This window comes from Benincasa hispida, chromosome 11 (assembly GCF_027475165.1).
Source record: "Benincasa hispida cultivar pf3 chromosome 11, pf3_genome.v1.1, whole genome shotgun sequence".
NCBI classification, from domain to species: Eukaryota; Viridiplantae; Streptophyta; class Magnoliopsida; order Cucurbitales; family Cucurbitaceae; genus Benincasa; species Benincasa hispida.
In genome coordinates this window covers 38,161,990-38,234,078 of record NC_143488.1, presented here as the reverse complement: position 1 = coordinate 38,234,078, position 72,089 = coordinate 38,161,990, and the positions used below count along the sequence as shown (strand labels likewise).

Below are 72,089 nucleotides of genomic sequence, written 5' to 3'. Positions count from 1 at the left end.
ATATATTTATATTTAAATGGTTCGGTTCGGTTTAGAAACCGATTTTCAAACTTGAAACCAAACCAAACCGTTTAAATTCGGTTTTAACATTCCAACGAATCGCATCGAATTGATTTTTTCAGTTTTGTTTATAAATCGGTTCGGTTCGGTTCGATTTTGCAAATCAGTTCAGCTTAAGTGGTTTTGCTATCCACCCCTATATTTAATTAAAGTATGGGCTATGTATGTGGATTAATAATTTATCACATTGGGTTATTTTATTAGATTGGGCCCTATTATGTGATCTAATTAATTAAGACCCTATATTCCTAATTGAGTATGAACCTAATGGGTAGAAGCCTATTCTTAGTTAATTAGGGTTTAATGGAAACCCTAATTGAACTAGTATATAAAGATATCTTAGGGCTATGGTCCCCAATATACCAAAACAATAAGCACTCAGTCTTTCTTGAATCCCATCTAGAGAGAGATCCCACTAAGGACATTCGGAGTTTTAGTTGAGGAAGACCATAGTCATCCATCAACATCTTGAACCTATCATCAATTTTGCAATAGAATCCAATATGTTATTCTTGAAAATTTGGCATGAATGATCCTAGGATTTAACTATTCAATATAGATATTAAGAATTTATGCTAACAAGTGATATCAGAGCATGAATTTCATGTTGGATTGTTGTTGTTTTCCATTGGGAATTTGATTTTTGTTTAAAGAATTTAAAGATTATTTAAAAGAAAAAAAAAGGTTGAACACAATTTTACTGAATGTTCAGTTTTTTTTCATGCAGATTCGTGTTCTTTTGCAATCTGATTTTTGTTCTTTAGCATTTTAATGTGATTAAAAATTGGCATGAACACAATTTTTATTTCAATTTTTTTAATGCTTTTCGCAATTTGTGCAAGTTCTTGGGTAGGCAATTTGTGTTCTTGCACAATTTTTTTTTTCTTTTAATCGATGAGTTCGGTGGATTCAAGTCCAAAGAACTGATTAATCGATTTTGTTAATAATTAATCGATCCAATTTTTCCAATCTAACATCTATTGGGAATAAAACAATCTATTTGATTTTAGCGATGGTTTTCTTTGATCTTGCCGATGATTCTTGATTTTAATTATTGATAATTTAGTGAATTTAAAATCAAGATTTTTAATTGATAATTTTGTGAATTCGGTTTTAATTTGAGTGAAAATATTGTCACTTTAAGTTAAATTTGATTAATCATGTTGTGGATTTAATTTAAATTTGATTAATCATGTTGTGGATTCAAGATTTATTGATCATGTTGTGGACTAAATTTAAATTTGATTGATATTTTGGTGAATTTAAATTTAAATTTAATTGATGATATTTGGTGATATTCACATGTTTATGCCACTTTAATTGTATTGTGTGTATGCAGTTATTAAGTGAATATTGGTAAAGACTATTTGGTGTTCTTCCCCTTTATTTTTATATAATAATATTATTATATTATTGTATCTTATATTTTCAATTGAATTGGTCAAAATAATATGTTACCAAAGTAGCCTCTGTTATCTAGATTAATTTACTTCTAAAATATAAGATGTGCATATTCATTAATTTATGCGGATGGTCCAAAGGAAGACAATTATTTGGCCAAATTGTGGGTATGCATGTGGTAATGAGTATGTGACCATTACAAGGATTGCTCATGTGAAAAATAGTCGGTCCAAAGAAAGGCTATTTTTTTACAGAGTTAATTGTTAGTACTTTGATTACTACGTTGAGAGTACCATTTACAGTTGGTCTTTTTGCCCAAAGGCTGGACATCAATGTTGTGTCAGGTATTTTGTTAAAGAGGTCTACCACATATGTGAAATTATATTTTAATTGTGAGCATATGTTTTGTTGTTTATTGTTTCAATTGGTCTTACTAAAATATCTGGAAATCTAAGTTCAATCCCTAAGTTGAATGGATCGAACTTCAAGATTTGGAAGGAAAGCCTAAAGATACTTCTCGGGTATATGAATTTGGACCTTGCATTAAGGACCGATAAACCTACATCTATTGAGGAACAGCCAAATACGGCTAATATAGAGAGGTGAGAACGGTCAAATCGCATGTGTCTGATAATCATTAGGCACTCTATTCCGGAGTCTTTTCGGGGCTCTATCACGAAAAGTGAAAATTCAAATAAGTTCCTTGCTCAAATTGAGATATATTTTGCTAAAAATGAGATAGCGAAAGCAAGTAGTCTTTTGACTTCTTTAACTTCTATGAGGTATAAGGGCAATGGAAACATAAGGGAGTACATATGGAAATGTCCAATCTCGCAGGTAATTAAAGACACTTGATATCGAGATAAATGAAAATTTACTCATGCATCTGGTACTTATTTCTCTTCTTTCACAATTCATTAGGTTTAAGATAAGCTATAATACTCAGAAGGATAAATGGAGTATTCATGAGCTTATCTCACAATGTGTGCAAGAAGAAGATATGATTAAGAGAAAAATGACAAAAAGTGTTCATTTGGCAATAGACTTTTATGATAAGAAGAAAAGGAAATTTTTGGATGCTGCAGAAGGGACATCTCAGCAGAATAAAAACAAGAAACAAGCTACTGAAAATCCTTATTTTTTCTGCAAAAAGAAAGATCACTTCAAGAAATATTGTCTCAAGTACGCCAAGTGGCGTGTAAAAAAAGGTAAACTTCTTACTTTGGTTTGTTTTGAAGTTAATTTAGCTTCTGTACCTACAAATACTTGGTGGGTAGATTCTGGTGCTACTACTCACATAAGTATATCAATGCAGGGTTGTCTGTGAAGCCGACCGGCAAGTGATGCTAAAAGATTCATCTATGTGGGCGATGGCAAAGCATTTCCAGTTGAAGCTATTGGAAATTTTAGATTACTTTTAAAAACTGGATGTTATTTGGATCTGAATGAGATTTTTGTTGTACCGTCATTTAGACGGAATTTAGTTTCTATTTCCAGTTTGGACAAATTTTGTTTTTCTTGTTCTTTTGGAAATAATAAAGTTAGTCTTTTTCAAGATTCTAAGCTTATTGATACCGGTTCTTTAATTGATAGTCTATATATGCTTGATTCTTTTGCTTCATTTAACAAGATCTTGTTATCCAATTCATGTGGTACAAAGCGTAAATTAAATGAGAATTCCGCTATGTTATGGCACAAGTGTTTAGGTCACATCTCTAAACAGAGAATTCAGAAACTTGTGTCAGATGGAATTGTTGATTCCCTTGATTTAAGTAACTTCAACGTTTGTGTAGAATGTATTAAGGAAAAACAGACAAACATAAGAAAATTAGGTGCCAACAGATGCTCAGACGTCTTAGAACAAATACATACAGACATTTGTGGTCCATTCCCTACGGTCTCTTGGAATGGACAACAATACTTTATTACATTCATAGACGACTATTCAAAATATGGGTACCTGTATTTAATTCATGAGATGTCTCAATCCTTAGACGTTTTCAAGTCTTTCAAAGCTGAAGTTGAACTTCAACTTGGAAAGAAAATTAAGGCTGTCAAATCTGATCGTGGTGGTGAATATTACGGTAGATATGATGGATCAGGTGAACAACGTCTAGAGCCCTTTTCCAAATACCTAAAGGAATGTGGAATCGTTCCACAATACACTATGTTGGGAAAACCCACATGAATGGTGTAGCGAAAAGGCGAAATAGAATACTTAAGGATATGTAAGAAGTATGATTAGTCATTCTTCTCTACCAGAATCCCTCTGGAGTAAACACTAAATATTGCAGCATATATCCTTAATAGAGTACCTAGTAAAGCAGTAGCCAAAACCCCTTATAAGTTGTGGACAGGAAAGAAGCCTAGTATTAGGCATATTCACATCTGGGGTTGTCCAGCTGAGACTAGGCTTTATAGGCCTAATGAAAGAAAATTGGACTTAAGAACTATTAGCTGCTATTTTTTTAGGTATTCTAAGTGCTTTCGGGGTTTCAAGTTTTATGATCCCACTTCTAGATCATTGTTTGAGACAAGAAATGCTAGATTCCTCGAGAATGTTGAGTTTGGGAGGAAGATAACATAAGGAAAGTTGTCTTTGAAGAGGAATTGGTTTCTTTTCCTCATGTGATTATAAATGATGTTTAGGCTCCAATTCCTGACTTCATTATTGAAGCAATTATAGAACAAGACAACATTGAAGTCCCCGTTTTTAAACCTGAAGTTCAAACTCAACAATCTCAAGAAGTGCCACTAAAAAGATCTACTAGAGAGAGAATAAGTGTAATTCCAGATGATTATATTGTGTTTCTTCAAGAACATCAGGATGATGTGGGCGTAATGGAAGATGATCCAATCAACTTCCAATAAGCTTTACAAAGTTCTAACTCTCAAAAGTGGATAGTGTTATGGAAGAAGTAATAAAATCCATGAAAGATAATGACATTTGGGAACTTGTTGAACTGCCATCAAGAGTGAAACCCATAAGTTGTAAATGGATATTTAAAACCAAAAGAGATTCACATGGCAATATCAAAAGATATAAGGTTCGCCTTGTTGCAAAGGATTTTACTCAAAAGAAAGGCATTGATTACCAAGAGACTTTCTCTCCAGTTTCATCAAAAGACTCTTTTAGGGTAATCATGGCACTAGTAGCTCACTTTAATTTAGAGTTATACCAGATGGATGTAAAAACTACATTTCTCAATGGGAACATCGATGAGACGATTTATATGGTGCAACCAGAAAACTTTATGCCTGGTAATTCAAAGTCTATGGTGTGAAAATTAAAGAAATTCTTCTACGGTCTTAAGCAAGCCTCTTGTCAGTGGTATCACAAATTCCATGAAGTGATAACCTCATTTGGTTTTGAGGTGAACATAGTGGAAGATTGTGTATATCACAAATTCAGTGTGAGTAAATCAATCTTTTTGGTGTTATATGTCGATGACATACTCATAGCTAGTAATGATGTAGGTTTATTGCATGACACTAAGAGATTTCTCAAAAGGATTTTTGAGATGAAGGATCTTGGTAATGCTTCTTTTGTATTAGGAATTGAAATACTACGAGATCATTCTCAAGGTATTTTGAGATTGTCATAAAAGAACTACATTGAAAGGATCTTGAGTAGACTTGGCATGAAAGATTGTGCACCGGGAGATACCCTGATCACTAAAGGCGATAAATTTCATTTAGGTCAATACCCTAAGACCACACTCGAGACTAAGAAGATGCAGAAGGTTCCTTATGCATCGACCATTGGAAGTTTAATGTATGCTCAAGTATGTACGCGCCCAGATATTGCGTTCATAGTGGGAGTGTTATGCAGATATTTGAGTAACCCGGGGATGAATCATTGGAAACCAGCCAAACGGGTTATGAGGTATTTACAGAGAATAAAAGATTATATGCTCACTTATCGAAGATCAGAAGTTTTGGAGATCATTAGGTATTCTGATTCTGATTATGCTGGATGTCAAGACACTTTGCGATCCACTTCAGGCTATATCTTCTTGTTGGCTAGAGAAGCTGTATCTTGGAAAAGTGTTAAACAAATACTTATGGCTTCTTCTACCATGGCTGCAGAGTTTATAGCATGTTATGAGGCATCCAATCATAGAATATGATTTTGAAAATTTGTCACTGGACTGCAGATAGTGGTTGGCATAGAAAGACCATTAAAATTATTTTGTGACAATAAGTCGGCAGTGATGTAGACGTGAAGTTTCTGGTTGTTAAAGAAAGAGTTCAGAATGGTCAAATTTCGATAGAACACATAGGAACAAACTCTATGGTGGCAGATCCATTGACTAAAGGTTTACCACCTAAAGGTTTTTTATAAGCATGTTGCTCACATGGGTATTAGTCACTTTTCTGATTCCATGGTTTAGTTGGAGTTTCTTATTGAGGATGTTCTTTGACCTTATTTTATTTATTTTCTATATAGAATAAAGTTGATGGTTTATGTTTTATTATCTGAACTCTTTTATCATGCATGTAGTTTAGCATAAAGTTTTTTAGAATGATCTCATTAAGGAATTTGGACCAGTTGGAAACAGGCATGATCTAGATCACTTTGCATGTAGTTTCCATGTTATCCATCCATACTTGATCTATGTCATTGAATGTATTGGAATTGGTGATCAAGGAAGGTTTAGTTACAAGGGTAGTGACGAAAGTCGCCTTGATTCCGTGCTAATACAGAAGATGGACCAGATTGAACTAAAAGGGAATTCTATTATTGAAATAACTTGTTTATGCGCACTTAAGGTTTATGTGATTTAATTATATCAGGTACATAGACATAGCCCAAGTGGGAGATTGTTAGACATATTTAAATAATAATATGTTTAATTAAAGTATGGGCTATATATGTGGATTAATAATTTATCACATTGGTTCTTTTATTAGATTGGGTCGTATTATGTGATCTAATTAATTAAGGCTCTAGATTCCTAATTGAGTATGGACTTAATGGGTAAAAGCCTATTCCTAGTTAATTAAGGTTTAATGGGAACCCTAATTGAATTAGTATATAAAGAGACCTTAGGGCTATGGTCCCCAATATACCAAAAAAATAAGCACCCAGCTTTTCTTGAATCTCATCTACAGAGATATCCCAATAAGGGTATTCGGAGTTTTGGTTGAGGAAGATCATAGTCATCCATCAACATCCTGAAACTATCATCAATTTTGCAATGGAATACGGTATGTTATTCTTGACAATTTGGCATAAATGATCTTAGGGTTTATCTATTCAATATAGATATTAAGAATTTATGCTAACAAATTATGCCAACAAGAAACAAGAAATAGTTATCAAATAAATTTCTGTTTTTATTTCTTTTTTCAAGAAACAAGAAACATGAATAGTTATAAATGTAGTCATGTTTCTTGCTCTAAGAAAAGAAGAATCAAGAAATAAGAAATAGAAAACAAGAAATAGGAACGTTATCAAATGAGTCCTAAATTTTATTGTATCAAATGAAATTTGAGCAAACTTTGCAACCAACTATAAATGAGTTGGATCTATGTGGATCAATTATAATGTATATGATGCTGCAATTCCTTTTGGTGGGTATAAAATGAGTGAACATGATGGGGAAAAGGGCATTAGAATGGATATAATAACCATTTATAATGGATTGCATTGCTATTTCTTCTTTCACATAGATCCCCCTCGACAAGCCAACACGCATTAACTTTTCCATTGGCTCACCTTCTAAACAAATCCTAGACAATTAGGGCAAAAATATAATTTTAACCTTTTAAATATTTTAATTAATTTTTCTTCATGTTTTTTTAATTAATTTTTAATTGATTTTCCAACTAATCTAATATCATTAACACGTCATTAAATATAATTAACAGTTATGTCAGCACATAACGGTCTAATAAGCTGTAACGACTCGACCCCTTAGGACTCAAGTTAGACCGTTACTAAACACATGCATGTATGGAACGTAAAATGACATCCTTTTATAGTGAAATAAATGCTAAATAAATAAGTTGAACTCAAAAGACTTTCATTAAATTTAGATATTAAAAACAGACAATAGGGTGCCCATAAATCATAAATGATAAAAAATAGGTCTGAAAAAAAAATCTTAATAGTAAGTTTCAAACATCAAATTGAAAGTTGAAAAACATGGAAAGAAATCTAAATATCATGAGCGGAAGTATAAAACTGGTCCCCAGTGGCTCGTTCAAGGATTCCTCTTGTCATTCGCCAGTGCGTCCTTGCCCTTACCTGAAACATAAACATGAGAAAGGGTAAGTATAAAATACTCAGTAAGTAACCCCACTACTAGGGTCGGGCTAGACATCTATGTCCTCTAGATGCCTACCTCTGGTGGAACATAAAAATTGCTCTAGTCCTCATGGGACACATACATACATGCAAAACTGGTTTCTATCCTACTGTAGTTAAGTATGCCCACTACCTCTGGTGAATCCCAAAGAAAACACAAGTGAATCCCGAAGGAAACACAGTATCTGGTGAATCCCGAACGAAACATAGTATCTGGTGAATCCGGTGAATCCCAAAGGAAACATAATCTGGTGAATCCCGAACGAAATACAATATCTAGTGGGTATCTAATTAATCAGTAAAGACACTATCACAGTCTCAACATCACAATTATTACAATATGGTTTCATAACATACATATACACCTCAACATCATGGCTATACAACATGCATATATGTCTCTATATCCTCATATCAAATACACCCTCAGTGAATCAAGTATCACCTCTAACTAGCATTCAAGTCTTTACGTGCACAGATAAATCTTTCAGACTCTCATACAAGAACATATATCGGTCATACTATACTATCCATCTATCATGTTATCGTTCTGTCATAATATTCATCTATCATGCTAGCATATATCTAGGGTCTGGCCCCTGGGTAGTTCCAGTAGTAAGATTACTTACTTTGATATTAGGTTGAACCAAAAGGCAATTGAATCTTTGTAAAATTCTTGAATCCTTAATCGAGCCAAATATTTGAGCAACTAACCCTTTCTAATCTCCACAATCTTTGAATTAAATCCTAGTACATAAACCAAAATAAAATTTAACATTTAGGTTCACACCTAAGCGTTTAATCACGTCAAAATCAGAAACAAAACTTAATAACTTAATTCGTATAAATTACATTCGAACTAAACAAGTCACAAAGCCCCAAATCTTACCAAAATTCTTGCCGAAATCACCTTAACTCTGCTTGACAGCATGCTAACGACCTTTTAAACTCCTTCAAACTTTCAAATTCAACCTCCAAAATCACCATTGAAATGATAATGAACACGTTATTTATTGGGTATTCAAGATCATCACAACAAAACCATAAAAATCATTTAGATCTTATCCCAAAGCTACGAACCTCACGACGGCGTTCGACAGAGGACAACGACTGGAAGAGAAGAGGACCAACAATGAGCAAATCCAACGACATGAAGGTCAGAGCGGCATGTTGCAACTTGACAGAGGAAAGGATGTGGACGTCGACGATGTGGCAGCCGAAGTTCATTTAAACCAAAGAGAAAGTGAGAAAGTGGGGGTTTGAAAATTCCATATTTCTTTTCTTAATTCTCCACCACACAAATACATAGTATGTGTGTATATATATATATATATATATATAAATAATATTATTTCCTTTTCTTTTCTTAAATTCCAAAACCCATATATATACTTTCCTTTTCTTTTCTTAAATTCCAAAACCCTTGTATATATATATATATATTTCCTTTCCTTAATAAATATGTCATATCAAACTCAAATCTTTCACCTCTTCTCCAATTAATTAAATAAACCTAAAAATAAATTCACCAACTTTAAATCACTTCTTTCCAAAAATTCTAAATCCCAAAATTAAATTCTAACTTTCCAAATTAACTTGAATCCAAATTTACAAATCTTTTTAAGTACTTGATTTAATTACTTCCAAATAAACTAATTATCTTTTCCTAATTCTTTACTTAAATTTTAGATCCAAGTTCCAAAATTAAAGAGGGTAAAATCTTAAAACCACAATTTCCTCTTTTCCCTTTCAAATTTCACAAAAACTCAAATTTTTTTATACAAATAATTCAATTATCCCTTCCAATTAATTTTAAACTCATACTCAAAGAATCCATATAACCAATAAAACTACTTCAACCGTAACAATTTGATTCCAACTTCCAAAGATTAGGAAACTAAAACTCAGCAATTTGAGATAATTAACATAAATTTTTCTTAAAAAATTTGGGATGTTACATAAGCATTCCGTTAACTTAAAGTTGAGTTAGGACCATTTAGAAATATTTTACAAGTGTGAAGGACTAAAGTGTTTGATTTGAAACCTCGGGGACCACATAGATATGAACTTCAAACCTTAGGGACCAAAAGTGCATTTTGCCTTAAATTTTAATTTTTTATTAGAAATTTGTATCTATAAAATAGGAAACTTTAGGTCTATGTGGTTAGCCATTCAAATTATAATTTATATTTCAGATTCATTGAGTTAAGCAAATATGTGTTTGGCAGACAACCCAAATTCTATTTTTGAAAATTGTTTTCAGATTATGTGATCCAAAGAGTATAAATTCTATAAACAACATTTTTATGTTTTCATTATCTAGATTTTAACTTTTAAATTTTAAAGTGTAGAATTATATTAAGTAAAGATAAAAATATTTGAAACATAGTATGTCATATTATAAACCCAGTTCATTTTTAAAAAAATTAAAATATGTATTATAGATTATATAGTATTACAAAATAATAATTATATTATTTTTTAAACATAAAACATGTTAATAAATAAATTAAAAATATTTTGTTGTCAACTAATATTTAATGAGTGACTATAACTAGTTTTAAAATTTATAAATTAGTATCAAACACGTTTTATACAATTGTTTAATTTTGAATCTTGTTTCTGAATCTACTACCAAACACATATTTGAAAGAAAAATTGCATTGGGTGCCAAATCAAGATTAGTGTTTAGCAAACATGACTTCAACTTTTCAAATGTGGCAAATATGGCAAACTATTGAGATTAGCTTTGTAGACGCGTCGTCAGTAACTCGATGACTAACCCGCAGCCGCACTCCATACGGTAGCAGACCAGCGACAACGACTACGACAAACCAACAAGGAGAGTTTGAATGCGACAACGAACGACTATGGGTGAAAATGGAGATGTCTGGAGACAGATCAAGGACCAGATCTGAGTGTAGATGGTTTTGAGATGACATCACGATCTATGGAGCTACCTGCCTTCGCGTATTGTCAATTGCCAGACACATCACTTGCTGATCGTCTGTTGTCATTATCGGTAGTTCTTCTGCGATTCTCCCTCTCTCCTTTCTCTCCCTTTCTCTCCCCTCTCTATGTGGCAGCCCCTCCCCTTTCCAACTTAAGGTGATAAAGGAGCTTTAGTTAAATGAATATCTATTTAATTACAAAATTACCACAAGTTTTTATTTACTTATATTCCCTTAAATTTGAAACACTTAAATAACTAGTCATTTGAATCGTGTATAGATAATATATCAAATATATCAAGTGTCTATCAATAATGTAACAAGTGTATATCAAATGTGTATCAAGTATATCAGGTGTATACTAGTATGTATTAAGTGTATCAAATATATCAAGTGTATATCAATAGTATATCAAGTGTATATCAAGTGTATATCAGTAGCGTACCAATTGTATCAAGGATATCAAATGTATCATGAGGGTTTGGCTAGTTTTTTGCCTTTTTTGAAAAAATAATAAGTTTGGAGCTATGGGGCTAATTTTCTAACTTATTTGTCAAATATGCAAGAAGCCCTATTTGAAAACATGAAATACAACTTTGTTTTCGTTGAATGCCTTGTTTTTAATTTTATGTTTCCAGATTCTCTATCAAACAGACCCTTAATTTCCTATTATGATTTTTCTTTAATTTTTGTAATTCTTAAATGACGTTTAGAGTTGAAATGTAAATGTTCTACAATTTTGCATAAAATAATAATCTAGATTATTCATGTAATAAATAGGAAAATTTAGACAGTTGTGTAATTAGATATGTTTACTTAGACTCTATTATGTACAAAGCTAAATATCAATGATTCAAGGTTTGGGCAACCTGAAACTTGCCAAAAGACAAGATTCTTTTATCTCTTGTTATACAAAAACTTTATTGTATATTAGCTTGGAAAGTCCCACTTACTTCTTCCCACGACAATTAAATTAAATGACGGGTAAGGGAATTTTTTAATATTTTTTTTTTAAAATTTAAAGTATTTTTGGCACAAAATACTAAGTGTAAGGGAATGTTCAGTCTATGGGTCTGGAAATAAGGGTTTGGCATTTGAGGCCAAACCCATGTTTGGGTCAATGGAATAAATTCCTGAGATTAAAAAACCAAACCCATAAATTTGGAATAACATATATTTTAATGAATGTTATAGGTCTGAGAAAATTCTCCCTTCATCTCCTAAGTCCTACCTCTTATCATTGGTTGTCGATGATCGTTGGCAATTGTCGACCAACTTTAGTGATCGACCCTCAACGATTGATCGTCATCGTTTTGACCGTCGGCGATCAACCATCTTTATCATTGGCAAGTGATCGTCTCAATCGTCAGTGACCGACTATGGTTATCGTTAATGAACCGTCGTAATTGTTAATGACCGATAGTAGTGACGATTGGCAACCAATCAACCATCTTGATCTTTAGTGACCATCTTGTCATTGTCAATTGATCGTTGTGATGGTCTTTGACCGATGCATGGTTGCTGGTGATAGTCAGCATAGGTTGCCTGTGACCGTTGATAGTTAGCAATTTTTTCCCTTGGATAGTTAGCCTAGGCCTGGTGACCCTCAAGAACGCATCTGGAAAGGAGAGGACTCATTGCTACGATAAGTGTTAGTGAATAGCATGGAACCACAGATTGGCAAGCTTTTACTTTTATGCTGCAATCGCTCGGGATATCTAGGATGCAATGCAGAAATTATACTCAAAGAGACAAAATGCATCTCAACTGTATATGTTACGTAAACAGGTCCATGATTGCAAACAGGGAACGATGGATGTGGCATCCTACTTTAACAAGTTATCCCTACTTTGGCAGGAGATGGGCTTATGTCGTCAGATGGTCTGGGACTGTCCTTGTGGTGGAGTACAGCATTTCAAGATTGAGGAAACAGATTGAATGTATGACTTTCTGGCTGGCTTGAATTCTAAGTTCGATGTGGTGCGTAGTCAAATATTGGGACAACAACCAATACCCTCCCTCATGGAAGTTTGCTCGGAGGTTCGTTTGAAAAAAGACAGATCAAGTGCCATGAATAACCCCATAATCTCCTCAACAGATTCCCCTGCATTTACTGTAAAGTCTTCTGGACCCGAGAATGATAAACAAAATATTAAACCCTCTCCAATTTATGAACACTGCAAGAAGCCCTGGCATACTAAAGACCAGTATTGGAAGTTGCATGGTCGTCCACCAAATGGTAAACTACGTTAGTCACATGAGAAGTCAAACCCTGGAAAGACAATTGTGAGTGATTCAATGAGTGGTAATGCTCACCTCAAGTGAATGCTCAAACCAATTATGGTACTATCGAGATCAGTGTTATTGCTCAATCAGGTACGATTCAGTCCTTCGATCTCATTAATATTAATGGTAAGAAGTCGTGGATTCTTGATTCTTAGCTACGGATCATTTGACCGGCTCATCTGATAAGTTTATTTCCTATTGTCCGAGTGCTAGTAATGAAATAATTAGAATTGCAAATGGGTCCTTCACTCTTGTTGCAGGAAAGGGTCATCTTTCCCCATTTGTGGGTCTGATCTTACAGGATGTGCTACATGTTCCAAAAATTTCTTACAACTTATTGTGTATCAGTAAACTTACAAGAGATTTAGGTTGTCAAGTTGTTTTCTCACCTGATACTGTTTTATTTCAAGACCTGAGCTCGGGGACGACGATTGTCATTGCCCAACACGATAAGGGGCTATATTTCCTTAATGTTGACGCTTCCTCTAGGAACAGTTATAGGGCTAGTTTTGTTTCTTCTTGTTATTCTACTTCTAAAAAAGACTATATGTTGTGGCATTTCCGCCTTAGTCATCCTAGTTTTCAATATATGCAATATTTATTTCCTCATTTGTTTCATAAAATTAATATTTCATCCTTATGATGTGTGTATTCGTGCAAAATAACAGAGGGTATCGTTTCGATCTCAACCTTACAAACCATCTAAGCCTTTTTCCCTTGCCCATAGTGAAGTTTGGGGTCCCTCCCCCATCACCACCTCTACTGACAAACGGTGGTTCATGACCTTTATTGGTGATCACACTCGGCTTACTTGGGTTTTCCATCTTACTGATAAGTCGGAAGTATCATATGTGTTCCAACAGTTCTATACCACTGTGGAAACTCAATTTAACACAAAAATTTCTATCCTTAGAAGAGATAACGGGCGGGAGTTCATCAACAATACCCTTCGTGATTTTTTTGCGTCTAAATGGATCGTTCATCAAAGCTCTTGTGCGTATACTCCTCAACAGAATGGGATGGCTAAACGGAAAAATCGTCACCTGGTTGAGGTTGCTCGATCTCTCATGTTGTCCACCTTTCTTCCGTCGTATTTATGGGAGATGTTGTCTTAACTGCAGCACATCTGATTAACCAAATGTAACGACCCGACCCCCTAGGACTTAGGTAAAGTCATTACTAAAATAAATGCATGCAAAGAATTTAAAACGACGCTCAGTTATTTGAAATAAATGTTAATTAAAACAAGATGAAATAAATGTTAATTAAAACAAGAGAAGTTGAAAAGACATCTATTAAATACAATTGTTAAAAACAATAATAGGGTACCCATAAATCATAAAAGTTAATAAATACATATGAAAGACAATTTTTAATAATAAGTTTCAAACATCAAAACTAAGCATTAAGAGAAACATGAAAAGAACTCTAAATCTCATGATGCGGAAGCGTAAAAACTAGTCCCAGTGGCTCGATCATAAATTCCGCTACGCCATCGCCGTGCATCTCTACCCTTACCTGAAACATCAATATAAGAAAGAATGAGTATGAAATACTCAGTAAGTAGCCTCACCACTGGGGTCAGGCTAGGCATCTATGTCCTCTAGATACCCGCATATGGCACATAAATACATGTAACAGATGAGAGACTGAGTCATATCCTATTGTAGTTAAGTATGCCCACAAAACTGGTGAATCCCGAAGGAAACACAAAACTGGTGAATCCGGAGGAAACACAAAACTGGTGAATCCTGGAGGAAACACAAACTAGTGAATCCCGAAGGAAACAAAACTGGTGGATCCCGAAGGAAACACAAACTGATGGATCCCGAAGGAAACACAAACTGGTGAGCATCTAACTAATCAATGAGGATATTCACACAGTCTTAACGTGTTATAATTCAACATTGTACGATTCTAAAACATACATAAAAATCCTTGATACCATGGCTTCATCACATACACATAATTCTTAATAACATATTATACACCATCCATGTATAACTTATATCATAAATCCACAACATGCAAGTATGCCTCAACACCAGCAGATCAGACATCGACATATGAAAACACATACTATCACATACTAACGATCAAGCACTTAGGTGTGTATGTAAACAAATCAGAATTTGTGCCAGAACATACTTTGATTCAAGTCATACTGTCAATCAACATGCTAACATTTACCATAACATACACTTATCATGCTAGTATACAACTAAAGCCTGGCCCGTGGGCAGTTCCAGTGGTAAGATTACTTACCTCGAAGTCAAGTTCAGATATTAATCCAAGCTAATGCTCTTCAACAAAATAAACCTTGAATTAAGTCCCCTAATACAGACATAATACTAAATTTCAGTCTTTGGAATCAGGACCCAACATAAAAATTTAAATCAGACGGTCACCAAAACTTACCCAAACGAAATTCGCAAGATTTCAACTCCAAAATTTCCTCTTAGCAGATTTTAGAACTCATACCAAAATGCCAATCTGAACATGATTTTAGTCCCAAATTAGTAACTTAATTTTCTTATAGGTACCCTTAACCTAAAAGACAAACAGCCCAACTACTCACCCAAACTTAACAATTCCTGACGAAAAATCAGTCTCCTTCTCGATGAGCAACGCCCTCAAAATCCTCTGAATATCGCTTCTGAAAGTCCAAACTTAACAGATTTTAACCAAAATTATTCCAAAACAAACTACACCAAACTTCCAGAAACATCTAAAACTAAGAATCTTACCCAAAAGAGATGTGACAGCAACCGCAACGACGGTAGGAGTTGGGCGGCATCGAACGAAGAAGCAACGCCGGACGAAGAAGTGGCTCTGGACGACAAGATGGATAAGCAACGACGTTGAACCCACGATCTTAGATCTGGCACCCACAGACGGTTGAGAGTCGACGACGACCGACATGGCGTGAGCAAAGGCGTGCGAAACCCCAGTGTGAAGAGTCGGCGGCGAGGAGAGGCACGGACACGCGATTGAGAAGGGAGAGATCGCGCGATTTGGGTTGCCGATGCTCGCGGACGGTACCGTTAGGCAAGGGTTGCCGAGAGAGAAAAGGAAGCGAGCGGTGGAGGTGATCGGCGAGCGGCTGGGATTTGTGGCCGGCGGTAGATGTTCAGCGTCCGATCTGGGCGATGGCGACTGAAGGAAGAAGAAAAACGAAAGGGGCAGCTAGGCTTTGAGTGGCTCAAGGAAGAAAAAGAGAAGGGTTGTTTTTATAAATAATAATAATAAAAAATAAAAAATAATAATTTATAAGGAAATAAAATAAACCCTTTATTTTATTCTTTTCCTTATTCTACTATATTTCATTAACTACTTTCCTTCCGGAAAAGAAATTTTATTTTTGTCATGAATTTCCAAATTGAACAATTTCCAAGGTAAAAAATAAATAAATTCCTGCACTTACACTGGAAATCCAAAATTCCAAAAATGCCCTCCAATAATAAAATATTAAAGTTACATTAATACAAAAAAAATACAGGGTGTTACACCAAATGCCTTCCCGCGTTCTTAAATTCCACACTTCTCTTAAGTGTCTCAAAGAGTCATATCCAACCATCCATCTTATTTCCGATGTTCCTCTCTGTGTGTTTGGGTCTGTTGCTTTCGTCCACACTCACAATCCCAACCGTACCAAATTTACTCCTCGTGCTAAAAAATGTCTTTGTCGGCTATCCTCTCCATCAACACAAGTATAAGTGTTATCACCCGTCATCTCGAAAGTATTTTGTTTCGATGGATGTCACCTTTCTTAAGGATCAACCCTTCTTCCTATTTATCTTCAGGGGGAGAGTTCTAGTGAAGAGACTAATTGGTCCAAATCTTCGATCTTTTCTAATTTCCTGCCTAAACCTATCTTAAATATTAACGACACTATCTTACCCGCCAAACAGGTCCCACGGATAACATACTATAGGAAGAATCTTAGGAATGAAATCATGTCACTTGTTATTTCTCCGATAACGGTCCATGAGTTCGACCTAGCAACAGCTCAAGGTACTCATACTTATGTCTCTAATGATCTCGATATCTGTGTTGAGAATGATAGTGGTACTTATACTCCTGTCTCTCATAATATTGGTATTTGTGCTGAGAATGATATGTGTACTATGGGAGAGAACAGCAAAACTAATGATAGTATTGAACAGCAAAACTAATGATAGTAGTGATGATTGTACCAAGAAAGCTGTGTGCAATGCTGATATGGCTGGGAATGAACGAATTAAGGCAACAATTCCAGATAATACTATTGTACATATAAGGATGAGTTAAGTGGAAAAGGCACCAAAGGGTGAAACTCTACAGTTGGAGCTGAGTGTGGAATTACTAATGATGGGTCAAACAAAGTAAAAGGCAAGGATGCCTCCCTTGATCTTCCTATTGCCTTAAGGAAAGGTACTAGGTCTTGCATTAAGTACTCAATGCGAAGTTATCTATCTTATGGTAATCTTTCACCTGAGTTCAGAGCTCTTACTACGAGCCAGATACATAAATGATACTAAACAATATACTAGTAGCAATGGAAATCCCTGAGTGGAAAGCTGCAGTTATGGAAGAGATGAAGGCTCTTGAGAAAAACAATACTTGAAGATGTGTGTCTTTTCCTAAAGGGCATAAGATAGTTGAATGCAAATGGATGTTCACCATAAAGTATAAGTTTGATGGGACTCTTGACAGGTACAAGGCCAGGTTAGTTGCTAATGAATTTACTCAAACCTTTGGAATAGAGTTCTGAGACTCTCTCCCGTCACAAAACTCAACACAATTTGGGTTCTTCTCTCCATGGCTGTGAACAGAGATTGGCCTCTCCATTAGCTAGATGTGAAAAATGTGTTTCTCGATGGTGAGTTAGAAGAGGAAGTCTACATGAGTCCTCCTCTAGGTTTTGAAGCTCAGTTGGATCACCAAGTGTGTAAGCTAAGAAAGCCTTTATAAGGGTTAAAACAGTCTCCAAGGGCATGGTTCGATAGGTTCACTACCTTCATTAAGTCTCAAGGTTATACTTAGGGACACTCTAATCACACTCTGTTCATAAAAAGGTTAGGATCAGGAAAGATTGATGTTCTCATTGTATATGTGGATGATATTGTATTATCCAGAGATGATGTTACTGAGATTGACAGGCTGAAAAAGAAAATGGCTGAGGAGTTTGAGATTAAAGGCCTTGGGAGATTAAGGTACTTTCTAAAAATCGAAGTAGCACAGTCAAAAGAGGGAATTTTCGTCTCTTAACAGAAATATACGCTTGATTTGTTAGAAGAGACAGGTATGACTGGATCTAAACCCATTGATACCCCCGTAGAATTCAATGGCAAGCTTGGCAAGTCTATCAACAGCATTCCTATTAATAAAGAAAGATATCAACGTTTAGTAGGGAAAATTAATTTATTTATCCCATACTAGACCAGACATATCCTACGCCGTCAGTGTTTAGCCAGTTTATACAAGCACCTTACGAAGAGCATATGAAGGTTGTCGAACACATCCTGAGATATTTGAAAACTACTCCTGGTAAGGGTTTAATGTTCAAGAAAACTGACAAACGAGGTATTGAAGCTTATACTTCCACTGACTGGGCAGGCTCTATTGTAGACAGAAAGTCAACATTTGAGTATTGTACCTTTGTGTGGGGAAATCTTGTCACTTGGAGAAGTAAGAAACAAAGGGTGGTTGCTAGAAGCAGTGCTGAAGCAGAATACAAGGCTACGAGTCTGGGAATATGTGAAGAAATCTGGTTAAAGAAAGTTCTATCGGATCTATGTCAGGATAGTGATCAATCAATGAAGCTCTATTGTGACAAAGCAGCTGCGATAAGCATAGTAAATAATCTAGTTCAACATGATAGAACTAAACACGTGGAAATCGATAGAAACTTCATCAAAGAAAGACTAGACAGTGGCAATATCTATATTCTGTACATCCCTTCTAGTCAATAGGTCGTAGACATTCTCACAAAAGGACTTCTCAGACAAAGTTTTGATTTTTGTGTTAGCAAGTTGGGACATGAGTCTTATTCACATCTATGCCCCAACTTGAGGAGGAGTGTTGAAAGTAATAGGGTCTTCACCTTTGAACCCTAAGGACGTTTTAGTAATTTCATCTTGCCCTTGTCTATAGTAGGATTTCCTACATATCTATTTATATCTGTGTCCTTTCTTGTATGTGATATAGAAAAGAATAATAAAAATAGTTCTAATATCGTGGTTTTTCTTCCTATTCTAGGGTTTTCTACATAAACAATGTGTTCTTTTTCTTCTTCCTTTTTCATCAAGTACAACAAATAGAGTATGAAAATTTAGACCTCCGACATCAAGGGAATGAGTACTTGCCTAAGCACTATCGCATATATCAAAAGAAATTAAAACAAAATTGAAGGTTCACAAAAGTGCCTTTAAGAGAATAAAAGAGACCAAAAGAATCCAATAAAAAACATTTTGAATAGTGGACGGTTGGAAATCAACATGGGGATAGACGTTAGTTCTAACTTTCTGCATTTCAGAAATGGCCAATGTTCAACCATTAACACATGCCACTAAACAATACTTTGGCATCCTCAATTTATTTCAGATATTGATAACTTATTCGATGAATAGAATTGTGAGAAATACTAGGGAGTGTTACTATGCTCCATTCTTCTGGAGGATGTTCTTCAGCTTCTCATTAGCCGCCACGAGCTCGGCAGCTATTCCAGGCTCATTAGCAGAATGGCCTGCGTTGGAAATTATCTGCATAGAGAGGTAAGATTCAGTAACTACTTTCTAATGATGTACCAACAGTTGAGAATAATCTAATAGTATGTAGATATTTAAAGAGAACCATGTCAGGAAAATGGTAAAAAAAAAAAAAAAAAAGTACAATAATATACATGGTAAATTAAAGCCCTTTGTTTCTCTAATCATTTGAATCCATGTCAGGAAAATGGTAAAAAAAAAAAAAATAAGTACAATAATATACATGGTAAATTAAAGCCCTTTGTTTCTCTAATCATTTATAACTCTTTCTTTCAAGAATAATGGTTCAACGCTCGTTTGATCAATTAGAAGGGTTTCTTTCTCCCTTTAATTTATGGGTTGCTCCCTTATTATATACCTAGGTGGAGAACCTGTGGCTACCCGGATGCTTGGACCAGGAGACATTAAGGATTTTTTATATTAAACTCGCACGGTTCGAACTTGGGACTTCTAAGTCAGTATGACCCAGTAAACCCAAGCCGTTGGGGCATACTTCTTTAGCATGAAATTTGCTTTTCCTTCCCTCTGTTGTAACTAATTTCATATACGGGGATTTTCAAAAATAGAAAAATTAGAAAAACTATTTATACAGAATAGCAAAATATCTTTTTTGATAGAGGATGATAGAGGCTATTAGTGTTTTTTTTGCTATTTCTGTAAATAATTTGACATTTTTTCTATCATTGAAAATTTCCTAGAGAAACAAAATTAGTTTGAGGGAAGTTAGAATACAGGCAACATCCATGTTATATTTAAATGTTTTCCACAATAAAAATACATAAATCCACAATTTCACTCTTAATCATTGAAGCAGAGTGAAATAATAACTCAAATGTATGAACATCAGATTAAATAATATCATACGGTAATTCCTAATTCCATGCAGATATTTAAATGTTAATTTTCATGTCAAGACCTCTTTAACCTCTTTAAAGTCTACATGTACATTTGGAGTGCACAAGGTAAAACGTGACAACTTCAGTGATATCATCGCATTCAAGCCCAATGAAAGGAATCTGTTGGGAGATAGGAACCTATATTAAACAAAGAAATAGACTGTAGTAGTTTCTTTTACCTTTAATTCAGCCTCGGGCCACACTTTATGAAGATCCCAAGCAGACATCATTGGGCAGCAAACGTCATATCTTCCCTGCAAATTGAAGATAAAAAGTAGTTTCATATCTTGTTATCAAGCTCAGATTATATTCCAACCTCTCGTGGTATGATCAATGATACAAAGACTTCCAAGTATCATAATGGTATAAAATTAACTTAATACCATTTTAGTTCTCTCTCTCTTTTTTTTTTTTTTTTTTTTTTTTTAAATATCACTTCTTTCAACAATGAAATGTATGACACAAAAACAAAAGAAAAGGATAGAATAATAAATTGACAACCATCACAAAAGGTATGAACGAAGCTTAACATCGATAGTGCTAACAAGGGAAAGAAAAGGCATAATAGAATACCCTCTGTTTCAATGCACCATACAAAACTAAGTGTGTTAAAATAACTCAACAACCCGAACAATCCAGACTACTTAACCCAAAAGGTAAGAATTGGGTTGGGTTAGTTTTGTTCTTGATTTGGGTTGGGTTAATCTTTTTCTATTTTTTTTGGATTGGATTGAGTCGTGGGTTGGCTTAAAAAAAAAATTTGGATTGACCCAACCCAACCCAAATTTTACATATATATATATATATATTTCTCTTTGTTTAAAGTTTGATTACTTTGTATTGATTAATTTGTGAATTTTTAATATTTTTCTTTTAAAATTATTATGATATTTGTCTTTGTTCAAAGTTTGCAATAAATATCATAGATATTTGGTATTTAGCATTTGAATTTTATGAGATTTTAGTTATTAGTCATGTGTTGTATGTAAATTTATATATTTTTAATTAAAAAGAAAAAATAAATTATAATCCGACAACCCAACCCAACCCGAATTTTAAGGGTTGGGTTGAAGACTTTATTTAGGTCCTTTGGGTTGCCAACCCAACCAAACCAAATTTTCGGATTAGTTCAAAAAACACCCTCAACCGAACCCAACCCAAGCTCTATACAAAACTGTTACTCAAAAGCTGAAAACAATTGCCTCAAATTCTCGAACTTCTTTCCTTTATTATGAAACAAAAAATTAATTACTAAAAGAAAAGATTGGATGACCCAACCAACAAGCCAAAATATGAAATGGAGGTACCCAAGCCAATCTGTTGAATGGGAAAGGCACATGCACCTGTACAATTTATAGCATTGATAAGTTGGATAGGATGGGCAAATGTACCTGTACAATTACAGCATTGATATGTCGTATCTTGTCAATGTTATCTAGCAGAAAGGAATCAGAAGGGAAAAACCCCTTATTTACGAAGTAATGGTTTTCAATCCTGGCAAATGCCTGGGTCAAAGGAAAAGGAAAGAGGAAAAAAGGATTATGAGTTGCATTACAAGCAGAATCATAGCATTACTCAAGTTAAGAAAATCCACGAAATAACTAAAGAAAAATTTTACCCCCCACAAAAAAACTAAAGAAAAATTATAGATTAAAAATGACATTGTAATATTTTACACCCATATACCATCTCATCTTTCCAGACGTAAGTTAGAAGGTACAAAGTTTGCTAATTCTCTGCACCCTTTATTAGCCTTAGCCTACGACCTCCTTTATCTTCCCACTTGGAATGGGGGATAACTTACCCCTCATTTCTTCAAATAATGATCCAAATTAATCTCAACTAGACTTGTCTCTTTGAACCAAAGTGACCACCTATCTAAGATTTAAACTCTGTTTGGATTGACTTGAGAAAAAAATGTTTTTAAAAAAACTCATTTTTATAAAAACTAATTAAAATACGCTTAAAAAGTCATTGAGTAGTTGCCAAACACTTCAATTTCTTCGAAAATGACTTTTTTTTAAATTAAACATTGAGAATGTATTCCAAACACACCCTTAATAATGTGTTTCCTTGTATGCCAAGCAATTTCTCCCATGAGAATAGTGTGATGGCCTAGACACTCACAAATAAAGAAACAAAAATGAAATAAAAAACAGAATTGATACCATTAAAAAAATGGTGCATTATATGGTAGGGTTAATCATCTCGTGACATCTAAAAGATCTAAGTTGTGATCCCTCAAACGAAGGAGGTGATAAAATGAACTGAAAAGGAAATTTCAATAAATGGCCTTGGCAGTTTACAGCCTGTAGAAAAGCCGGAAACCCTCCAAAAATCCAACAAAAATACTTCCATCACAGTTCTCATTCGTAGGGAAAATAAAGCACACATGCACACACAACTTGCAACAGTTCCAAACACACAACTTTGACAGCTCAGGGGATTTCTGGATATCAAATATGAATCTACAAGCAAAAAACAATTTACCAATGAAAAATTGTCATCGTCCCCTCTTTTAATGTTCTCCTCATTTGGCAAGAGATGTGCAGTCATCATTTCCCATTTGGTCCACGCTCTTGCAGCTGCATACTAGAAAATTGGTGGACAGATTTAGCAAACAAACATGTAATATATAAGCATTAACTCATGATTTAAAGAAAATAATAGGGAGAAAACTGCAATTCCCTCTTTTAATATATGGCATACTTCAGAAGCATATAATACAATTAAACAATCATAGTGAATTTTTAGTCTTCTAAAAATAATATTATCAAATCGAATGTTCACATTTATTAGGCTCAGACAGAGAGGCTGACAATTGATCTATCCTCAATATTTTAATTGTTTCCATCGTGATTGATGCAGCTTCTAACTTTATTATCAAGTGCAAACTATAGTCATAGAATAGTTAGATAGCTAAATCAACAAACAAAATGACCTTTCAAATATTAATATACATCCACATCAAAACTCAATCCTATACAGCAGCACACATAAAGATGAAGGTGCCACCATCACTTTCATTACAAGCGTTGCTGACAGATTCTCCTCTCATATGAATGAAAATTTAGCATCTTTTCAATAAGAAACCAAATTTTGTTAAGATGAATGAAAGAACAGAAGAAAGCGCAACAAAGACAAATGAAAACCTTACAGGGTTTTTTCCCCTTATTTGCATACTACATGTGACATTCGGTAGAGTCAAGGCAATATTTACCAAAAAATGTAATGAGCATTGATTAATTTGACAGTCTACAGAGCTTCTGCCTCTGACATCCATATATGAAATTGCAAAATTTCTCAAAAACCTGGAGTGGAGCTAATTTTTATGAGGCCTTGCTACAAAAATGTGTTTTTGTAATAATTTTACGTTCTAGGGCTTTTTATGTAGGTCATACATATGATTTCAGTGAAATAAATATTATTATTTTTGGATAAGAAACATTTCATTGAATAAATGAAATAGGGGAGACCCCAAAACACCTATAGGTGATTACAATCGAGATTTCCACTTAAAAATTTAATAAGAAAGACTAATGTGCTTAAAAGTGAAAGAAATATTATTGAGCAATCTCTCAAAACATTCTGTCATATTACATGACAACAGAGAGTAGAAACCTTTTTTTTTAAATATAATGAATCACCACTTTGGAGTGACTATTGAAAATCACTCATTATCCCAAAAAGAATATCACTAGCCAACGAGTTAAATCACCACTGTTGTTTACCGAAAGGAGTCAGTTCATGAGATTTACATGTCATCAGAAGCATTGACTGAGAGTCCTACACGACAATTGTGATTGCATGAGCCGTTTATTTTGCCTCCCGTTGCTTACATTTCAACTCATCTTGTGTCATCCATCATGTCTATTTGTTTGATTAGGAAAGTATCCTCGCTCTGGTGAAAACCATTTATTTTGCCTCCCATAGATTCATTTTTTACTTCTTTTTTTTTTAATTTCACAGGCTATATATTTATTCCATATTATACCATGGTTCAGATTATTTCATTCTCAGAAAATTATACAGTAAGATGTGTGAAAAAAAGTTCAACATTGAGGACAAAGAAATCTGAAAGAAAGAAACTCCAATCCAAATATAAAGTTATAAACTCAAAATAATGATCTAGATGTTGTAAGAGAAAATAATACTGGCCATGCAGCTAATCAATAAGATGATAGAACTTACTTGGGTTTCCATATCCTTTGAATTCAATCTCTTATAATAAGCATCAACAAAACATCCTCTCTCACTTTCGGGAATGAGATCTCTAAAAGACTCCCAAGCTGCATTCAAAGAAAAAATCAAGTGAACAAAACAGTTAAAAGACGATTTCTTTTGGAAGTGCTTCCTACATCATAAACATTAGAAGCCATCGTAATCTAAAAATCTATACCCTTGGACCATCGTCAGATTTGATTTAATATGTTACAGATGTTGCAGATTATAATACTTTTTAAATTACAAATTTCATAGATCACATCATAGTATATTTCCGCAAGAGCAAAATTAGTGAAGAAGCTTACCATCAGGATATATAGCAGCAGCACCACCTTCATAAAACCAATCAATTTCTTTTTTCCGCAGAAGAAAGATCCCTCTAAGAACTAATCCCGTAACCTTGGATTAAACCAAAAGTCATATAATCAAAACTGCAGAAATATTGATAAAAGTCTTCCAGTAGCATGTTCCTCAATTATACGGAGTTCCATTATGGAGGAGAATAGTAAACTTGGCAAAAGTGTGCACCTTTTCAGGATGAGATTGACTATAAGCAAGAGCCAACGTACTACCCCAAGAGCCTCCAAAGACCTACATGATCACATTTATTACCGAGTCAGACACTCATTAAAAAACATTGTTGAATACACTGACATGTCTACAGAACCTTAAAAACAGGAATCACGATTATGGTATCCAAAAGTGTGGGAAAACAAGCAGTTCAAGAAATTGTGACCTGCCACTCTGGAATTTCCAAGTGTTCCCTTAGCTTCTCAATGTCATCAATGAGGTTCCACGTGGTATTATCCTCCAAGCAAGCATGTGGGGTACTTTTCCCTGCACCTCGCTGCAAGAAATGAGACTTTTTTTATTACTTCAGAGATAGATAATACTGATGATATAAAATAAGGATTGAGATAAAAACCTGATCAAACAAAATAATTCTATAAAAATCTGGGTCAAAGAATCTTCTATTGCCTGGAGTAGTTCCTCCCCCTGGTCCCCCATGTAGAAAGACCACCGGCTGCATGATCAGTTAAACAAGATGATTATTAATATGAATCTGAAGTTAACATGTTCAATAATTTACTCTCTCTGATAAGGCTACGTAAAGAAGGAACATTAAATGGTTTGTTTTACAGCAATGATATCTGTAAAACATTAGCATGTCATTTAACATTGTAACTCTAACTCTTCAAAAGCATGTCCATTTTTACAGAATCCTAAACTATACAGCAAGCTGCATCTGTCAACTTTTATCATTTTTCATAGTTACTAGCAGCTTGAACAGAATGAACCGCATTCATATATTTCTTTCCAACCAAGGTAATCAAAATTTGTTCAACTTGTTTGCATGGCAGTCTCAACAACCAAAGTAACATTGGTGACTACCTCGAGTGTGTTTTACCAGAAATGAGGGATGGTCGTATTAGAATGGTTTTACTGGAGAAAAATACTTTTTCCTAAACAAATGTTCATTAAAAACATTTTGGCAGAAATTTCAGAGAAAAATATGAACATGATAGGCAATTATTTTCTAAATTAGGGAAAACCTTAATGGTTGTATGGTAGAACATACTCACATGACCAGCGGGATTCCCAGATTGCTCCCAGTAAATAGTATGTAGATCCGACACTTTCAAAAACCCAGTACTGTATGGCTCAATAGGTGGGTAAGGGTTTCTGTTTATTCCTGAAATTTCCTTTTCTCCAGCCATCAAATCCTTTGGTTGGAACTCACTCTGACTATCGCTCTTATAACCAAAGTGCGCAGTTAAGGCCAAACCTTTTCCCCCTGCAATATCAAAATTCAACAATATGAATTTCTGACCCACGTATCCCTCCCACTCCACGCTACTGGATAAAATAACTTAAGAAGAGCATTTTAAATACCAAATCCAAAAGGAGGGTTGCAAATACTTTGTCAATTCACTTGAAAACAATAAAAGCTATTCAGATGATCAAACGATAACTCTCGAGAAATACATTTCAGTTTATCTAATTCGAATATCCTTCTTCATGCACATTCTATATCTTGCAATTTCAATTCCAAAAGTCAATTAGTTTTTTCCCAATCAGAAATTCAACAAGAAAATAAATCAAAAAAACACTTAGTACATAGAGTTCTTACAATTTAATGTGTCGTTCCGGAGCAATACAACACTTTGGAAAATGAACGTCTGAGATAAAAATGTAACTTATAACTCCTCCGATCAGTCAACTTATAAATTCGATAATCACGAAGAAAAAGCCTGAGCCACCGTTTATAATGAACATTAAGTATTTTTAAATTTGTACTTTAAACTGATGCCATGGTTTTTCCATTAACATTCAGGAAAACAAACTAGTCCAGAAATAGAAAGCCAAGCTGCGAAATCAAGTACACAAGATGTTATAGCCATAGACTAGTAAAATATGAGAAGAAAAACGTTAAAGGAAGATACAAGCCACTGAGAAAGTGACAATCAAGAACCAGTAACCGAGACATAACGGTGGAGAAGAAAACCTGGTACGCAGCAATGGTTGGAAACGCGAGGGACGGGGAAGAGGCGAAGGCAGTGACGAAAATGCAAATTCGAGACGAAGGAGAACAGAGGCGAAGAGGAATTGTTAGGGCAAAGGCCTAACAAGCTCATCGTCAATGGTGAAGACCATTATCCCGAGCTCGAACCAGTCAAGCAAGACAAATATTATTTTTATTATTATTATTTTTTTTTTTTTTTACTAATATGTTCGAAGTTTTTTTTTCTTGGAACCAAACAACAAACCAGGAAACAAAAGACTCAAACTATTCAAGGAGAGGGAAAAAGGGAGAGAGAAAAGCTTGCTCCTCCAATGTCTTTGAAGCCAAAGAATAAATCAAAACATTATTCCAATGATAAACATGTCCAAAGAGACATCACCTAAATGTTGCGTAGTAAGATCCTTAAAATTGTTGGACAACAGGTTTTGTTGGGATTGGTGTCCTAATTTCCCTAGAGTCTCATTGTTTTGTAAAAATCAATGAATAAAATAAGTGTTATTTATTTCTGGCATTTACTCATATTCAATAAATAAAGCTTCTCGGTTATCTTATGTGAACTTAAGCATGTATATGTGATATACAAGTGGATCATGCCTTAAGTGATAACCTAAATAGGTCTGTAGTATAAGGATTAAGGTAGGATACCTGATCTTGGTGACACTACGGATACGGCCCGCTTTGTAGAGGTTTGCAAGTGTTATAAATTACTATAGATAGTTGATCCTGACCATTCATGTGGAGACGTGAGAGCGAGGGTGTCCTATACAAAGTTTGTATAAGACATGGACCACAAGATGACTAGACTCTGTATATAACACCAATGATACTAGAGACTTACATCTCACTAAACGACCATAGTTGACACGACCTCAATCCTGAGTGTTTTGAGAACTCCTGCCTTTGAGGGCAGTCCTTTGATTTGTATGGATAAGAGTGGTCAGATTGCCAACTCAATGCCTACTTTTTTGGGGACTTGTATGATTTGGGTGCTAGGAACTCAATCCACAAGATGGAATTCACTCATTTTCCAAAGCAGGGATAAGTAGAAAGATTGCTCCCTTAAGGGCTGATTTTGGGGCTTGAACATAGTGGCCACAGCTTCTCTTTGGAAGAGAAGACTCAGTCATAGTAGGACTATGACTTATGTTCATTAGAGGGATCAATGGTACTTAAGGAGACAGATGTAACTACAGGGGCATAACGGTTATTGGCCCAGTTGTACTTTTGAGCGATCTATGAAGAGTTGTCGCACTGTTGATTGGTTAAGATGGACACATAATATATCTGTGATAAGGAGAGTTCAGCCGTCGATCTTTAGTGGAGTGCCTGGCAATTAACGAATGGTGGATCCCGTGACTAAAGAGTTTATCAGTTATTCACGTACCATTGAAGCTTCGAGCTAAAGGTCCATGAGGTCCCCTTGGTAGCTCAATGGATTTAGTTGAGGATCAGTTCTTGGTGTTGATTCGAAAAGTTCAAATTGACAAGAGATATTTTGATTATATGTGATAAATCAGTTTGATGTATGAGATACGTCTAGTGGAAGATTGATGTAAATGAGATTTACATTAAATACCATGGAATAGAAAAAAAAAACTATGGTTTATATGTTTCATGAGATGAAATATTAAAACTATAGATTATAAATATAGTATGATAAGTTGGTTATCATTTATATTTATAATAATATTAATTATTGGATAATTAATTCTTTTTCTTTAAATATCGAGTGAGTGGGTGGTTATTGGAATCATGGTAACCGTGAATTTAAAAGGAAAATGGTTTTCCTATTTTGAAAATGAGTTTAACGATTGAAAAAGGTTTTAAATTTTTTCTCTCGGCTTAAAGAAACTCACGGTGTCGTCAAGTAAATTCGAATTTACTAAACGACAGTTGAGCGAGCTAAACGATTGTGCAGTGGCGAGTTAAACGATTGTACAGTATTTACTAAACGATCGCATAGTTTTGTTAGACGGTCTGTAAGGACCGGATTCTTACATATCATGGCCCGACCGCTACGACATGCATGCTTAGACTTTTCTATTATGAGATGAGTTTTGGTAAAAATCTCAAAAGAACATATCTAAGATTTTATTAATTAGGTAGAAAACTATATAAAAAGTTTATTTTACAAAACACCAGAATCCATAAAACACTAGCGTAGTGATACAAAAATGCATATACCTATAATAGTGAGTTTGATGGTTGGCTATTTGAGCGACGTCCAGTTCTGCCACCTACGCTGTGTCCTTACCTACAAAGTCTGTAAAAATAGGATGAGTATATAATATACCCCGTAAGTAGTTCTCATATAGGGTAGTGACCAAATACACAATCACATGCAACATATTCTGAAAACATATGAATGGGACCGAAAACATATTAACATGTGGTGGTCGGTTATGCTTCTAACGTAAATTTCTTCACCCTGATAAGAAGATGAGAACTTAGGCGAAAACTAGCCCATCTAATGATTAGCGGGTTATGCAGTCAGTAAGGCCAGAGTCGCATCCAACATCAACCATTAACATAAACGTAAGATTGAACTAGAGAGGTGCAACCATACATACCCTGTTAGTCCCTAGCATAATCTTGACATAGACTAGAGGGGTGCAACCATATATGCCCTGCTAGCCTTAGAATATCTTGATATAGAATTGGGTCTAGAGGGGCGCAACCATACATGCCCTGCTAGCCCTAGAAGCATAACTTTTATCTAATTAAAATTTAATTTTATGAACAAACATAATGCATGGGTTCCCTTGTCAATAAACATATTTTAAACATGTAATGCAACATAATAATAACATAATTATGCAACATATTAAAGGTACACTACCATGAAACACCGGTGAGATAACTACTTACCTTGACTGCGATCCTAGTTATTTTTTATTATTCCTTATGGTTTGATCAGTAGAGCTTTCCCTCTTAAACTAGAAGGAAAATTGGGCAGCACCTCACCCGAGCTTTATCTCTTCTAACCTCACAGAACTTCCTCACTCACACTTACTCTTTCACACGATTCTTTGTTTCTGAGATGTGTTTTAGAATGGGTTAAATCTTCAGGCAAAGGGTCCTATTTATAGTGGTTTTCAGCTCTTCTTAGTGCGACAACTCATCCTACAAATGTCTTCTTTAAAATTACTTAGGTTTAAGAATTTCTCTTAATAAGACACCAAATTTTGGTTAACGCTTGCCCTTACGTCTTCAACCTTTGTTTGTATTCAATTTTAGAGTTCTCCATGTATAATCTATAAGATCGTGGCCAAATTCAACGCATAATCCACGCTTCTGTCCAAATCTCGCTCTCTTTGTTCTCAAAATCTCACTCTCTCCAGCTTTCTTGCTGGTTTGGCTCTCGTGAATCTCGCTCTCGCCGGTCTTGCTCTTGCTCTCGCTCCCACTCTCTCCCGCTGTCTCGCTGAGAATCTCGCCCTCTCCACTCTCGCTCTCTCCAATTTTCTTTCCAATCTTGTTAGTTTTCACGCGTGGGTTGCCTTCACTACTTGTGGATTCCACTTTCCCTTTGTAACTCTTTCAAATTTTAAGAGTATATGGGCAATTAATTCACCTCTAATTCTTTTAATGAGTAGTGCCCAAACAAAAAGTTATCTACTGCCCTTTGTCTCCAGAATTAGCTAGCGTCCACTTCTAACTAATCCTCCCTGATTCTGCCCTTTATTCATTATTTTTGGATAATTAATAAATTTTCTATTTTTTTCCAATTCTAAATTTTCACCCGATTTTCCTATTAAATTTATATATTTTTCATTCTTAATTATATATTTTATTTGTTTTCCTGCTTTCTAAATTAGGGTTAGGGTATTACATTTACCATCCCTTTAAATAAAATTTCGTTCTGCTTAACATTTAACATTTAATTTCTTGTAGTGTATGCGTACAAATTTGGGTTGTTACACGATCACTTGTCCAAAGTAAACGATCATATAGAGTCTGTAGGCGACAGATCGAGCTAAACAATGAGTTAAACGACCGTATAGCTTTTTCTAAATGATTGGACATCGACCTATACGATAGGTTTTCGCCATCTCCCACTTGTCCAATCGTATATGCGATCGGTGTTTCCTCCGTTCTTCTACCTCATACCAAGTCTGAACAGAGCCCACCGTCTGGATTCTCACACCGAGAATACCAAGGTAGCCTTGTTGGTGGTGTCATACTCAACTCGACACCGTCGAGGTTTTATGGAGGTCATTCGTGGTGTTGTGGAGGTCGTTCATGTTGCTGAGGAGTTCGTGACCGAGGTGATCGTTGATGACGAGCGCGAAGTGTTCGTGCTGTATTGTTGTGGTTGTGTAGATCGAGCGTTCGTGGTCGATATTGTTTGAGCGATCAGAGTACACAACGGAGCATGGAGACGCTTCTGCCATTGTTCATACAATTTGTCCCTCTGTTCATTTGTTGTTCATGCTGCAATTTCTGCATTTGAATTATATAACCATTTGTTTGAAGTCGGCTGTAAATGTATTATTCATTTATGATTGTAATTTGGAATAATCTTGTTCTGCTGCTCATAGAAATAGCGAATCTGATTTCCTTCAGGTTTAACCTCAAAGCAGTCAACAAATTCCACAATAACAGGCTAGAAAATAAGAGAGATCATGTTAGAGAGGCCTTCACAGATAATCTTGGCTTCATGGACCTTGACTTCATTACATCTATTGATAAACTTGAACCCAACAAGACAAACCTGACCCAAATATTCTCAAAACACCCAACCAAGGATGACAGAACGTCGAACAGCACTCCAAGCAACATTAGTGTTCAACTTCCAGTAGTTTCTCAAGACGGGTACCAACCAATAGGGTTAAAAGGAGAAGGAGTTAACTATTCCCCTCCCTCCTACTTTATCAGCAAATGTCACATAAAAAGATTGCTTTTCATTGATACAACAATCAATAGACACACGCAAATAATGTCAATACCAGTAGGAATCTTACAAAACGGCAGACTATTTCTAGCCTATTCCAAATCTTCTATGCAATGATCACCACCATCTCCAACTCTTGAGGAGACACGATCAAAGATCCAAGCCCAATGGTCATGGTTGCTCCGTCTTGTCATGTCATCACAAATAGTACCACATTAGTGATGACATGTAGGGTTGGTCATTCAAACCGCGAAGTCGAACCGATTATGAAACCGAACCAAATTAGGCTAGAAACTTAATTCTGCGATTTGGTTCAATTTCGTATAATTTTCAAGCCGAATCATGTGGTTTGGTTCAGTTTCAAACTTCAAATCGAATGTAAAATCAAACCAAACCGTTTGGTTTTTTAAAAATATATTAAATAAAATTATATATATATAATATAGTTAATTAATTAATATATAAACTTCACATATTTATATGCAGACACATCTTCAACATTTACGTTAATTTATTCTTTGTGAATCTATTCACATGAATTTAATATTTGGATCTCATTCAAATATTTCTCTCTTTCATAATTAGATTATAGATCACATATATAATTAGCCATATTATATATTAATTACATTAATATAAAATTCCTTCAAGTGATTTGAACAATTCAAATAATTCCTCATTACTATCCTTTAGTGAGCTAACGAGGGGACCTAATGGACCTACAGATTAGAAGCTCCAATGATATAAGATTAATTAATTAAACTCTTTAATTAAATTAATCAATGTTCATTAATTGTCGATCACTTCACTAAAGACCGATAGCTGCACTCTTCAAACTGCATATATATTTATGTGTCCATAAATATAACCATTCAACAGTGAGTCAAATCTTCACAAATTGCTCATAACTACAACTGGGTCAAATTACCATTTTATTCATATAGTTACATCTAACTCCTTAAATATCAGTTATTCCTCTAATGAATAAACAGTTTATAGTCCAACTATAAATTAACACCTCTAGGGTCAGTGAGAGGTTAGGGTCTCATTATTCAAGACAGAGAATCAAGTATTAAGGGAACAATTTATCTACTTTCCCTAAGGTCGGGAAGGAGTGAATTTCATCTTGTGTAGTTGTGTTCCCAGCTCCTTACTCGAAAAAAATCCCTAAAATGGTAGGCTTGTTGAGTTAGTTAATATAGTTACTCTCACTCATATAGATCAAAGGATTGCCCTCATAAACAAGAGTTCACAACTCACTCAAGATTAAGATTAAATCACTTATGGTCATCCCGGGTGAAATGTAAGTTTCTTCTAGTAACGGTGTTATATGGAAAAACTATTCATTTCGTGGTCCAACCTTATAAAAACTCTTCGTATAGAACTCACACTCACATGCCTCCACATGAATGATTAGGATCAAGTCATTTGTAGCACTTTACAACAATTGTAACAACTACAAAGTGGGTCATATTGCGTCACCAAGATAAGGTACCCAACCTTATCCATCTACTATAGATCATTCAGGTTGTTACTTAAACATGACCCACCTATATATAAACCTTATACATATTTTAAGTTACATAAAATAACATTGGATCTTAGTTTATTGGATTGAATTAATATAGTCTAAATGTTAATAAAATACCTTTTATTTTATTGAATATATAATTTATATTTATAAACTATAAGATATATGAGATTTAGGACACCATATCCAACAGATGTTTTATAAAAACATCAGCAAGATGATGTTGTGATTGAATAGGCAAGAGTTGAAGAGATTCCATCAACCATTTTTTCATGAATCAAATGATAGTCTAGCTCATTGTGTTTAATTCTTTTGTGAAAAATGGGGTTGATGGCCAAGTGAACAATGACTTGATTGTCACAAAACAATAAAGATGGCGTAGAATTGGGAATACACAAGTCAATTAAGAGGGAAGTCAACCAAACTAGTTCAAATGTTACAATAGCCATTGCTCGATATTCTGCCTCTACTAAAAAGCGAGAAATAATACTCTGTTTCTTTGATTTCCAAACAAGTGTATTTCCCATAAAGATACAATAATTGGTTATGGATTTACGAGAATAGGGACAAAAAGCCCAGTCTAAATCAACAAATCCTCATAACTGAGAAGACTTAGAAGAAGCAATGATTATGCCTGGTTCGGGAGATGATTTCAAATATTTCAACAAGTGATAAGCAGCAGCCAAATGTTGTTTGCAAGGTGAAGATACAAACTGACTTAGTTTGTTAACTACAAAAACGATATCAGGTCTTGAAATGGTAAGATAAAGCAGTCTGCCAATTAATCTTCTATAAGAAGTTGGATCTGCTAGCAAGTCAGTGCTGAACCTTTTTAGTTTAACAATAGGATCCATTGGTATAGATTACGTTTTGGCACCAAGCATTTCGACATCTTAAATTAGTTATATAGTATAATGCCTTTGAGAAATAGAAATTCCTTTAGATGATCTAGCCAATTCAAGACCCAAAAAATTACTTCAAATGACCTAAATCCTTTAATTTGAATTGATCATGTAAGAGTAGCTTTAACTTATCAATATATTGAATATTAACATCTATAATGATGATGTTGTCAAAATAGACTAGAAAGGCAATAAAGTTCTAACCAAACCCTCATACAAAAAGGGAATAATCCACTAAGTAGATTGTGTGAAACCAAGAGAGATAAGAGCATTAGAAAATTTAGCAAACCATTGTCAGGAAGCTTGTAATTTCAAACCATATATTGATTTCTTCAACTTGCAGACAAGTTTTTCTTGATGTAGAACAAATACGAGGTTGATAACTTTGTGGAAAATCCATGTAGACTTCTTCAAATAAATCTTTGAAGGCTTTATTTACGTCTAACTGAAGAAGATAGGAATTATTCTTGGAATTGCTAACAAATTGTCCTTGACTAGATATGGGAGATCCTATCACCAGAATTTCAGAAGGAATTGTGGTCGGAATTACAAGAGGTCACGAAGGATGAGGAGGATTTGGCTGAGTGATTGATTCCATGGCATGCGGAAAAAAAAAACACAAAGAAGAAAAGGAGAGGTTTAATGCTCTTATACTATATTAAAATATATTTTTATGTTTACTTTAGTAGTAATTATTGTTTAATAGATTTTGATAACAATTAACTTCTTGTTTTCTTTTTTTTTATAATATGTAGGGTGAGGGATTGAACCACTAACCTCAAAGTTGATGGTGCAAATTTATGTCTGTTGAGCTATGCTCAATTTGGCTAATAATAATTAATTTCAAAGCATGAGTAATGACTTATTTTATGAAAATTATTTTTCATCTTTTCGTAACTAATTATATTTTAATAATTTATTTTCAAGTGTCTAAATTTTGTTTCTTTTTCTTATTTTTGTTTTGAAAAAATCATATATTTTTAATATTTATATATAATATATATTCACTTTTTTATGTTTTATCCAACATTAAAATATTGAGCTCCCAAATTTACAAAAATAATGATATCGATAAAAATCTCAAAGAACTTTATAGAAAAGATTATAATTAGTTAATGAAACTTTGATCATGATTGAATTAGACTATAATTGACTATTTTTAATCATCATTTTTATAAAGCAAGACAACATTTATATATATAATATTTGTGTAAATGTCAATGTGAGAGTAGAAACTTAAAAAATAAATGAAAAATAATTATAAAATAATATCAAATATTGAAAATTAATTACAAAATTAAAGAACATCAAATATTTACGCATAAAATAGTTGTAAATTGTTTGTTATAGAATGGAGTGGATATAAAAATGAAAATCATACCATTAAGACTCCGTTTAGTAACAATTTTATTTTATGTTTTTGTTTTGAAAATTAAGCTTATAGACACTATTTCTACCTCCAAATTTCTTTCTTTGTTATCTACTTTTCTACAATAGTTTAAAAAACCAAGCTAAATTTTAAAAATTAGAAAAATTAACTTCCAAAAAGTTGTTTTTATTTTAAGAATTTGGCTAAGATTTCAACCATTGTACTTAAATATGCAAATCTTTGTAAGAAATGTGGATGAAATATACTTGATTTTAAAAAATAAAAAACCAAATGATTACCAAACGGGGCATAAACTAACATAATATAACATAATAAGGATAAAAAAATCATAATATGGAACATAAGATAGATGTAAAAAGCATAACATTAAATATAACACAACATAATGAAAAAAAAAAAAAGAAAAATTCTACCAAATAGATAGAACTTGAGAGAAAATGAGAGGAATATCAGAAAACTCACGTCAATTTAAGTTTGAAGTGAAATAATGTGAATTTAAATAAAAATATGTCGTTTATTGAAAATAAATATTCTTTTATAGTAATTGAACTAGCATAACTAATTGCAAAAAAAAAAAAAAAATCTCAATCTCAAAATCTCAATAAATTTTTTGAAAAAGTGAGGAAAATTTGATATTTCTCCTACCGACATTTTGAGATTACAAACAAAATTTTAAACTATGATTTTTTACCATCACGGAATGTGTTTCCTTGTCTTTCAAAATAAAAATAAATAAGTAAATAAACTTTTTTTTTATATAATTTACAGTAACTAAGATCAGGTGTAATTAGGTGATATCTTGTTTTTCAAATTTTTATTAATAAAAAATTATGTAAAAACTAAGATAATAACTGTAATTAGAAATTTTGAAAAGTAAAATAAAATAAATTAAATGGCATCGCCAAACTTGAACCAGAGAACTTCAATGTGTTAGACTGACATGATAATCAAATACACCACAACACTAGAGTCTAATTGTACATTATACTTTATTCAATATATTTGTTTTTTCAATTATAACGATAAGACGTGAAATAATAAAATTTACAAAATAAATAAATAAATAGTGAGAGAATAACATTTACATTCCTATTATCAATGATAAAGAAGATTAAAATATTATTTTAATTTCAAAGTTAACTTTCTACGGAAATTAATGGAATAATTATAATAATTTTCATGCAACAAAATAAAAATATGGAAATATGTTTTCAAAATTTATAGTAAAAATATTATAGATAACAAAAAAAAAAATGAAAACAATCCTAAACTAGCATTGAGACTAAATTTGAGATTTATTGGGAGTACAAACAAGAAATAAAATTGTAGAAATTTCAAAGTGATGCAGCACAAAAGGTATTTAGGCTAAATCCATGGTCGAACAAAGAGAATCAATCCCGTAGATGAAAGAGCAATCTCAAAGAACAAAGTTCTATATTAAAAGAATGATCAAAAAATTCCTATCACAAATCCTAAATTGGCTATTTATAGCCTTGCAAGGAAAAATGAAAATAACTAATTATATACTAATTAAGTTAAATTATCAACTAAATTAAATATTGATTAAAATATACTAATTATCCTATAGTTCTCTTCATCATTGAAGTATAGGGACCAAAATAATATTTAATATAAAAAAAATGAGTGAAAGAAATATAGTTGGTAATAGCAATTCAACTAGGTTAGACATATATATCATCAACCAAAAGTGGACCATTGAATTTTTGCTATCATGTGTTGCCTCAAAAAATATGGGTGTTCAAACGACTAGATAACCAAAAAAATTAGATCAACCCATCCCAGCAGTTGACTTAGGTTCAAATAAATAAAAATGTTATAATTTAGGATGATTCTTAGTTTTGATTTGAACCAAACCAAACATGACTTATATTTATTTTTAAAAATGTTTTATTGATTACGTTACAATTATATATAGGACTGTTTTCAAATATAGGAAAATTGATCAAATATTTATAACTATCAAATAGACACAGATAGTAGTCTATCGTAGTCATCACAGATAGATTATGATATTTTGTTATTAGTTGTAAATTTTTTTAACAATTTTGTCATTTAAAATCATTTCCCTTATATGTACATATATATATTTTAATTTTATTTATTTCACAATTAATTTTTATTATTTCTTCTCCCATTATTCTTAAAAAATAAATTACATGATATTATAAATATCATAAAAATAGATGCTCAATGCTTAGTGTCCTAAAAGCCATGTGTCATTTTTCACATTGTCCATGTGCCTTGTAACCATTCATGCTTGATGTCCATGTAAATCTACATCCTCCTTGTCATTTTGCCTATAAATAATGGCATTTAATAGATCATAAAATTATGCACATTGATGAGAATAAAAAGAAAATTTCATATATTTCTTATTTCCATAAAATTATATTTATATTTCTATTATTCCTATTTCCATAAATTATAATTTTACTTATTTATAAGTTCAGTTATACTTTATTATTTTTTTTATTATTATTATATTTGTATATATATTATTTTTTTTATATCCATTGTGCTCTATTGTACTCCTCAATTTTATAACACGTTATTAGTACGAGTTCCTGTTGATTCCATCGCTGAAGGTAGGTCCTAAAGGTAAGTCGGTTTTTTTCCTCTTTATTATAATTGATAAATTAAATGTTATTTTCCATATTAAGTAACATATTAAATTTCTAATATAAATACAATATTTTATGATAGTGTTGTCATCACAAACCTTACAAAATTAAAATTCGCAGCCCTTGACATTAATAGCAATAATTATTTGTCATGAGTGCTCGATGCCGAAATTCACCTGGATGCTATGAACTTGGGAGAAACAATTAAAGAAAGAAATACGACATCCAGTCAAGACAAAAGCAAAAGGTATGATTTTTCTTTGTCATCATCTTCACGAGGGATTAAAAATGGAGTATCTTACAATAAAAGTTCCTGGTATCTTGTAAAAAATTTTGAAAGAAATGTATGATCATTAAAAGACAGTTATTATTCCTAAAGCCCGTTATGATTGGATGCATTTAAGGTTACAAGATTTTAAATCATTAAGTGATTATAATTCCGTACTATATAAAATCAGTTCAAAATTGTTGTTATGCGAAGAAAAAATTACTGATGTTGATATGTTAGAGAAGACATTTCTACATTTCATATCTCGAATATGCTCCTGCAGCAACAATATCGAGAAAGGTCTTAAACAGTATTCTGAATTCATTTTGTGTCTTCTCATGGCCGAACAAAATAACGAGTTATTGATGAACAATCATGAATCTCGACCAACCGAAACGACATCATTCCCTAAAGTGAATGTTGTATGAATTTTAATTATAATCGTGGTTTAGGTCGTGGTTGTGGTCGAGATTGTGATTGTGGCAGAGGAAGAAACAATTATTATTTTCGCGGTAGTCGTTTTAGTCATTCAAATTTCAAAATAACTATACAAAATGATGATCGCAAAGGAAAAGCTCCATAAGATAAGAGTTCAAAAAGTATTGAAATTAAATGCTTTTAATGCAAAATGACTGGACATTGGTCACTTACCTGTCGTATGTAAAAACACTTAATTGAGGTCTATCAAGAAAACACTTAATTGACGTCTATCAAACCTCCCTGAAGGAAAAAGGAAAAAGAAAAAATGTGGGAGCAAATTTTACATTCCAAAATAATGATATATTTGACCCAAATTTGAATGTGGCAAACTTCCTTAAATCTCCTAAAGAGAAGATTGGTGCAGTTGATGGAATATTAAGTATTTCTTTTGATTTTGAGAATATCTAGACTTAATGTTGTTGTTTTCTTTTATCTATCTTCAGTTTTTTTAGTAACTTTTATATATTTTAAGTGTTGTTTTTCTTATTGTAATTATTTTCTTTTAATGAAGAAACTTGAATCATTTTCATATGTTAGGTGTTTAAAAAATGAGTAAAGAAAATCTATGTCTGGAGATGGTACAACTACACACAATACTTAAAAATAAAAAAATACTTTTTCCAAATTGACAATGAAAGCAAAAGTAATATAATATCAAGTTTTGCAAACTTGATCGAAGGTTTTAGAAAAACAAATATTATTTTGCCTAGAGGAACAAAATTTACAATTGACAATGCATTGCTCTCTAATCAATCAAAGAGAAATCTTCTAAGTTTTAAAGATATAGGTTGCAATGGTTATCATATTGAGTCTGACAGTAAGAATAATGTGGAATATCTATATATATCTTTACTGTCTCAAATGAAAAATGTATATTGAAAAAATTGTCTACTGTATCTTTTGGATTTTATTATACTTATATAGGAGTAATTGAAACATATGCAACAATGAACCTGAAGTTCATGAATCTATACATATTTACAATTTGGCATGACCGATTGGGTCATCGAAGATCTTTAATGATGAGGAGAATTATTGAGAATTCAAATTAACACTCCTTGAAGAACCAGAAAATTCTTCAATCTAATGAATTATCATGTGATGCTTGCTCTCAAGGAAAATTAATAATTAGACCATCACTAGCTAAAATGGGGACTGAATCACCCGTATTTTTAGAACGAATTCATGGTGATATCTGTGAACCTATTAATCCACCAAGTGGGCCATTTAGATATTTTATGGTATTAATATATGCATCCAGTAGATGGTCACACGTGTGCTTATTATCAAGTCGAAACCTTATATTTGCAAGATCACTTGCTCAAATAATTAAATTAAGAGCACAATTTACTGATTATACAATTAAAATCATTCGTCTTAATAATGCTGGTGAATTTACATCACAAACTTGTGATAATTATTGTATGTCAATTGGGATAAGTGTTGAACATCCTGTAGCTCATGTTCATACACAAAATAGTTTAGCAGAATCATTTACAAAACGTTTGCAATTAACTGCAAGACATTACTCATGAGAGCTAAGCTTCTGTCATCTGTTTGGGGACATGTTATTTTGCATGCAGCGCCACTTATACGCATTAGGCCAATAGCTTATCATAAGTATTCGCCATTACAATTAGCTTATGGTCATGAGGCAAATATTTCCCATATGAGAATTTTTGGATGTGCATTATATGTTCCAATTGCTCCACCACAACGCATTAAGATGGGTCCTGAAAGGAGGTTAGGAATATATGTTTGATATGATTCCCCATCAATTATTAAATATCTTAAACCCCTGACGGGTGATGTATTTACTGCATGATTTATTGTCATTTTAACGAGACAAATTTTCCAATATTAGGGGGAGGAATTAAGAAATTGGAAAAATAAATTATATGGAATGCATCGTTATTGTCTCATTTAGATCCCCATATAGATCAATGTGAACTTGAAGTTCAGAAAATAATTCATTTGCAAAATATAGCAAATCAATTACCAGATGTATTTATAGATGCAAAAAAAGTAACTAAGTCACATATACCAGCTGCAAATGTTCCATAAAAAATTGATATCTCAACACAACAAGTTGTCGCTGAGAGTTTGGAATACCCAGAAGCGTGGTAGACCAGTGGGTTCCAAAGGTAAAAGTCCTCGAAAACGAAAAATAAATAATAGTGAAAAAGACTTGGTTGAGGATGTAAATACCCATGAAGAAATCCTCGACATAACTAGTGAGGAAGGTGAAATACCTAAAAATAATAATGAGATTTCAATAAATTATGTCATGACAGGAAAGAGATGGAATCAAATTAATGGAATTATTGACAACATTTTTGCGTATAATATTGCTCTTGATCCAAATTAAAGGAGGATATATTAAAGGAGATAGAACAAAGTATATTTCAGCAAAACTTTTCAACACTCATGATCTTGAAGAAAATGACGACATCACTATATAATAAATTTATTCGAAGGATAATCTGACAGACTTATTTACAAAAGCATTACCAACTGTAGCTTTTGAAAAAATGGTGCATAACACTGGAATGCGGTGATTTAGAGATCTTAAATGACGTTTTCGTGAGGAGGAGTAAATATATTGTATTCTTTCAATAGTAATTTTTATATGAAATTTGTATTCTTTTTCCTTTACTGGGTTTTTTTTCCATTGGGTTTTTCCTAGTAAGGTTTTAACGAGACATATTTCATATATATATATATATATATGGGCACATCTAAGGGAAAGTATTATAAATATCATAAAAATAGATGCTTAATGCTTAGTGTCCTAAAAGCCATGTGCCATTTTTCATGTTGTTTACGTGCCTGCATTTGGTGAATCATAAAACTATGCATATTAGTGAGAATAAAAAGAAAATTTCATATATTTCCTATTTCCATTCTATTAATTCTATTTCCATAAATTATAATTTTAGTTATTTTTAATTTAGTTATATATATATATCTCCATTGTGCTCCATTGTACTTCTCAATTTCACAACAGTGGAATGTTTTAGAATGTACATTATATTGAGTTGTAAAATTTAATTCCATGTTTGAAATAAATATGGTGATATTTTACCGATTAAAAATTTACTTTTTCTTAAAACTAAAATTTGAATGAGTGACTGAACAACCCAATCCAAATACTTCATGACTATTTGATCTGGGTTGAGTTCGTTTGTTTAATAAGTGTTATTTGAGTTGAAAAAAAAAACTTATAACTACCTTACAAATACAAATAGGTCTAAAAAGTGTCTCAATAGATTATTCTATTCATGAACACCTCTATCTGAAAATAATAATAACAATAATGATAATAATAATAATAATAATAATGGTTGAGTGGTATATGATAAAAAGACTCATTTGAATTTGATAAATGGATAAATATATAACAAGTAACCAAATCAAATTGTACAGATCCATATAAATTGGTAACAAGTAACCAAATCAAATTATACAAGTACATATATACACATAATCCTTAAAAATAAACATGACTCAATTAACATCAAATATGAGAATCAACCTCGAAATTAGAGGTTTGATTCCCTACATTAATATAAAAGAAAAAAGAAAAAGAAAAAGAAAAACCTGTTAGAGACTTTAAACAATTGTTAAAAATTTATGGTTGTGTAATTTGAGGATTATTCCCCAATCAACTTGTTATTTAGGAAAAGAAAAGAATTTATAATATTTCTTTATGACTTTTATGAAAATAAGCATTAAAATCTTTTAAAACTGTAATAGATTAATAAATTAGTCAATAAACAACATTCAATATATCGATAAAAAATTAATTAATTAGGAATCAATAATAATTTTAATTATAAATATTTGAAAAATGAGTATTTATAATTAAAAATTAACCAATTAATATATTTAATAAACGTCATACTAATTATAATCTAATACTAAATTTAGTAATTTTAGTTTTTAATTAAATAATATAAGAAAATATATTTTAATAAATAACATATTATATAAAAAATAAAAAAAAATAACAATATGATATATTAATAAAGAATACTAGTTTTTTTTTTTTAAATATGATATGTTAATAATGGATGGAGTACTAAAAATTAATAACAATAAATAATTAACTGATCAATAATGATTACATATTCATAAGAAATGGTCAAATTAAAATTAGTCTCAATAAATAATTACTTAGTTACTTAAAAAAACAATAAAGTAATAAATTATTATTATTGAAATATGAATTTTTGTACTAATTAAATTTAACTAATTCTAGTTTACTAATTAAATATATTTAAGATATTATTGACTAATAAATTATTAATTTATGTAAAAAAGTAATTGCATCTAATAAAATTTTATTATAAAAATAAGTTAAGTAAATATTTTAATAGATTATTATTGATTTATTAAAACAAAAGTTTATATTATTTTTATTAAATAGGCAACTAGTTGAAAATTGTGAAACAAACATGAGATTTGGATGTCTGTGTCAATTCCTATGTAGAAAACCCTTCGACCAAACGGTCACGTAGGCGTTTGAAATTGATTTCGAAGTCAATCAAAATAATTTTATAATTTTATTTTATTTTTTTTGGGTGTTTGGTAGAACTAATTATTTAATAATTAAAAAATAATTTTTTTAATCACATCAATTTGCAAAACGAGGCTTTACAAAATTTATTATCTTTCTTTATACATATTTTGATGAAAATATTTAAAATATACCAATATTATTTGTAATTTAATTTATAAAGGCTTTTATATATTTAGCTTTAAAAATTTTGAAGTTAAATATTAATACTTAATTAAAATATAATTATATTCACTTTACAACAATTGAGGTATTAATTTACTAAACACTATAAGTTGACTTTTCTTATTTTGATATGAAATTTATCAAAGAATGATTCGATTTTCTTTATATGACGACTCATTTCCTTTAAAATACTGTTAATAACAATTACTTTAACCGTTATAGTAAACCCAAACCAAACACATTAGCCATATATAACCACATAAAGACATTATTGAATTATAATCATATACTACGATTACAATTTATTATTATTATTATTTATCCAACATGAGCATAATTGAACTAATTAATATAATATTTTGTCAAATTAATCAAATATTCTAATTTCTCTCTAATTATATATGTTTTATTTTTTTAAAACCCAAAATTTTATGCAAAGATTGGATTGAAATAACCAAATTTAATTTCAAAACGAGAATTTAAAGTTTGTTTAGATTGAGAAAACCAAAAAAACTTGAAAAAAGAAATATCTTTTTTTAGTATTAAACATCATGATTGTAATGCGATCCAGTAAAAAGAAGAATGAAGGAGCAAAAAAAGTAATAAAATGAAAATAAAAACAAAAGAAAATAAATAAATAAAAGAATAAAAAACAAGGTGGCGTCGCCCGGATTCGAACCGGAGACCTTCAGTGTGTTAGACTGACGTGATAACCAACTACACCACGACACCATTTTGTTGTTTTCCTTTTAGTATTATTTCTGATTTAATATTTCATGCCAAAAATAGAATTCATCCATGAATTAATATTTCCACTGATTTTCTCTCTCTAATTTCATTTTTATCTTTAAAATTATTACCCTCGTGAAAAGAAATAATTTTGTTCTAAAATAAATAAATAATTAATTAATTAATTTAAATTCATATGATTTGAAAAATGAAATATTGATTAAACTATTAAAAAAATCCTAAAATATTGAGTTGGTTTCGACTATACTCCCAATTTTTTTAAGTTTCATTTACCTCCTAACATTCGAAGTTTGTTTCAAAAACAACCATCTCGCAGTCTTTTGTAGTTAAATTCATTCAAAAACAAGTTCGTATTAGCTTATGTAAACATATCCAAACACGTACATAAAAAAAGAGACATAATGTATCTTGAATAGTATATGTTGCCTTTCTTACTCCTTTTAATTCTAATCCACAATATATATATTTATATTTTTTGTTATTATGGTCATAATTTTTTTGCTAACTCGTCTCGTGTGTTTAGATTATTTTACTTAAACAACAAATAAACAAATACAAACTCCATGATTTAAAGGTATAATTGAAACCAACCATAGTTAGATCTACTTTTTTATACTTTAACAATTAAATATTCCATAAATTAAAATTCGAAACTAATCTTTTTGCACAAAAAGTAACATCAAATTTCTTTTTATTTTTCTTAACTATCAATAGAGTCATATTCTTACTTACAATATTTTGCTTTTGTCAAGAGATCAAGAAGATCATATTCTTTTTGTCACAAAAATTTCCTCTTCCTGTTTTCATTGTGCAATGGGAGAGCCATTTTTGTGCATTACAAACAAAAACCCAGATTTGTTTACTCTCTAATTTTCATACTCATTTTCAAAGAACTTCTGCATGTGCTGATTAATAATTTAATTTCTGTTTCTATTTGCTTTGTTCATCAACCTTCTATAGATGAAGCAAAAAAGATAGTTTTTTTATTCACATAAATCAACCAATTACATATATTACAAAAAGAAAAACAAATAAAACCAACTGAATTACCTGTACTAATTTGTACACAATTTACACCTAAAAAAACAATTTGGGGCACTGCGAGAGAATGAGTTCGATCTACAGTGGCCATCTACCTAGGATCTAATATCCTATGAGTTCTCTTTGTATAATGACGCATATTATCCCGTAAGATTAGTCGAGGTATGCATAAGCTGACTCAGAAACTTAAAATAAGAACAAAAGAGCAAGGAAAAATGTGAAGTAATTAGTTATATTACCAACCCCAAAAGTTGCCAGATTCAAATTGGTAAGTCTAGAGTACATTTAATAAAGTAGTTAGATTGTAATCTATCTTATTCATTACGGTATTAGTTCGGAAGGTCAAGAAGCTCTTCGGAAGAGACTCCAAGATCATACTAACTTGACTAGTTTCATCTATGGTAGTCCTGTAAGCGTCTGCGATGTTAAAGTGAACCATCATGTCTAGGACCTGCTCTCTGACATTGGTTCCATCTTTCATATATGAGTTATAAACATATTTTATAGCCTCATGTCGTACAGAAGATGACGGTCGCCCAAACATTTCTTGCAATGACACCATAATTTCACGGGCAGTGGTCATGGCTTCATGTTTCTTGTTGAGCATATCATCTATTAAACTTATGCATTTAAACCCATTTTTAGCAAAAAGTAATAAAGTACCCATATTTCTTTATTTATTTGCAACGATACTTTAATGATTTAGAAAAGATGCTACCGAGGGGTAGTCAAATATTCTTTCACATAAGCAAGATAATCTTAACCAAATACTATATCCAGAATAACTCTTATTCTTATAGTTCGTTTGGTTACCATTTTTGGTCAAGAACTTCACTAACGTTTAGTAACTCTTGTAAGTGTTACCCATCATTTTCAGATCTTATAGAGCGGTATGAACATGCCTTTGATTTGGAAGATAATATTCAAAGCGGAACTTATAAGACCCTATGACATATTGTTTAATCACATAAATTTGCAAAATGAGGCTTTACAAAAATTATTATCTTTCTTTGTACATATTTTAATGAAACTTTTTAAAATATACCAATATTATTTGTAATTTAATTTATATAGGCTTTTATATATTTATCTTTAAAAACTTTGAAGTTAAATATTAATACCTAATTGAAATATATGTTTGTCTTGATAATTAAAATCACTTTGCAACAATTGAGGTATTAATTTACTAAATACTATAAGCTGACTTTTCTTATTTCGATCTGAAATTTATCAAACAATTATTCGACTTACTTTATATGATGACTCATTTCCTTTGAAATAACATTAATAACAATTATTTTAACCGTTATAGTAAGCCCAACCAAACACATTAACCATTAGGGGTGAGCATGTTAGACTGAAAAACTGACACGACCGACCCAAATCGACCGAAATAAAGTCGGACGGTCGAAAATCTAAATAAATCGATCGAGTCGATTTTCAGTTTTTCGAATCGAAGGTATAGGCGGTCGGAGTGCGTAAGGGGTCGAGTCGAGACCCAACCCAACCGAATTATTTAAAAAAAAATAATATAAAATGTTATTAGATAGATTTAGGGTAAATTTAGTGTCTTTCTTCTTTCTTCCGCACCCGCAGGCCGCAGCCACACACATCATCCGCTCCGCACGCCAACCAACTTCGTTCTTCCAGTCGCAGACTTCGTTCTTCCAGCCAAACTTCATTCCAACTTTTTTCTTTCTTCTTTTCTTTGTTGTCTTGTCCCCGATCTTCTTTTCTTCATTTCACTTCCAACCACAGACTTCATTCTTCCAGCCACTCTGCATGAACGCCAACCGATCTTCTTTTCTTCGTTACGCCAGCCATTCCGCTGATATTCTTTTCTTCGTTACTTCATTACGCCAACCATTCCGCTGATCTTCTTTTCTTCGTTACGCCAACCGATCTTCTTTTCTTCATTACGCCAGCCGCTTCGCACAAACGCTGTCATTCCGCTTCGCACGCATGTTGTTCCAGCCGGTAGACTTCCAGTCCAACTTTCTTCTTTTTTTCGTAGGTCCGTATCTTCATCTTGATGTCTTCCATTCCAACCATTTCAATATATTGTAGATTGTAGATTCCAACTGTTCCAATGGAAATTAGTTGGATTTATGGATGTGTGGGTAGTGATTGACTTATTGTAATATATTATAGATTGCACATAGTGGCCAAAAAAATGGAAATTAGTTTGAAAACAAAAATGGAAATTAGTTTTTTAAAACAACTGTCTAAGCCATTCTTAGTGTGCATGAACTTAACAATCTTGCTGAGTTTATGTAAAACTGAAATACTTTGAGTTTTTGTGAATTGTGTGATACTGATGTCTGACATGTTGTGGTTCAGCTATGTGGATTCAACGGATATGGAGTTTGATGGAACTGCAACTGATGATTCAAAAAATAAACAAGATGCAAAAGAAACAGATGTAAATACAGATATCGTTGATGTTGATTCAGCAAATGAGACATCAGATGTTCCAAATCCACCAAAAAGAAGGAATGCGGTGAAAAAATCCATGGTTTAGGATCATTTTGAGAGGCTAAAAAGTGATTCTAAAGACCCTCATGCTCAATGTAAGTACTATGGAGTTGTCTATGCATGTCATTCCAAACGTAATGGTACTGGGACTATGAAGAATCATTTGAAAAATTGTAAAAAATACCATTACCAGAACAAGAGAGATCTAACCCAAATGACATTAGCTTTCAATACTAAAGCCAAAGACAATGTTAGGGATAATACGTCACAACTTATATGTGAGTCATATAGTTTAGAGAGTTGTCGGGAAGCATTGGTTGAAATGGTAATTGTTGACAAATTGCCATTCAAGTTTGTGGAGGGTAAAGGATTTAAGAAATTTGTCGATAGATTAACATGTGCAAGTCAACATAGATTTGTTGTTTTGTCTCGGTTTACTGTGGCTAGAGATGTGCTTAAGTTGTATGTTAATGAGAAAAAGCGTTTGAAATACATGTTTGTGAATAAGAAGTATAGAGTTTCTCTCACTACGGATTTTTGGACATCGGGATAAAATATAAATTACATGGTATTAACTGCCCATTTCATAGATTCTGATTGAAGATTACATAAAAGGATACTTAATTTTTGTCCAATTGAGAATAAAAAAGATGATACTATTGGTAAAACCATTGAAAAGAATTTGAAGGATTGGGGCATTGAAAGGGTAATGACTTTGACCGTTGATAATGCAAGTTTGAATGACACTGTCATTGCTTATCTTCTGAAAATATTCAATAAGGGATCATTGTTTCGTGGAGAATTTCTGCATGTTCGTTGTTGTGCTCATATATTAAATCTCATAGTATGTGATGTTTTTAAGGAACCTAATGATTGCATTGAAAGAATTCGATATGTTGTACGATTTATAAGATCTTCTCCTACACGTTTTTTGAAATTTAAAAAGTGCATTGAAATTGAAAAAATTTCTTGTAAAAGTTATGTGTCTTGATGTTCCCACTAGATGGAACTCTACATATTTGATGCTTGAGGAAGTTATGAAGTTTGAAAAGGCTTTTGATAGATTAGAAGATGAAAATGCTTCTTATAGACACGATTAGTCACCAAATAAGGAAGATTGGACAAATGCTAAGATGTTGATTAGGTTTTTAAAGGTCTTTTATAATGTGACATTGAAAATTCAGGGTCTTTGTACACCACTTCGAATATGGTTTTTCATCAGATTACAGTGGTTCAAAATTGTATACGTTTGAATACTGGTAGTGCAAATGCAATGCTAGTTGGAATGGCCAATAATATGAAGGCCAAATTTGAGAAGTATTGGGGGAACAATGAAAAAAATAATCTATTGTTGTATGTTGCTATTGTGCTAGATCCTCGAAAAAAGCTAAAGTTTGTATCTTTTTGCCTTAAAAATTTTTTTGGGCCAGAGGTTGCCAAATCTATGGAATGGAACAATGTTGCAGATGTCTCTTTCATGAGTACAGTATTACTCATACTTAGAGTGGGAATGGGAGTACTACTACTAATACACCAATTGTCTCAGCCTCGTAGACCATGATTGATTGTGATCCAATTAAAAAGGTGGGTGAAGACTTTGTCTAAGATACAATTGATCTTGATTTTGAAGGCGATGAGACTACACCTTTCGAACAGGGGTCAAAGATTGATATTTATTTTTTGGAAGCGAATGTTAAGAATGAAGGTGATTTTGACATAATTCAATGGTGGAAGAGGAACAGTCATCGGTTTGAGGTTCTTAGTCGTATGGCTAGAGATATTTTACAATTCCAGTATCTACTGTAGCGTCTGAGTAGGCTTTTAGTACAGGAGGATGTGTTGTTGATTCATCACGTTGTTCACTGGCTCCAAAAATAATGGAGGCTCTCATTTGTACTCAAAATTGGCTAAATTCGAGTCCAATAGATCTTAAAGTTCAGCATGACATAGAAGAAGTTTCATTATTTGAAGAAGGTATTTATTCATCATTTGTATTTTGTAGTTGTAACTTGTTAGATTAAAATCTTAATGAGGTTGTCTTTCTCTTCTTAATCTTAATTATATAGGATTCAGAGCAGTTATGGACAATGAAAAAGACATTCAAGACCTTCCAGATTTTGCAAAGTTGTCAATTATCGATTAAGCATTTATCATTTGATTTTATTGTAATTTGGTTGTATTTGACAATTGACTTTATGTTTTATTGTAATTGAGTTGTATTTGACAATTGACTTTATGTTGCAATTTCTAATTTGTTGTATATGACTATGTGTCACGTGACATTTCTATTTGTGATGTACACTCTCTACTCTCATATTAGTTTTGTTTTCAAATATATATGTAATATGTATTAGAGGTTATTTAAGCAATTAAGCAAGCGAACAATAACACAATCCCAAACAATGGACATGTTAATTGTTAAATATTAAGGGTTGTCAAATCAAATCATATCAATATCTTATTTTTAATACCTCTAGGCTAGCTCTATTCCATAAGTATTAAAATAATAAAATGTGAAATAGTATCTTAAATTTTGAATCACAATCACAAATTAAGAGAGAAACTAAACATGACTGATAAGGAAGTTAATAAATAGTTGATTTTTTATTTGTATTAAAAAGATTGCTATTTATAACGATAATGATTTATAACTAAATATAACTAGCAATTTTTCTTATAATTTTAATAAATAAATATAATTTCTTTTAAAGGAAGAAAAAAAATTAAAAAAAGTAAAAAAAAAACATAACCCGACCAAAACCGACCAGTCGGTTTCAGTTCAGTCGACGATCAGGACCAATTTGGACATATTCCAAACCGATTCTGGTCGGTTCGGGGCCGACCTGGTTGGAAAATCGACTCCGACTGGCCAATGGTCACCCCTATTAGCCATATGTAACCATATAAAGACATTATTGAATGCTAATCATATACTACAATTATAATTTATTATTATTATATATCCAACGTAAGCATAATTTAATTAATTAATATAATATTTTGTCAAATTAATCAAATATTCTAATTATATATGTTTTACCCAAAATTTTATGCAAAGATTGGATTGAAATAACCGAATTTAATTTCAAAACAAGAATTTAAAGTTTGTTTAGATTGAGAAAACAAAAAAAAACTTGAAAAAAGAAATATTTTTTTTTAGTATTAAACATCATGATTGTAATGCGATCCAGAAAAAGAAGAATGAAGGAGCAAAAGAAGTAATAAAATGAAAATGAAAACAAAAGAAAATAAATAAATAAAAGAAAAGAAAAAGAGTTGGCGTCGCCCGGGTTCGAACCGGAGACCTTCAGTGTGTTAGACTGACGTGATAACCAACTACACCACGACACCGCTTTGTTGTTTATCTTTTAGTATTGTTTATCAGTTAATATTTTATGCCAAAAATAGAATTGATCCATGAATTAATATTTCCACTGATTTTCTCTCTCTAATTTCATTTTGTCTTTAAAATTGTTACCTCTCGTGAAAAGAAATATTTTTGTTCTAAAATAAATAAATAATTAATTAATTACTTTAAATTCATATGATTTGAAAAATGAAATATTGATTAAACTATTAAAAATACTCCTAAAATATTGAATTGGTTTCGACTGTACTTTCAATTTTTTAAAAATTTCATTTACCTCCTAACATTCGAAGTTTGTTTCAAAAACAACCATCTCGCAGTCTTTTGTAGTTAAATTCATCGAAAAACAAGTTCGTGTTAACTTATGTAAACATATCTAAATACATACATAAAAAAAGAGACATAATGTATCTCTAAATCGTACATGTTGCCTTTCTTACTCCTTTCAATTATAATCCACAAAATATATATATATATATATATATTTTGTTATTATGGTCATAATTTTCTTTAGATTATTTCACTTAAACAACACATAAACAAATACAAACTCCATGATTTAAGGGTATAATTGAAACCAACCGTAGTTAGATCTACTTTTTTATACTTTAATAATTAAATATTCCATAAATTAAAATTCGAAACTAATCTTTTTGCACAAAAAGTAACATCAAATTTCTTTTTATTTTTCTTAACTATCAATAGAGTCATATCAAGAGATCAAGAAGATCATATTCTTTTTGTCACAAAAATTTCCTCTTCCTGTTTTCATTGTGCAATGGGAGAGCCATTTTTGTGCATTACAAACAAAAAACCCAGATTTGTTTATTCTCTAATTTTCATACCCATTTTCAAAGAACAAATTTGGAAAGAACTTCTGCATGTGCTGATAATTAATAATTTAATTTCTGTTTCTATTTACTTTGTTCATCAACCTTCTATAGATGAAGCAAAAAAGATTGTTTATTCCCATAAATCCACCAATTACATATATTACACAAAGAAAAACAAACAAAACCAACTGAATTACCTGTACTAATTTATGTACACAATTTATACCTAAAAAAGCACTTTGGGGCACTGTGAGAGAATGGGTTCGATCTACAGTGGCCACCTACATAGGATCTAATATCCTATGACTTCTCTTTGTATAATCACGCATATTGCCCCGTAAGATTAGTCGAAGTATGCATAAGCTGACTCAAAAACTTAAAATAGGAACAAAAGAGCAAGGAAAAATGTGAAGTAATTAGTTATATTACCAACCCCAAAAGTTGCCAGATTCAAATGCTTTTGAAAGATTGGGCTTAGATTGAGAAGAATGGTCAGAAATGGCAGACAAGATATGGAGATCAATTTTTTTTTCTTTTTTTTTTTTTTCATTTTGGGTACATAGTCTACATTTTTTTAGCAAAATGAAAGATTCTTCAAAATATAACTTGATGTCTTCCACGGCTTCAGCTGAAATGACTTCTCCTGTTCCAACCTTGAAAGTCATTTTGTGTTGTGAGAGTTGAGTCTAAGAACTAGTTTCCTGTAGAAAAGTGCAAACATGGTTAGCGACGTCTGAATCTAATATCCAGGTTAAGTGAGAATTTTCCACTAAGCATGTTTCAATTACAAGTAAATCTGATTTACCTTGTTTAGCCTTTTCAGTTCTCTTTTCAGCAAATATTTCGGGCTGTTGCGTTTCCAATGCCCGTACTCTCCACAATGGAAACATTTTCCTTTAGGAGCCTTTGTTTAAGTAGTAGGTTTCTTCTTCCCCTTCCCCTTTTTCTTCATCTAGATACTTTTATCTTTAAAGGATGAAGGGGCAGACTTCATTTTATCTAAAGGCTTCATTCTCGAAGATGATCCCTTCAGAAATTTTTTCTGTTGTAAAACAACATTTGCTTCACTTTCTTTTTATTTCATCACTGGTTGGTAAGTCTGGAGTTCAATTAATAAAGTAGCCAGATTGTAATCAATCTTATTCATTACGATATTAGTTTGAAGGGTCAAGAAGCTCTTCAGCAGAGACTCCAAGATCATACTAACTTGACTAGTTTCGTCTATGGTAGCCCCGTGAGCTTCTGCGATGTTAGAGTGAACCATCACGTCTAGGACATGCTCCCTGTCATTGGTTCCATCTCTCATACATGAGTTATAAACATATTTTATAGCCTCATGTAGCACAAAAGATGACGGTTGCCCAAACATTTCTTGCAATGACGCCATAATTTCACGGGCAGTGGGCATGACTTCATGTTTCTTGTTGAACATATTAGATGTGCTTGCCAAGATATAGGCTCTCGCCTTCTCATTAGCCCTCACCCATCTATCATAAATTTTCGGAACATTTGGGTTAGTATTTGAACCGGGAAGAGGAGAACATTCCTCTGCTAAAACAAACCTTAGGTCGTTAACCACTAATATTGTATTTATATTTGATTTCCAATTAGAATAACCTTCTCCGTTAAATTTGTCGGAAGTAAGAAGTTGAATAATTGAGTTTGACATTGCTGAAAAATAAACAAATTCTATTAAACTTATGCATTTGAACCTAATTTTAGCAAAATGTAATAAAGTAACCATATTTCTTTATTTATTTACAACGATACATTAGTGAGTTAGAAAAGATGTTACCGAGGAGCAGTCAAATATTCTTTCATATAAGCAAGATAATCTTAACCAAATACTATAATCCAGAATAACTCTTATTCCTATAGTTCGTTTGGCTACCATTTTCGGTCAAGAACTTCACTAACGTTTAGTAACTCTTGTAAGTGTTACCCACCATTTTCTGATCTTATAGAATGGTATGAACATGTCTCTGATTTGGAAGACAATTTTCAAGACGGAACTTATAAGACCCTATTCATTTCTGAAGCTTGGGTTGTTCTGAATCCTATGTTACAACCCTCCCAAGAGGTTGTCACGGTTAACGACTAGCTAGTGTCGCCTAAAAATGACAGCAGACATAATATAGGAATCTCACGGTTCAAACTAATAGAGAAGACCGTAGGATATGTTGACACATTTCTTTCACCCACTTACTATAAACTACCTCCCTCATTCGCCTTGTTATTGACCCATGCAAACATTTTCTGAATAAAGCAATTACGGTAAAAGCAACATGAAGTCGAGCATGGATCTCATGGTGTGAACTCTTGGGATCGTGAAAGCTAAAAATGATATATCGAATATATTGTTAATCTCCCACTGAAGTGTTCTAAATATTTGGATATTCTTTTACTTAGATATATTCTGGCTAATTTTAAACAACCTAAGTCTATATGATTTTATCCAAGTATAATGTTTATATTTGGATTTTAACCTACAATGTCTAGATGTAAACCAATTTTAAACCTCACAGCACTCACACAAGCTCATAGAACCGGTTAACAACACTCAATATTTCGGTCATAATCCCCCGGTAGGAGGTATTACGTAAACCATCAACTTAAGTACCTTTAGCCTTAGACAGGATTATTAAACCAATTGAGTTTGTAACCGTATTTTATAAGATAACGACCTATTTCGACTATTAAAACAAGTGGTTCACCTACGTGAGCATGCAACTAATCTTTGTTATGGATTTTAAATGTCTAACCCAATTTTATAACAACTTATAAAACTTCTAGACATGCTTTACAACCATAATATACGTCAGATATCTCGTGATTTAATATAACAGTTATATTAAAATATATGATAAACATGCATACTATATATTATAACACCTTATAACATACTTTCTATGCATGTAACATGCTTCCTATGGTGGGATTTTAAATCTACATGACATACTCATATACATATACAAGATTTATTTAATTATAACATACATCACATTTATAAATAATTAAAATCAAACTGATATGGTTTTAGTTTTAGCATTTTCAAGCAAACAAAGGCCTAATTATTACATAAAACAACCGAATTTGGCTCCAAAACACTTCTAGATTGCTCGAACCACCTTGAATCGGACCCGAACCTCTCAAATTGGACCTTTAATGCTCAAAATTGGGTTGAAATAGGCTTAATTAGGTCGAACCAGACCTCTTTAACCCAAACCGGCTGGACCGGTTCACTTGGACCGCCAGTTTGGGTGCGTACATGCATGCTGGGTTGAGATGAACATCATCGCAATGTTGCATCCCAGCATTGCAATGCCATGAGATGTTCTTCACGATTCTGGGTTGGAACATGAACAGCATCGTGATGCTCCAAGCACATTGTCACGACGCTGTGAGGTAGTGGCTGAAACTTCAGTTTTCTACTGCTGACCTTCGTTGCTTCTTTCTTCAATTACACCCTAATTTTAACTCTAATGACTCCAATCGAATTATAGACACTTACGCACACATTAAGTAAAGGAACTCCGTTTACAGAGGACCTTTGAGCGGAAGCGGATCGTCCAAATCCTATTATGAATGAACGCATATGTTTACAGTCATACAAGAACAAATTATGCATAAATCTTAAATTATAGCATGCTTTGAAATAAAAATAAAGGATCAAGAGACTATACCTTTGAAGAACCCTTCTTCAAGTAAATCCTCGAACGAACTCGTTCATGAACGCTTTGAACAAATCACGAACACTCATCTCGAACAAGCAACAAACATTAACTCGATCCTTGAACCAAACAGGACACCACCATTTGGTGACCTTGGTATTCTCGGTGTGATAATCCATGAGTGGTGGGCTCTGGCTAATTTTGGTTAGAGGGAAAGTTTGGTGTGGGGGAGGAAGACGATCAAGTAGACGAACAACACTATCGTGTAAACAAACAAGTCTATTACATAGACAAGTCTCTTGATCGTGTAGTTAATGAAGCTATCGTATAGTCTCTCAAGAAATCGTGTAGATACTCGATTGTTAATCACGTCCGTACTTTGGAATTCTGAAATCAAATTTCATTTATTCGTTTTTGCCACAAAAAATAAATAACTACCCACTAAGGGTGGTTATGGAGAAAAAGAATTTAATTATCAAATTAGTAATAAATATAAATAAATATGATAACTAACTTATCATATTATATTTATAACCTATAGTTTTAATATTGCATCATTTACAATAAATAAACCAGAGTTCTTTTTCTCTATTTTATGGCATTTAATATAAATCATATTTATATTATATTTAATAACAATGAATCTTATTCATAAAAAATATATTTGAATCATATTCAAATATTTGTTCTTCCAATTAAGCAATAATGTATCAAATACATTATGTCAATTATATCATATATAATTGAATTAATTGAATTATATTATATATAATCAAATTTCCTCTTATTAATTTGAACATTTCAAATTAACCCCAAAAACCGATTCTCAAACTTAAATCCATTGAGCTACCAAGGGGACCTTATGGACCTGTAGCTTGAAGCTCCAACGGTACGTGAATAACTGACTAAATTCTTTAATCACATTATCCACCATCTGTTAACTACTGAGCACTCCACTAAAGACCGACAGCTACACTCTTCACACTACAGATATATTTCCGTGTCCATTGGATATAATCAATCAACAGTACAATGACCTTTCACAAATCACTCATAAGTACACCTGGGCTAAATTACCGTTTTTCCCTTGCAGTTATATCTAACTTCTTAAGTACCACTGATCCCTCTAATGAACAATAGATCATAGTCCCACTATGATTAAACCCCTCTCAGACCAAGAGAGGGTGTGGCGCCACGTTGTTCAAGACCGGAATCAGCTCTTAAGGGAACAATTTATCTACTTTCCCCTACTTCGAGGAAGGAGTGAATTCCATCTTGTGTAGTTGAGTTCCCAGCTCCCCAATCAGACGAATTCTCAAAATAGTAGGCTTGTTGAGTTGGCGATCTGGCCACTCTCACTCATGCAAATCAAAGGACCGCCCTCATAGGCAGGAGTTCACAACTCACTTAGGATTAAGGTCATGTTACCTATGGTCATCCTAGTGAAATGAAAGTCTCTATTATGAACAACGTTATATAACGAGACTTAAACATTTCGTGGTCCGGTCTTATACAAACTCCTTTATATAGAATATCCCTGCTCGTATATCTAATACATGAATGATCAGGATCAAATCATGTGTAGCACTTTACAACATTTGTAACACCCACAAGGTGGGCCATACTCATAGTGTTATCAAGATAAGGTACCCAGCCTTATCCATATACTACAGACCATTTAGGTTATCACTTAAACATGATCCATTTGTATGTCTCCACATACATGTTTAAATTACAATGATAATTATGGATCTTAGTTTATTGGTTTGTGGTCAATGCAACTAAAATATCATATATTTCATAGACATAAGTGAATAAAATATCATATATTATTAATCACAGAATGTTTGTTCATACAAGTGTTTATAAACTATAAGATCCTACAAGATTTAGGGCATCAACCCCAACAATCTCCCACTTGTTCTAAAGCTAGTGGGATGTACAAGATAATCAAATTACAACACAAAACAATAAACTTGGGCGTAAACAAGCCCAGTACAAGATCTCTCACTTGCCCTAGTCCAGCTGTGGTCTGTCCCATAGACCCATACTTTGTAGTCGTAAACGTATCAGCAATGTTGTGCTCCAAAGCTATCTTTATGACAATCACGTCCCCTCGATGTACAATCTCTCGGATGAGATAGTATTTCTGCTCAATGTGCTTGCCGCACTTATGACTCCTGGGCTCAAGGGAATTTGCCACAACACCACTATTATCATAATAAAGGGTGATGGACTTAGACTTGTCTGGAACAACTTCTAGATTAGTCAGTAAATTTTTGAGCCAAACGACCTTCGTAGCAGTTTCACAAGCCACTACATACTTGATCTTCATGGTGGAGTCTGTGATGCTCCCTTGCTTGGTGCTTTACCATACTACAACTCCTCCATTAAGAGTGAACACTAGTGCTGAAGTGGATTTCCTAGAATCCTTATCAATCTGAAAATCAGAGTCCGTGTATCCTGTAAGGATAAAATCCTTAGAAACAAACACAAGCATGTAGTCTCTTATTCTCCGAAGATACTTGAGGATGTTTTTTACGGCTATCCAGTGATCATATCCTAGATTAGATTGATATCTACTGACTATCCCCACTGCGTAGCAGATGTTAGGTCTAGTACATAACATCACATACATTAAACTGCCCATAACAGATGCATATGGGACCCGTCTCATTTCCTCAACCTCTTGAGGTGTCTTAGGACATTGTTCCTTTGACAATGTAACTCTGTGCCTAAAAGGCAGTAGGCCCCTCTTGAAGTTCTGCATCGAGTACTTGATTACCATTTTGTCAATGTGTGATACCTGAGATAGTGCTAACATTTTGTTCTTTCGATCCTGAAAGATCTGAATCCCAAGGACAAACTGAGCCTCTCCCAAATCTTTCATTTGGAAATGGGTCGCTATCCAATTCTTAATTGAAGTCAGTAAGCCTACGTCATTCCCAATGAGCAAGATATTGTCGACATATAGCACTAGAAAAACTACTGATGATCTTCTTGTAGACACAAGGCTCATCAACATTCTGATTAAACCCATAAAATTTGATCGTAGTATCAAACCTTATGTTCCAAGATCGAGATGCATATTTCAGTCCATAAATGGATCGATTCAGCTTGCAAACCTTTTGCTCTTGACCTTGGATTATGAATCCCTCCGGTTGCACCATATAAATGGTTTCCTCAAGATTGTCATTCAGAAAAGCAGTTTTTACATCCATTTGTCATATCTCATAGTTATAAAATGACACAATGGATAGGAGGATGAAAATAGACTTCAGCATGGCAACAGGCGAGAAAGTCTCCTCATAGTCGACTCCCTCTACCTGTGTATAACCCTTTGCCACTAGTCTAACCTTGAAGGTTTGCATCTTTCCATCAACACCATATTTCCTCTTGTAGATCCATTTATAACCTATAGGTTTAACCCCATCAAGTTGATATGAGATCCTAAACTGAATTGAAGTACATAGACTTTATTTCGAAATCCATGGCTTTGACTCATTCATCTTTGTCAACATCCTTCATTGCCTTCTTATAAGGCAGTGAATCCTCAACCTCACCATCAGCTACCATAGTTAGGATTTCAATTAAACTCATATAGCGAATAGGTGGGTTTACAACCCTCCCACTACGTCGAGGTTCCCTCAGCACTTGAGGTGGATTTGACGTACTAGATGAACTCAAATCAATAACTCTTATTGAGGTAGCAGGCTTTTCAACAACTCTTGTTGAAGATTCAGTAGTTTCTTTGGAAAGCTCATTCAACACGATTTTGCTTATAGGTTTGTGCTCCTTTATATAATCCTCCTAAAAAAAAGTAGCATTTGTCGATACAAACACTTTGTTTTCTTTAGGATCATAAAATAACCTCCTCTCGTTCCTTTGAGGTAGCCTACAAATAGGCATAGTCTCGAATGTGGTTCTAATTTCTTAAGATTAGCCTCAAGCACATGTGTTGGGCAACCCTAGATACAGAAATGATGTAAACTAGCTTTATGACCATTCCAAAACTCCAAAGGTTTTATGGCAACACTCTTGGAGGGAACACGATTTGGGATATAAGCTGCAGTTTCTACTACAAAACCCCAAAACGAGTTATAAGAAAGCATAACTCATCATCGACCGAACCATATCCAACAGGGTTCGATTTCTCCTCTCTAATACACCATTCTGTTGAGGTGTAATAGGTGCTGAGAGTTGGGAAACTATTATATGTTCTATCATATAGTTCTGGAAATCAGAATCCAAAAACTCTCCACCTCGATCAAATCGAAGCGTTTTAATCGTTTTACTTAATGCATTTTCAACATCAGCCTTGAACTATTTGAACTTTTCAAAGGACTCAAACTTATATTGCATTAAATGAAGGTACCCATATCTTGAATAATCTGTTGGCTTTTTAGCCCTTAATCTCAAATTAATTAATTTTAATTAATTAATTAATCAATATTTTGATGATAACAAACTCAATTTTTAATTACTGAAAATATTAGTGTTTTAATATGTCCATAGCGTAGAGCTCGGAACAATGATTCCAACACCTCTTGAATCACTCAAATCGGAGTTAAAATAAAGACGATATGACCGAAACAAATCTATAGAGAAAATACCGTAGTGGATGACGTGGCATAACTAGACCATTTGCATGTAGACATGTGGCAACATATTGATTGAATGGTGGATCATTAAGAGATTAAAAAATTGAAATAAAAAAATTTAAAAGGAAAATAAATTTAATATTATTTTATGTTTGTGTCTAACGGCTAGTTTTTTTTACACATGGTATGCTTTTATTTTTGGATCGATTTTAAAAAGAATGAATTTAAAAAGAAAATGAATTAAAAGGAAAATAAATTTAATATTATTTTATATTTGTGTCTAACGGCTAGTTTTTGACACATGGTATGTTTTTTTATTTTTTGGATTAATTTTAAAAAGAAAATGAATTTCAAAAGAAAAGGAATTTAATATTATATTTTGTTTGTATCTAACGACTAGTTTAGTTTAAAATCTTCACCATTGATTTTTCTTTTCCAAAATCTAATGGTCCAAATTAATTGTGGTTTCTAAAAATTTTTCCATCTCTATATAAACCATCTTCCTCTCCAAATTTTAAACCAACAAATTTTACATTTCATAATCCTCCAAAACTCAAGAGTTCCATTATTGCTCTCTCTAAGTTCTCAATTTTTTTTCATCTTATTCTTGAGAAAGTGTTATTGATTTTGTGAGGATAAATTTGTTGAGTGCTTAAACTTATAAATCCACTCTAGTGAAAGTTGTATTGTGTTCTTCAAAAATTCCAACATTTGTAACGGTTTGATCCTAAACCGTGGAAAGGATCGGGTTTGCTTTTGAACCTATAAAACAAGCCGTGGTGTAATGGTTGGGCTCTAATCCGTGGAAAGAGTCGAAAAGATTTTATTCAAATTCCCAAGAGGTGCTTGGGGAGTGGAGTAGGTCGAGTTTGACCGAACCACTACAAAAATTACGGTGTCTTTTTTTCTAACTCTTTCCTTTTTATTTTTGCAATTAATTTAAGCAATTTATTGTATATTTTAGTTTGTTATTATTTATTTGCTAAAATTTGATAGAATTAAATTATCACATTTTCGTCATCTTATTTGTTGCATAAATTGATTTTTTCTTATTATTTATAAAAAGTGTATTAATTAGTTCAATTTGGTTAATTTAGGAAAAAAAGTTTTATTAAACCCTATTCACTCCCCTCTAGGATTTCCATATCGATCCAACATAATCATCAGTAAAAGTGATAAAATATTCATAGCCTCCCTTGGCTCGCACATTCATTGGACCACAAAGGTCTGAATGCACTAGCTCTAGAGGCTCTTTGCTATATAACCTTTTCCAATAAAAGATCTTTTAGTCATTTTGCCTTCATGGCATGACTCACACAGATAAAGAATTTTCTTCTAACTCGCTTAGAAGTCTATTCTTCACCAACTTCTCAATCCTATTGAGATTAATGTGCCCTAAACTTAGGTGCCAAAGTTGGACATTTTCTTTAGGAGAAATTTTAAGTTATTTATTCTGAGTTACGCCAGTTTTAAACATTTCTATGTTATGGAGGAAATTTATTGCTAATGGCCTTAGCACATACAAATTATTTTCCAGCTGAGCCGAACATACATCAACACCATTTTTCGAAATAAACACTTTATTTCTAGAAAAATTAAGTTGATAATTACATTCGAGTAAAGACTTTATAGAAATTAAGTTCCTCTTTAACTCAGGAACTACATATACATCATTCAAAATGATAAACCTATTCTATAAAGTCAACTGGAGACCTTCCACTGCTACAGCTGAGACGACATGCCCGGTTCCAACTCACATCATCATCTCACCAGCACCAAGCTGCCGCTAGGAACTAATTCCTTGAAATGAAGCGCAAACATGGTTAGTGGCTCTAGAGTCAATAATCCAGGCAAAATCATCATTCTTCACTAAACAAGTTTCTGAAACTAGTAAATTACGTTTACCTTGTTTGGCCTTCTTCTTCTCAGCCAAATAACGTGGGTAGTTTCGCTTCTAGTGCCCGTCTTGGTTGCAATGGAAACACTCTACCTTGTCAACCCCTACTGGGTACCTACCCCTTAGAGTAGTAGGTTGTGGGTGCAAGATTGTATCAACAGCAGTGGAAGCACAAAGATCATCTAAGAACTCTAATTCACTAATTTTGGCAAAATATAAAGTATGCTCTTGCAGAAAATAAGTGAGTTTCAAGACATATCTCTTGTAGAACTTCTTCAAAGTTCCTTCTCCAGCTACCATCTTCTTCGAATCTGATTGTAGACCACCTCAAGATCTTCCCCACTATTCTCTTGGTGCTTTAGATTGAGTTGTGGGACTCAAAACAAGCTTGAATCAAGGGATGAAGAAGAAAAGCTCACAGTAGCAATCTTGGTGAAGAACCCTTTCTTTAACCCGAATTCTCTCTAAAACTCTCTATAGATTGCATGCCCGAATTTCACTCCAATCTCTTCATTATATTGCAGATCAACATACAAAGGAGAGAGTTGCATGAGTTGCAGCTCATGCTTGGAGAAGACAAGGCAAAGAAGATGCTATTTGTGTGAGCACGTTGAAAGATGGATAATGGAAAATCTACTTTTTCCATTTTGTGTTTTGCTTTTTCTAAATTTCCAATTTTATCATAAAACAAAAAATGATTTTATAAAATCTATTTTGATTTTAAAACTAAAAAAATTAATTAATTTCATAAATTAATTATTAAATAAAAATTAATTAATTTAATATCAAATATTAAATTAATTTTTACACATATCCATCTTTATATATTTAAATCATATTTAAATATATAAATTCTCCTATCCCGTTTAATTCTCAAATTAAACACGTAATTATATCTTATATAATTACTAATTCCCTTAATTCTAATTTGAACATTTCAAATTAACTTATCACGCTATTCTAGAGCTAGTCCGTTACGAGCTAGTAGGAGGACCTCGCAGACCTACAGATCATGGGCTCCAATGATCCGAGATTAATTGGTTAAACTCATTAGACCAGATTAATCCCTATTTGTTAACTAATGGGTCACTCCACTAAATCCCATAGTTGCACTCCCCTCACTCTAGATATATTATGTCTACATGATTTAACCATAATCAGCAAGTCAACCCTTCACAGGTTGTTCGTAATAATGACTGGGTCAAATATTTGTTTTACCCTCGAGATTACGTCTTACTCCTCAAGTCCCTACTAATTCTCTAATGAACAACTGGTTTGTGATCCAATCACTAAACCAATCTCTCTCAGCCCAGTGAGAAGGTGAGGTCTCTTGTTCAAGTCTTGGATTCAGTACTTGAGAGAACAACCTTTCTCCTATCCCTAAATCGGGTAGGCGTGAACTCCGTCATTCACCCTATGTCCTTAGCTATCTATCCGGTCTTACCCCTGAAATGGGAGTCTTATTGAGCCAGCGCTGTTGAGCCAACCCTCACCTATGCAAATCTAAGGGCAATCACGAATAAACAGAAGTTCATAGTTAACTCAGGATTAAGATCACGTTACCTAGGTCATCTAGGTGAAATAGTCAGTCTTATACAGTAAGCAGCGTTATAAATTAAGAGTGACTTATTTCTTAGTCCGATCTTATGCAAACTCATTACACAGGACGCCCCCACTCTTCATGTCATAACATGTACAAATTAGGATCACATCGTGTGTAGCAGTTTATAACTTTTTGTAACAACTACAGAGTATGACGCATCCAATGGTGTTACCAGAATAAAGTATCCAAACTTATTCATGTACCATAAATTATTTTGACTATTTACTCGAACCTGATCCACTCTTATGTCTCCACATAAAGTTCAAGTACTCATACAATAGTCATGGATCTTAGTTTATTAGATTTAGACTTTCATACAATTTATGAAATCAATAATAAGTATATTGATTATAGAAAATGTTTATCATTTTACAAACTGCGAGTTTTAGGACATAAAACCCAATAATACTCCCACTTGGACTAAAATTTCAATGGATCAATATATACAAATATATACAATGTTGAGTTTACATGGAGAGAATAAAATGTACAAATACAATAAACTAGGGCATTAAAATACCCATAAATTCTTCCACTTGCCCCAGTGATACAAAACTCGTAGACCTAGTCCTACTAGGTGACTCTCGAAGACTTTAGCCAAGAGGGCCTTCATAAATGGATCAGCTAAGTTGTCTTGGAAGCAATCTGGGTGATGATTACGTCTCCTCCGTGTACAATCTCCCTGATGAGATGGTACTTCCGTTCAATGTGCTTTCCCCTTTTATGGCTTTGTGGTTCCTTTGAATTTGCAACTGCTCCACCATTGTCACAATAGAGAGTGACAGGTAGGTGCATATTAGGAACTACTTCCAGAGAAATCAGGAACTTCCTGAGCCATACTCCTTCTTTTGCTGCTTCATTTGCTGCTACATACTCAACTTTCATTGTGGAGTCAGTAATACAACTCTGCTTGATGCTTCTCTATACAACTGCTCCTTTGTTAAGAGTGAATACTGACCCCGAATTTGATTTCCTCGAATCAATATCGGTTTGAAAGTCAGAATCAGTGTATCCAGTAAGGATCAGATCCTTAGCACCATACACAAGTATATAATCTCTCGTTCTCCGAAGATACTTGAGAATGTTTTTAATAGTAGTGAAATGATCATGACCAGGATTGGACCAAAATCTGCTGACAATTCCTACAGCATAGCATATATCGGGACTGTTGGGGTTGATGCCCTAAAGTCTTGTGTCCTGTAGTTTGTAAACAGTTTGTACGAACGCTTGTGTTGTATAATATATGATATTTACTTCACATCTTGTATTTTGCTTAGTTGCTTGTTTTATTTGTTTTACCACAAACCAATAAACATAAAATCCCTGATAATCTGTATATGACTCAAGCATGTATATGGTGACATACAAGTGGATCATGTCTTGAGCGATAACCAAAATGGTCTATAGTATATGGATATATGAGGGAAACCTTATCCTGGTAATGCTACGGATGCGACCCGCTTTGTGGAATGGTCACAAGTGTTGTGACTTGTCACAGATGGTCTGATCCTGATAATTCGTGTTGGGGACATGCGATTGGGGGTGTCCTATACAAAGAGTTTGTATAAGACCTGATCACGAAGTGTTAACGTCTTATTATATAACACTGTTCATGATAGAGACTTCACTTCATTAGGATGACCATAGGTAACATGACCTCAATCCTGAGTGAGTTGGAAACTTCTGCCATTGAAGGCGGTCCTTTGATTTGTATGGGTGCGAGTGGCCAGGTTACTAATTCAAACCTACCATTTTGAGGATTCGTCTGATTTGGGAGATGGGAACTCAACTACACAAGATGGAATTCACTCATTCACCAAGGCAGGGGTAAGTAGATAGATAGCTCTCTTAAGGGCTGATTCCAGGGCTTGAACGATGTGGCGCTGTACACCTTCTCTTGGCCCGAGAGGTGTTCACACATAGTTGGACTATGTTGTATTGTTCATTAGAGGAATCAGTGGTATTTAAGGAGTGAGATGTAACTACAGGGGCAAAATGGTAATTTGGCCCAGCTATACTTACGAGCATATGTGAAGGGTCATCGTACTCATGGTTGGTTATATCCGATGGACACAAAAATATATTTGTGGTAAAAAGAGCTTAGTTGTTGATCTTTAGTGGAATGCTTGACAGTTAACAGATGGTGGATCTCGTGGCTAAAGTGTTTAGTTAGTTATTCACGGACTATTGGAGATTCGAGGCACAGGTCCATTAGGTCCCTTGGGTAACTTGGATAAAGTCGAGAATCGGTGTTTGGGTTAATTTGAAATGTTCAAATTGACAAGAGGATGTTCAATTATATCTGATATAATTGGACTGGTTAATTATATATGATATAATTGACTAAATGTATGAGATACATTATTTTGGAGGAAATTAGATATAAATGTTCAAATTGACAAAAGGAATTTCTGCCATTGAAGACGGTCTTTTGATTTGTATGGGTGCAAGTGGCCAGGTCGCCGATTCAAACCTACCATTTTGGGGATTCATCTGATTTGGGAGCTGGGAACTCAGCTACACAAGATGGAATTCACTCCTTCCCCGAGGCAGGGGTAAGTAGTAGATAACTCCCTTAAGGGCTGATTCCAGGGTTTGAACGATGTGGCGCCACACACCTTCTCTTGGCCCGAGAGGTGTTCACACATAGTTGGTCTATGTTGTATTGTTCATTAGAGGAATTAGTGGTACTTAAGGAGTGAGATGTAATTACAAGGGAAAATGATAATTTGGCCCAACTGTACTTATGAGCATCTGTGAAGGGTCATCATACTCATGATTGATTATATCCGATGGACACAAAAATATATCTGTGGTAAGAAGAGTTCAAATGTTGGTCTTAGTGGAATGCCTGACAGTTAACGGATGATTGATCTCATGGCTAAAGAGTTTAGTCAGCTATTCACGGACCGTTGGAGCTTCGAGTCACAGGTTCATTAGGTCCCCTGGGTAGCTTGGATAAAGTCGAGAATTAGTATTTGGGTTAATTTGAAATGTTCAAATTGACAAGAGGAAGTTCGATTATATCTGATATAATTGTACTGGTTAATTATATATGATATAATTGGCTAAATGTATGAGATACATTATTTTGGAGGAAATTAGATATAAATATGATTTATATCAAGTAGAGGAGAAATTACTATAGTAGATATGTGATATCAAACTATAGAGTAAAAATATAATATGATTATATTTATTAATATTTTAATTGGTTAATTATATGATAATTAAGCCAAAAATCACGTTCAGACGTGCGTTAGTGGGAATGCTTCGGTTATTTAACTGATGAATAAAATGAAATTTGTTTCATTTTTTGAATAGTTCGTCATCGTCGTTCGGAAAAAGATAGAAGAGCGCGCTGGTGAAATCTAATCGATCGCTTAAGTATTTCGTGAGCCTATACGATGGTCGCTCTTCACCTAGATGATCGTCCACGTCGTGCCTAAATGATCGCACACTAAGTCCTAAACGATCGGATAGCTTCCCTAAACGATCGTATAGTGTGTCGTGTTACATAAACGATCGTATACCTTTTCCTAAACGATCGTGTAGCTTCTCCTAAACGATAAGTATTTTGCTATACAATAGCGCCTTTTTCCCTCCCACTTGCTTATTGCCTACACGATCCGTTCTTCCTCCTTCCTATACCAAATTCACCAAAGACCACGCTTTGGGTTCTCACTTTGAGAATACCTGGGGCTATTTTCTTGTGGTATCGTCCCCGCGCGTTCGTGTTCATGTGGTTGTTCGTACTGCTGTAGTCGACGCTGCTGCTGGGCGTTGGTTGATCGGGTCGAGGGTTCCGCTGCGTTGAGTTTCGAAGTTTGAAGAACGTCTTCAACTGGTATGGCAACTCTCTCCCTCGTTTATTTTTTTTTCAAAGCATGCCTTTAATTGACTGTTCGTCTCTCCCTCGTTTATTTTTTTTCAAAGCATGCCTTTAATTGACTGTTCGTCTCTCCCTCGTTTATTTTTTTTCAAAGCATGCCTTTAATTGACTGTTCATTTGCATAACTGTATGTTTGAATATATATTGTTATATTTTGGTCATTGTGAAATTGGAGTGATCTGAACGCGCTCATGGAACTCTTCGGTAAGAGATCCTTCACAGAATGTGTATGGTTAAGGTCAATGACTCCGCACAATCGTGAAACGTTTGACTTGTCTTCTAATAAAAATCTTCTAACAATATTATACGAAAACAACACAGCTTGCATAGCCCAAATAAAAGGAGGATATATTAAAGGAGATAAAACAAAGCATATTTCACCGAAGCTTTTCTACACTCATGATCTTGAAGAAAATGATGATATCACTATACAATAAATTTGTTTGAAGAATAACCTGGCAGACTTATTTACAAAGATAACCTGGCAGACTTTTGAAAAATTGGTGCACAACATTGGAATGTGGCGACTCAGAGTTCTTAAGTGATGTTTTTGTTAGGTTTATGTCCTAAAACTCGTGGTATGTAAACAATAGAACTTATTCTGGAAATTCAATAAGGTGTTAATGAATAAATATTTTGCTTAATAGAAATCCAATAAACTTGAAAGTCCTTTGACTATTGGATGAGTACTTGAAATTTATGTGGAGACATAAAAGTGGATTAGGTTTGTGTAAACAATCAAAACGATCTATAGTATATGAATAAGGTTGGGTACCTTATTCATATAACACTATTGGATGCAACCTGCTTTGTAGTTGTTACAAGGAGTTGTAAAGTGCTATAAACGAAGTGATCATAATTCGTTCATGTTGGACATGAGGAGTGAGGGTGTCCTTATGCAAAAGGGTTTGTACAAGATCGGACCACAAAATTAGTCACTTTTACTTTATAACGCTGTTTACTGTTTAAGACTGACTATTTTAAAGCGATGATCTAGGTAACTTGACCTTAATCCTGAGCTAACTATGAACACCTATTTATTCGGGATTACCTTTAGATTTTCATAGGTGAGGGTTGGCTCAACAGTGCCGGCTCAATAAGCCTCCGATTTCAGGGATAAGACTGGATAGATAGCTGGAGACATAGGGTGCAAGATGGAATTCACTCCTACCCGCTTTCAGGGATAATAGAGAGGTTGTTCCCTTACGTGCTAATTTTAGGTCTTAAATAAGGGATCCCACCCTCTCATTGGCCCGAGAGGGACTTGGTTTTGTTGATTGGATCATCAAACAATTTTTCATTAGGGAATCAGTGGGGACTTAAGAAACAAGAGGTAATTTCGGGGTAAAATAGAGATTTGACACAGCCGTTATTACAAACATGTGAAGGGTTAACCTACTAAATCGAGTGGACATAATATATCTACAGTGAGGGAAGTTCAACTATGGGCTTTAGTGGAGTGACCCATTAGTTAACGAATGGGGTTAAATCGGTCTAATGAGTTTAGCCGATTAATCTCGGATCATTGGAGCCCATGATCTGTAGGTCCACAAGGTTCCCCTACTAGCTCGGAAATGGATTAGCTCTAGAGTAGCGTGATAAGTTAAGTTGAAACGTTCAAATTAGAATGAAATAGAATTGGAGAATATATGTTTAAATATGATTTAAATATATGAAGATGAATTTGTGTAAAAATTAATTTAATATTGGATATTAAATTAATTAGAATTATTTAAATTGTTTAAATAATTATTTATTAATTTTATTAGAAAATTAATTTATGAAATTAATTTGTAAAATTAATAAAATTTGATTTTAGAAATAAAATATGTTTTTAAAATAAATTTTGGATTTTGGAAATAGAAAAACACAAAAAATGAAAAATTAGATTTTTCATCATCATCTTCAAAGTTGCTCACAATGAAACCCACTTCTTCAAACTTCATTTACTCCAAGCATGAGCTACATCTCACGCAGCAAATTTCTTTGTATGATAGTCTGCAATATATTGAAGAGATCGGAGTAAAGTTGAGGTGATGCAACCGAAAGAATTTTTCTAAAAATTCGGGTAGAAGAAGATGTTCTTCATATGGGTTGTTACAGTGAGCTTTCTCCAAATTCTTTTTGATCCCAGCTTATTTTGAGTCTCACAACTCAATCTAGTGCACCAAGAGAATAGTAGGGAAGACCTTGTAGTGGTCTGCACAAAGATTTGGAGGATTTAACAACTAGAAATAGAGACTTCAACGGTTCTTCAAAGGTATATTCTTGAAACCCATTAAATTTTGTTTAAGCATGTTTTGTTTTCTGTCAAAATTAATGAATTAGAGTGCTTATGGATCCTGATTTCTTCCGCTACGTGTTGGTACCTATCCAACAGTTTTCGTGAGGGGGATTGTATTCTTTCAGGAGTAATTATTATATGAAATATGTACTCTTTTTCCTTCACTAGGGTTTTTTTCCCATTGGGTTTTTCCTAGTAAGGTTTTAACAAGACATATTTCATATATATATATATATGGGCATCTAAAGGGAGTACTATAAATATCATAAAAATAGATGTCCAATGCTTAGTGTCCTAAAAGTCATGTGTCATTTTTCATGTTGTTCATATGCCTTGTAATAATTCATGTTTGGTATCCATGTAAGTCCACATCCTATTTGTCACTTTACCTATAAATAGTGGCATTTGGTGGATCTTAAAAATGCACATTTGTGAGCATAAAAAGAAAATTTCATATATTTCCTATTTTTCCATAAAATCATATTTCTATTTCTATCATTTCTATTTTCATAAATTATAATTTTAGTTATTTTTAATTTAGTTATATTTTATTATTTTATTTTTATTATATTATATTATATATATATATATATTATCTTCTCCATATTCGTTGTACTCCATTGTGCTCATCAATTTCACAACACGTGGAATGTTTTAGAATCTACATTAATATTGAGTTGTAAAATTTAATTTCATGTTTGAAATAAATAAAGTGATATTTTACAGATTAAAAGTTTACTTTTTCTGAAAACTAAAATGTGAATGAGTGACCAAACAACCCAATCCAAGCACTTCATGGCTATTTGATCTGGGTTGAGTTTGTTTGTTTAATAAGTGTTATTTGGGTTGAAAAAAACTTATAACTCGAACCTTACAAATACAAATAGGTCTAAAAAGTGCCTCGATAGGTCTAATCCTATTCATGAACACCTCTACCTGAAAAAATAATAATAATAATAATAATAATAATAATAATCGTCATCATCGTCGTCATCATCATCATCTAGTTTTTTACACATGGTATGTTTTTATTTTTAGATTGACTTTAAAAAGAAAATGAATTTAATATTATTTTATGTTTGTGTCTAACGGCTAGTTTTTGACATATGGTATATATATATATATATATATTTTGGATTAATTTTAAAAAGAAAATGAATTTCAAAAGAAAAGGAATTTAATATTATATTTTGTTTGTATCTAACGACTAGTTTAGTTTAAAATCTCCATCATTTATTTTTCTTTTCCAAAATCCAATGGTCCAAATTAATTGTGGTTTCTAAAAACAGCAATGAAACAAGCAAAACATGCTTTCATTCGCCCTTAGACTATAATACTTATAATAAAAGGATGATGCATGATAATGCTCAATGCATGCAAAATATAACTCTTATATTTCATGTATGCGCATACTTTCAAG

General features: G+C 33.0%; 2 protein-coding genes, 2 non-coding genes and 1 pseudogene across 9 annotated transcripts; 2 read left to right on the top strand and 3 right to left on the bottom strand.

Moving 5' to 3' along the window:
- Positions 1-14,276: 14,276 nt before the first annotated feature.
- On the bottom strand, positions 14,277-27,757 carry PIP (proline iminopeptidase). 6 transcript variants are annotated; one of them, XM_090306520.1, is made up of 13 exons: positions 27,387-27,670; positions 27,012-27,060; positions 26,464-26,675; positions 25,806-25,904; positions 25,617-25,727; positions 25,409-25,471; positions 25,186-25,279; positions 24,848-24,945; positions 23,147-23,248; positions 22,048-22,161; positions 20,836-20,910; positions 19,638-19,754; positions 14,277-14,529 (listed from the first exon to the last, which is right to left on the bottom strand). In XM_090306520.1, the coding sequence occupies exons 3-12, from the start codon at positions 26,596-26,598 to the stop codon at positions 19,650-19,652; spliced, it is 996 nt and encodes a 331-aa protein (XP_090162646.1). In that variant the 5' UTR covers positions 26,599-26,675; positions 27,012-27,060; positions 27,387-27,670; the 3' UTR covers positions 14,277-14,529; positions 19,638-19,649. The 6 variants fall into 6 exon arrangements, with proteins under 6 accessions (XP_090162646.1, XP_090162644.1, XP_038905846.1 ...); XM_090306518.1 differs by lacking the exon at positions 27,012-27,060 and having other exon boundaries at positions 27,387-27,714; XM_039049918.2 differs by lacking the exon at positions 14,277-14,529 and having other exon boundaries at positions 19,445-19,754; positions 27,387-27,757.
- LOC150032619 (secreted RxLR effector protein 161-like) lies at positions 18,495-18,965 on the top strand. Its single transcript, XM_090306957.1, has one exon. It carries the CDS (start codon positions 18,495-18,497, stop codon positions 18,963-18,965), a length of 471 nt encoding a protein of 156 aa, XP_090163083.1.
- Positions 27,758-44,913: 17,156 nt separating the features above from the next.
- On the bottom strand, positions 44,914-44,987 carry TRNAV-AAC (transfer RNA valine (anticodon AAC)). The gene has a single exon. It is a non-coding gene; the product is annotated as a tRNA-Val (tRNA).
- Positions 44,988-48,363: 3,376 nt separating this feature from the next.
- Positions 48,364-50,664, top strand: LOC150032618 (zinc finger BED domain-containing protein RICESLEEPER 2-like; annotated as a pseudogene).
- A 1,134-nt stretch (positions 50,665-51,798) lies between these two features.
- Positions 51,799-51,872, bottom strand: TRNAV-AAC (transfer RNA valine (anticodon AAC)). The gene has a single exon. It is a non-coding gene; the product is annotated as a tRNA-Val (tRNA).
- Between the last annotated feature and the right edge of the window lie 20,217 nt (positions 51,873-72,089).

What these genes read in the sequence shown, in the direction of transcription:
- PIP (XM_039049915.2), bottom strand. Translation starts at nt 27,516, where the DNA reads ATGAGCTTGTTAGGCCTTTGCCCTAACAATTCCTCTTCGCCTCTGTTC. An exon ending in CAACCATTGCTGCGTACCAG is followed by an intron (nt 26,676 to 27,386) that starts GTTTTCTTCTCC and finishes TTGATATTGCAG; the next exon opens with GGGGAAAAGGTTTGGCCTTA. An exon ending in GAATTATTTTGTTTGATCAG is followed by an intron (nt 25,728 to 25,805) that starts GTTTTTATCTCA and finishes CATTTCTTGCAG; the next exon opens with CGAGGTGCAGGGAAAAGTAC.
- LOC150032619 (XM_090306957.1), top strand. Translation starts at nt 18,495, where the DNA reads ATGAAGGTTGTCGAACACATCCTGAGATATTTGAAAACTACTCCTGGT.